The 72089-nt window shown below is 36.6% G+C and overlaps 6 protein-coding genes and 1 pseudogene across 9 annotated transcripts; 4 read left to right on the top strand and 3 right to left on the bottom strand.

Moving 5' to 3' along the window:
* The first annotated feature begins 7700 nt into the window (after nt 1-7700).
* Nucleotides 7701-8650, top strand: LOC137712872 (putative calcium-binding protein CML36). The gene has a single exon (XM_068452050.2). It carries the CDS (start codon nt 7916-7918, stop codon nt 8576-8578), a length of 663 nt encoding a protein of 220 aa, XP_068308151.2. The 5' UTR covers nt 7701-7915; the 3' UTR covers nt 8579-8650.
* An 11583-nt stretch (nt 8651-20233) lies between these two features.
* LOC137714049 (small nucleolar RNA U3) lies at nt 20234-20437 on the bottom strand (annotated as a pseudogene).
* A 61-nt stretch (nt 20438-20498) lies between these two features.
* On the top strand, nt 20499-24048 carry LOC137713314 (pentatricopeptide repeat-containing protein At4g35130, chloroplastic). Its single transcript, XM_068452597.2, has one exon. It carries the CDS (start codon nt 20945-20947, stop codon nt 22793-22795), a length of 1851 nt encoding a protein of 616 aa, XP_068308698.2. The 5' UTR covers nt 20499-20944; the 3' UTR covers nt 22796-24048.
* LOC137713316 (Restriction endonuclease, type II-like superfamily protein) lies at nt 23943-27077 on the bottom strand. Of its 3 annotated transcripts, none has more exons than XR_015955837.1 (4): nt 26936-27077; nt 25383-26365; nt 24971-25045; nt 23943-24332 (listed from the first exon to the last, which is right to left on the bottom strand). XR_015955837.1 is itself a non-coding variant. In XM_088684549.1 (2 exons), the coding sequence occupies exon 2, from the start codon at nt 26307-26309 to the stop codon at nt 25470-25472; it is 840 nt and encodes a 279-aa protein (XP_088540675.1). In that variant the 5' UTR covers nt 26310-26365; nt 26936-27077; the 3' UTR covers nt 25252-25469. The 3 variants fall into 3 exon arrangements, 1 of the variants encoding a protein (XP_088540675.1); XR_015955838.1 differs by lacking the exon at nt 26936-27077 and adding an exon at nt 26531-26663; XM_088684549.1 differs by lacking the exons at nt 23943-24332; nt 24971-25045 and having other exon boundaries at nt 25252-26365.
* Nucleotides 27078-31273: 4196 nt separating this feature from the next.
* On the top strand, nt 31274-37223 carry LOC148691335 (uncharacterized). The gene is made up of 2 exons (XM_088684548.1): nt 31274-32699; nt 37085-37223. The coding sequence occupies exons 1-2, from the start codon at nt 31274-31276 to the stop codon at nt 37153-37155; spliced, it is 1497 nt and encodes a 498-aa protein (XP_088540674.1). The 3' UTR covers nt 37156-37223.
* A 2751-nt stretch (nt 37224-39974) lies between these two features.
* Nucleotides 39975-44641, top strand: LOC137712881 (putative methyltransferase PMT7). Its single transcript, XM_068452061.2, has 7 exons — nt 39975-40302; nt 40970-41384; nt 41511-41800; nt 42246-42629; nt 42910-43156; nt 43250-43391; nt 44075-44641. The coding sequence occupies exons 1-7, from the start codon at nt 40146-40148 to the stop codon at nt 44231-44233; spliced, it is 1794 nt and encodes a 597-aa protein (XP_068308162.2). The 5' UTR covers nt 39975-40145; the 3' UTR covers nt 44234-44641.
* Nucleotides 44642-57319: 12678 nt separating this feature from the next.
* On the bottom strand, nt 57320-62478 carry LOC137716778 (zinc finger BED domain-containing protein RICESLEEPER 2-like). 2 transcript variants are annotated; one of them, XM_088683636.1, is made up of 3 exons: nt 62001-62478; nt 57799-60132; nt 57320-57702 (listed from the first exon to the last, which is right to left on the bottom strand). In XM_088683636.1, the coding sequence occupies exons 1-3, from the start codon at nt 62026-62028 to the stop codon at nt 57449-57451; spliced, it is 2616 nt and encodes an 871-aa protein (XP_088539762.1). In that variant the 5' UTR covers nt 62029-62478; the 3' UTR covers nt 57320-57448. The 2 variants fall into 2 exon arrangements, 1 of the variants encoding a protein (XP_088539762.1); XR_015955416.1 differs by lacking the exons at nt 57320-57702; nt 57799-60132 and adding exons at nt 61095-61194; nt 61844-61937 and having other exon boundaries at nt 62043-62465.
* Between the last annotated feature and the right edge of the window lie 9611 nt (nt 62479-72089).

Here is a 72089-nt window from a genome sequence, read left to right as displayed (position 1 = left end):
TAAGACCTCTCACTTCTAAGTGGAAAAAATATACTACTAGACCGTAGTATTGGATAACCATATGCAAAAAATTAGACAAATTATAAAAAGGCCACATATCCAAATGGGTGTAGAGGATTTATACTCTATAAACACTACACGAAACGAAGGAACACCATGAAGCGTCAAAAGTAGACAGAGGTTACCATCAGAAGCACATGGACAGAGGGAGGTAAGGCCTAGGAGGGCACATGCCCCCTCTCACCCATTTTTATGCATTAAAAATTATTCTATTAATCATATCAAAATAGTGAAAAATCCTCTTTTTAGTTTTCAAATGCCTCTCTTTCCTTCATTTTTTTCCACGCATTCTAATATCTAAATCTTGTTGAGTTACATGCATTTGATTAATTAATACGAATGAGAATTGGATTGTTGATACAACAATGAAAGATAAAATTAGACAATAGAGTAACAAAATTAGGCATTTGATAACTAATTTTTTCAGCATTTGTAAAAAAACTAGCTTTATTTGTCCAAAAAAAAGAGCTTAAATGTTTTAAGGTGCCCCTCTTAGTTAAATTTCTGGCTTCTTCCCTAATCAAAAAGAGGGAAAAAAAAAAAACTTGTACCCTCACGATTCCAATCCTGAATTTACCAAAATGGAAAAATGAATTAAAATTTGAATTTGACAAACAACTGAATAACTGAATATTCGAATGTGCAACACGTGTACCCTAAAGAAGTAACTAGGGGTGGTTCGGTATGGGATACCATACCGAAACTAGTATCTCGAATCCCAAACCGAAATTTTTCGGGACGGGAATTTGAAGACCAATCCCAAACCAAATTTTCAGGAATCCCAAAATATTTTCGGGATTTTTGGACAAATCGGGAATCCCAAATTGAAATATGAAATTATGAATTGTTCTTCAAATATATAATTCAAGAACACATTCATGAACTAGGAATTTCATTTCATTCACACTACCATTTAATTGAACACTGGCATGCTAGACTCTTTTTATCATAATCAAAATTCAAATTAATTAAACTCTTTTTGCAATCTGTTGAGAGACAAAAGAATCAAGCCTTCTGAAATCATCAGCCATGGCAGCAGCAATAATAAAATCCACATGAATATCAAACAGAACATGAAAAATATGCAAGGTGTAGGGCATTCTAGGTTGCTGAGCATGAATTAGAAACTACTAGCATCAATTATAAAAGAATAATATATATATATATATGTATAAATATATTTATAATAATTAATATTATATATTTTCGGTTTGGTATGGGATTCCCGAAATAGCGAGAAGCCAATCCCGAATCCAATACCGAAATTTTGGGATTGGTTCGGGATAGCATCCCGAAAATTTCGGGAATTTCGGTTTGGGAAATTTTTGGTTTGGGATCGGGATTTTTTCGGTTCGGTTCGGGATTTTCGGGAATTTTTTCCACCCCTAGAAGTAACAACAACAACTCACGATGATGCGTACACCTTATCTTTGATCTTTCTAACAAAAGTAAAGTAAAAACATTTGTTTTTTTATTTTTATTTTTTCGTATAGGAGCATTTTTGTTAATCATCATAACCACTGGCGAAGCTACACCCACGGCTACAGTGGGGGTGGGTTGTAGCCTAGGGAAGATTTTAACAAACTGCAGCTATAATAATTTATATGTAAGCTTGTTATTGCTCATTGTAGGTATAATAGCTCACCCAAATCCTGCCAAAACTATTAGTTAATGTGTTTCTTAATTAATAAATAATATTTTTATTATCTTATATATTATTTTATTAGGCTAAAAGTAAAAATGATAAATTAATACATAATTAGGTTTTTCCTACTCCCCATGCTTTTTACCCTATTCATTCAAAACAAGAAAAAAACCCTCTACCATATTCCACAAAGCTGCGTTGCTTTCCCAAGAAAAGAAAAACTATGAATCACCATCAAATTATTTTCTAATGAAATTCAACACTAGGTATGTTCTTCATATCTCCATTTAACTTATTTCTTGATTCAATTGTTAGGTTAATTTTTTTTAAGTCCTTGAATTTGTCTATTAGGGTTAAAGATTTTGAGAATAGTTCATGTTTCATGATTCTTGTATTTGTAACTAATAAAAAGGACTCAACGACAATATCGATTCTGATAATAACAAAAGATTTCAATTTCATTACAGATACCTACGACACAACTTGAATTGGCATCCCCTAACCTTTTTTTTTATATTTTGGGTACTTGTTATCAACAAAAGTGATAATATTTGTTCTCTTTCTATTGCTTTTTTGTACGCATGTTTTATTTGTGTAAAATTAGTTGGAAAGTAATTAATAAACTGGTTCGGATTAGTACTTCATGTTCTTACTTTTATGTAGATTATTATATAAGTTTATGTAGGTGAAAAAATATTATATGATTACATGCTAATAATTTTAGCTAGGCCACCCAAAAATAATTTTCTAGCTCCGCTATTGACCGAGTATGCTCATTCTACACTTAATTATCTATTCTATATCATTCTACACTTAATTATATGTTCAATTTAAAAAAAAAAAAAGTAATCCAGGTTAAGTGAAAGACACGTGTCAGATAATTTGGTGTGTAGTGAGTATACACGATAATTTATGGTGGTGAGCAAAAATTCCCTTTTTTTTATATATAACTAGCATCTTGCTACATGCATACGGATGCGAGAATTGAATTTTTATTTTATCATTTATTTTTTAAGTTTGAAAGAAGAAAGAAAAAAAAAAGCAAAATAATAAAATCTATATTTTAAAAAATAATAAACTTACGAAACACCCACAGTCCCACTCCTTATCATGTAATGGGGTTGTCCATAAATTAGCCAAGTTTGCCGTTTCTGTTAGCAATGAAATTGTATGAATAGAGAACCCTCCTGACTTCATTTAGGACCTCCTCTACCAAAATTTTATGTAATTCCATTGAAATCAATAAAATATTGAACTTTCATAAAAAAAAAAAAAAAAAAACAGAGAAAGGAAATCTTGAATTATTTATATCTTTTGGACATTGTTTATTAATTAAGGTTATTTTTATCATTTGTTTTTTACGTAACAGAAAATTTCATAGAATGACCAAGATGATTGATAATGGACAAACTCAGGGACTATTTATATCGATTTCAAATCTCAGAGACTAAAGTGAATAGTTATGTCAATGTTAGAGACCATTTTTGCTAAAATCCCTTAACTGGAAAAGAAAAATATGGTGGCGAGGAAAAGGCTGAAATGCCTATGTGAGTCTTCCCAAAAATCGAATGGATGAATTGTTGTGGCGAAGCCACCGGTTAATACCGCTTTAGAGGGGAAAAAAACACAACCATATTGTAAAAATCACTGTGTCAGAAGAGGCCATACCTATCAAAATAAATTCTTAAGTTAACCCACCACAGGCTTACAAAAGTGCTTAACAAACCACAATTATAGGATCTAAAAAATCTCCTAATCTGTTATAGAATCCCCAATAATTCAACAAATCATTCTTAACCCTAAAGAAGAATCTCTTAAACCGTCACATATATCGAAAAGGTGTGTTTTTTTTTTTTTTTTTATCTTAACAAATGATAAATTTTGTTAGATTAGGTGTTAGACTAGCTACCGATATAATTAAAACCCACACCATCAATGAAGACTCAACAACTTTCTACCATTGTGATAAAGAGTCACTTACCACATATATCAAAACGATAAACCCAATCAAATTAAGCAACTGACCCGAATCTTAATACCCAAATTAGAATTTGATGCCTTATTTTAGACTTTTGTAGACTAAACATTTATGCTTTTTAAGTTTTTTATTAAGCTTTTGAAGCATTTGATTAAGATACTCAGAGTTGAACTACTTTAGATTAATTGAAATTAATTTACATTTAAATATATGCTATATATTTTAAATAAATTCAACTATATTTAACTCTAAAAATTTAAACTTTTCAAATCTAAATGTACACCCATACCAAATGGAAACATACCAACATTAAAGGAAAACGTACCAACGTCAAACGAAAACGTACTAACTCCGAATTAAAATGTACCCAATTATAAACTATATTAAAATGAATATTCATCTTTTTGGAATGTTTAAAAATATGTTTGATTCATACACAATGCTCTAGATAGTCTTGTTTTTTGGTAGATATGTCTCTAGAACAACTTTTAGTTGATCGGAGATAAATCCTTGTTATTGTAGATAATGCTAAATAATAAGGATAAATCATATAATTTTGAATTAACAAAAAGGTTATTGTCAGTTGATTAATGACTCTTTCTATATAAAAAAAATTAATTAAAGTAATTTAAAGTTTTACATTGTTAACCACTCTTTCTATAAAAGAAATAATTAATTAAAGTAATTCCTTATTATTAGGACAAAAAGTAATAAAACTTATGTTTTGAAAACAAACGTACCAAAAATTCAAATGTACCAAAAACTAAATGTACCAAAAATTCAAATGCACCAAGTAACTAAATATACCATTATAATTGAACGTACTGATATAACCAAACGTACCTAACAACGAGTTTTGTTACATTCTATTTAATTTACTAAAATAAAAATTTTAATAAAAAATAAAAAATCTTAAATCATCATAATAAGAGATGCATAAAAATAGGAAGGAAAAAGGGAATGCTAACGTGAATAGACATCTAATGAAATAAAATTAAAGTACCAAAATTGTAGGGATTTAATCATATTTGCAAAAGGAATATATGTTTACTCTATGACATTTAAAAATGAGACGTCTATATTAAAACATCCCATCTTACAACTAACCAAGCACACCCCAAGAATTTCTCTATCTAGCCTGATGTTTTCGCTCTCAATCCAATCACACATACATCAAGTTGTAGCTCCGCTCTCTGCCAATCCAATGTCATATAGAATAGCTTATTTCTTCTTCTTTTTTTTTTTTTCCGGATTCTTATTAGTTTGAGGAACCACCAAATGTTTTTGTAATGTGCTACTAAGTGTCGTGTCTTGTTAAAAAAATCTCATGCCGTTAAACTAACTCCAATGGTGGGCTAAATGCCAAATTTTCCTCCCAAATTCCCCCCCCCACCTAAACACTCTCCAACCCAAGCTAAAACATTGGGCTAAAAGCCAAATGCTAAAGCTGGGCCAAATACACCCCCCCCCACCCCCAAAATTCCCCCATGTGCGAGTGGACTCACTGGCAATTAGGCCAGTCTCGACCCGTCCACGCTCCAACGCCCCCCACGTGTGCGCCTGCAAGGGGTTTCCAGATAGGGTGGGCCCCTCTGTTAGGCCGTGTGTTGGCCACCCACTTGGACTCCCAACGGCTATAATTACATCCAAGGGTTGTGATTTAAGAACCGTTGGTTGATCTAACAGTCCAGACTCAAATTTCATTTTTTTTATAATATGTTATTTTAAAATACATTGAATTCAACATCTAAGATCGAATATAATTAAATCTAACGGTAAAAAAAAAAGATCTAAGGCCCCAAATTTAAATCCAACAGTTAAAATAATTAAAAAAAATTATTTAACACAAAATTCATCCAAAAACTCTATAAATACCTATGTATTTGTTCAAACATCCACACAAAACTCAATTTTCTCCTACAATTCTTCCAATTTATCTTTCTACCATTTCCAAATTGTTCAACATGGTAAGAGAGCATATTAAAGGTCGTAATTGGACCTGTGAGGAAGATGTTGTTTTGTGGTTGACATGGGTTTCTGTTAGCGAAGATAGTGCACTTGGCACAAATCAAAATAAAAAAGTTTTGTGGAATAAAATCATTGCAAAGTTTCAAGAAAACTATAACAGCGGCAGGCGGGACGGTGGTGGTGTTTATGATCAATGGAAGACTATCAACAAAGCATGCACTTTATGGAAGGGAAGCTTGGAGAGAGCCATGGTTGGCATGCCTAGTGGAAGGAGCGCCATAGAAATTGTGAGTTTTGTTCTTGATATTTTATTTGTCATGTATATAATATTAGTTTGCAACTAATTATTTTTATGTGTTTTTTGCATAGGGTGACAAAGCAATGGAAATTTGGAAGACAAGAGTAACACCAAAAAATCAAGTTTTTAAATTGCAACATGCTTGAGACATCCTCAAGGATTGTCTGAGGTAGGGAACCGATGTAGACCAACAATGGGGAAGATTATTTCAACGTGAAGTCGCACAGACAAATGCCAGAGATGAAGGTGTCGGTGAAATGACCCCATCTCCTTCTTTTGCAAGGCCCTCGTGAAGAGATAAGCAAAAGGAAGCAAAGAGAAAAGGGAAGTCCCAAGATCCAATTAGTGGACACTTTGCTATCGAAATTGCAAAATTGAATGAAACCCATAGTGCTCGCTAAGAAGAAACGACCTGAATGTGTTTGCAAATGAAGGAAATCTCAGATAGGGAGCAAGAGAGGTTTGAAGTTAATTTGATGATGGAGGACCTCAACAAATACACTATAGAGAGGAAGAAGTTCTTACGTGGTAAGCAAAAAGAAATTTTGCGAAAGTCTGCCTCAATGAGTATGTTTCAAGATGATGAATCCTCTGAACCCTATATCCCAATTCAATCACGAAGTCCATCACCAAGTGAAGATGGTGGATATGATTATTAAGTTTATGTAGTGTATGAATTATGTGTTTTATTAATCAAGTTTATTAATTGTCATTTGTATTAAGTTTATGTAGTTTATTAATTATGTGGTTTATGAATTATCAATTGTATTAAGTTGAAGGTTTACTTTGTGAAAAAATTAGTGATTTTTTAATATTTATCTGAATTTAAATATTTTTAGATTAAAATGTTCATAAAATTTAATTTAAGAAAAAATAGCCTAAGTTCATTCTTTAATAATCTCGAGCTAAAATTTTAAACTACAAAGATTGGAACAAAAAATCTATTTTTGGATTAAAAACTAAATTTTCCAAGTTAAAAAAGTTGACTTTCAACCCAACCACTAATGTTGGTGTTAAAAGAAATAGAAAGAGGCGTACGAAAGAAAACTCACTTTTACAATAAAAATGTAAGACACACAACCCAACAACAAACAAACAAACAAGCACCAAAGTCATACCAAAAAGGGCGGGGCCCATATAAAGATGGTAAAATGTAAACATCACGCAATGTAAAAACAAAACAATTTAAGAGGTCATCGATTGATTCGACCAAAAAGAAGAAATCATCGATTGAAACGCTTTCCGTTTACATTTGTGAGAATTTTCGTCAAAATTAGTATGTTACTTTATAAAGCTCTTTTAAGCTATAAATCACAGTACTGCAACGACGTGTTTTTAGGTTTAAAACAAAAAGGGTAGAGGAAGATTTTGAACTGGGTTATAAAAAAAGATATGGTATACTTAAAATTAATAGAAGTTTTGGTATAAAATCGATCGAAAAGAAATTCTAAAATTTATACAATCTACTTATTTAATGAGATAAACGTAATTGTTTTGTTAATTTTGACAAAAGTTTACATTTTTTTAATTTCATAATAGTTTTAATAGGTCACTAATTTTTTAAATTTTAGTTCAACGTATCAAGTTTGCCTCACACGATAAGAGATTGTAGTGAGTTAGAATAAAATTGTCGCAAACATTACTAGTTGTAAAAAGAATATATTAAATTTATTTATTTTTTCCTATTATTATTAAATTGGCATAATTAGTGGGATATTGTTAAGTTAACGGAACGGTGAAATTTCGTAATTAGCACATATATAAATCAGCCGATTGGAAAAGTTCACCCACGAAGCTTCCTGGAAGTTGCCATGGCAGTGCCTTCACTCCCACCATTTAACCCCCCATCCCTTCCTCTCTGCTTCCCATCTCTTCCTTTCTCTCTCCTCCTCCTTCATCATCATCATCATCATCATCCTTTCTTTCTCTACAACTTCTTCCCCCATCTGGGCTTTCATCTTCAACCATGAAGCTCATCAAAATTAGCCCTAAAAATCTCAGTCCGAAACGCCTCTTCGGGTCCAAGAAGGACCGGTCCTCCGTGTCCCGCTCCGAGCCGCCGTCGTTCGGTTCCGGAACGGATTCTTCCTCCTCCTCTTCCTCGGACTCAATTCACAAGCCCAGGGCCGGAGCCGGCGGTATCACCACGCCCACCAGCGTTTTGCCCGAAAAATCGGGTGACTGGTCCGATTTTTCGGCTGATCTCGACATGGCCCAAGCGTTTAAGCTTATAGACCGGGACAACGACGGAGTGGTGTCGAGGAAAGAACTCGAGGCGCTTCTGTGCCGGCTCGGGAACGACCCGCCGAGTCAAGAGGAGGTGACGTTGATGCTGAGCGAGGTGGACCGAGACGGCAACGGTTCGATAACCCTTGAGGCTTTATTGAACCAGGTCGGACCGGTATCCGGTCCAGCTGCCGACTCGGAGCTTCGGGATGCGTTTGAAGTGTTTGACACGGATAACGACGGCAAAATATCGGCGGAGGAACTTTTGAGGGTTTTCACGGCTATAGGGGACGAACGGTGCACGTTAGAGGAGTGCCGGCGTATGATAGACGGGGTAGATAAGGACGGGGATGGGTTCGTGTGCTTTGAGGAGTTTGTTCATATGATGGAGCTGCAGAGATGAAATGGATGTATGGTATTTAAGAGTGTCTTAAAAATATTGAAATGATCAGAGGATCTGACGGCTTGGATTTAATCAGTCTCCAACTACATTTGTCCTACTTTTATTTTCTTTCTTCGATTTTTTTTTTTTTTTCTTTTTCGCTGCTCAATGTTCTTCTTTTTTTTTTAATCTCCTATTTCAAGTAAAAAGCAAAGAACACCTAATGATATTATTATGTTGGTTTTTTTTTTTAAATGGACAATTGGTGGTAAGTTACGGTTATGCGCTTTATTTAGAGGTTGGAAAGACTTGTAGAGGCAATTTAGCTTTCTTTTATCAGAGATCGGAAAGATTTACAGAGGTATTTTAGTTTTTCTCAGATCACAAGTCTGGTTTTCATACTAGCAGCGGTTTCGAATTCGAGACCTCTAATATTTAGTTATGTTAGAGAGATTGTGCTTTTGAGTTAAATAGTTAGTTGTTAAAGACAGTAAAATTGATGGAGCGAATTTGCAATAGGGTACATAAAAATGATTACCGTAACTATTGAGTTAAATAGTTAATTGTTTAATTTGTAAAATCGGTGTTGTCAACTTGCACTATAGTACATAAGAATGATTGTGCACAATTTGCATTAGGGTACATAAGAATGATTGCGCACAACATTATGATAAAGTGCCATCTGAATGGTTACGAAAAAATAATTGTGCATAAAATTTAAAAGGGATGTGTTATTCACACATATTTTTTTTACTTCTTACACATCTTTTATTAATTTATGTCCGTTGATCTTCTTCAATTCATTCGATCCAACGGTTGAAAATCAAAATGGCGTGGGAGAAGTAAAAAGGGGTATGTGGATATCACATCTTAATTTAAAATCTCTTCAAATAAAAAATCAAGGAATTAGGTTCGGAATTATTTTATGCAATCAAATTTTCCATATGAATTATTTGGGAATGTCAAGCCAAATGGATTTGTAATTACGAAATTATTTGGTGATGTCTTTTCCTTTTTTTTCCCATTAAGGAACCTATTTGGCGTAGGAAGAGATTTTTCAAGTACTCGGTATTCAAAAGGTACTACATTTGTCATAATAGTACCTGCTTAAGTATAAATCAAAGAACAAAAAAATTTTATCCCATCGAGTGGCGTCGGTTATTTGAATCTTAAAACGTTACTGGACTCGGTTTTGTGTCATGTCTTCCATTAGATCCAAGTAGTCCAAGTCTTTTTTTAAAGTCTCTTTCCAAGTCAGGAGGAAGACGCAGGTCTGACTATCTCTTCACTCTGTCTCTCTCTCGATCTTCAATCTTCATCGATTCACTGTCATTTTGTCTCTGATTTCAATTTGGAGTTTTAATGCAGGTTCGGATGATTTCCATTTCAATATAGATTATTTGGATTTTGATGTAGGTTCAGTTTTGGAAATTCCTAAACACCCAAAACATTTATGGATTCCCAAAATTTGGTAATACCAAAATTTCGGTTCGGAATCAATCGTCGAATTCCTGTTTTGAAACTGTTCGCTTCGGATTCAGTATCCTACATCGAACTAGCCCTAATTAGGTTTAATATAAAAGTTTGAGAATAATTGAAAGTGTTTTTTTTTATAACCAACGTACCTTGGATTTGAAACTCCTCATTTCTGGTATGCATCTTGGCTTCTAACCTCTCATTTTTGGCCTTTTAACTACATTAAAAATAAAATTAATTCAACGGACCATTTTAAACACTTTTTTAGCATTCAGAAACGTTTTCCTGAAGGGAAATCCAAGCATTGGCCCAACCTATTTTCTCACTTGCACACTAGTTTTCTCACTTTCCCATTTAATTGAAAGGACGCATGATTATGTGACCATCACACATTTGTAACTAAATCATAGTTTGACACGGTCAGCCTATAACATTGTTTTAAAAATCCCGCCTTAGACGCTAGACGGCTGGCCACTGTCCCGATTAATCTTTAGACTTTTGAAAATTAAGAAATGACGCCTAGACCTACTTAAGCATCTGCCTAGATTGCCTAGGGGCCTATCTAGACCACCTAGGCACCCACCTAACCCTTCCAAACCCTCATAGGTCGCAACCCTCAAATTAGACAGAAAATAGATAACTTTCTTTTTTGTATTATGTTCTAATACTTCATAATCTATGTCATTGTATTTTACAATTTATGTATCCAAGTGCAATTATATACACACATATATATATATATATATATATATATATATATATATAAGTATAAGCAAGCATTTATTTTTACAATATAGAATAAATACTTAAATCCACCTCAGCCCCGCCTAGTCCGCCTAGGCACTAGGCCCCATCCCACCACCCGACTAACTAACGCATGACGTCTTTTAGAACATTGGCCAATAATGGACTAGAGCGTTGGCTAATGTCTAGATATGGAAAATGACTTACATGAAATATATTTACCATCATTGTAATGTCTCAATTCAATAATGTCATGTCATTTATAAATTTTTCTCCACATAATATCATATTATTGAATCAGAACATCGCTTGACCATAAACTCGTTTCATATAAATTGCTCTTTTGAACATGTGTTGATATCAGAAAAATGTTAACCATTTTCTTAGTAAAAATAAGAATTTTTTATCGTCGTTCAGACTTGGCATGGAATACTTGTCTTATGTTACTTTTTAAATTGTAACTTCATTTTCATTAAAAAAGAAAGGAAAAGAAAGGAAAAATGGTGGAAAGTTGTGACTACTTCGGTTGTCCAAAAGAGAACAGATTAAATAAGCGAAATAAAGAAATTGTGTGCTATTCACATATTTATTTTTACTTCTCATACATTTCTTGTTACTTTTTGTCCTTTGATCTTTTTCAGTTCAATTGATCTAATGGTCAAAAATCAAGAAGGATGTGTGAGAAGTAAAAGAAAACGTGTGGATAGCACCCTAAAAAAAACAAAGCAAAACTTTGGAATTTACCTAAAATATTATTTTTCATGGGAAGTTGTTGTCCATTTCCCTTCAATCCCTTCTAAAGTTAAAGCTAATCTTGAGATAACGAAAATTCCTTGATGCTCCTATGTATCTTATTTACAGATATTTGTTCGATTTTAACTATTCGATACTCGACGAATAATTTAAAAGTTAAAGTTTTGTTATATAAAATAGGGTTAACTATCTTTTACACTCTTCAGGTTTGAGATAATTTTTAAAATTTGTCATGAGATTCTAATTTTAAATTGCACAATGAGAGGTTTTGAAATTGCTTTTATTTACACATTTTGTCTCTTTGAACCTGTAATCCTCTATTAAATTGATGAACTATTTAATCAATATGGTAAAACATGACTTACACGTTAGCTTGTATTTGCATCATACAATCAATCTGACCGGAGACGCAACAATTATATAAAATTTCAATACCTTAGAACGTGACATGAAAAAAATTAAAATTATGACCCCAATTTAAAACCCACCCCAAACCTCAAAAGTGTAAAAAGTAATCAACGCTATAAAATACTCCGAAACATACTAAAAATCAGTAATTAATACGAAAATCAACAACTCAGTCTCATTTGATTGGTATGATGAAGACTGACCAAACAAACAGTTGTTTACCATATATTTGGTTTACTTCAACTTGGATAGTTTCCTTATGCAAGATTCTTTGCTTAATTAATAAATATATATACTCTAAACATCCCTCCCTACTTACAAGTTAAAAGCTTGTGGTGGCACCAACTATTTCTTTTGACCGATTAATTTATAAGAATAAACATAAAAGAATGAATGTCCCCAATAGTTTACACTTTCTGCAATTTTTTAAGGGATATGCTTCTGACAACATAAATTGCTTAATATTTACTTTACGAATTCCACTCAATTATTATGTAAATGCATATTTAAGTTTTGCATCCTTGTATATCTTGTATTATTTTAGATCGAGAGGATCAAATAATATTTTTGTAAAATGTTCTCAGTTAGTTTGTAAGCCTAATTGGATTATTAGTTCTCGTGTTGATATGGTAGTGTGGAGATAGTTATGGGGCTAAAAAATATTAGAATTTAAGCCGGTGTGGTGAAGTTTATTAGGATTTAAGCTTAAAATTATAAATTTCATTAATTTTCCTTTTAATTGTTAGCACATGAGGCTCACATATGATGCTAAAAATATAAAGTTAGCCTCACATGCTAACAACTAACATAAAGTTCCGTTTTAAGCTCATATGTGGGACACATGTTATAATTAACAGAAAGTTTATGAAAATTTTAATTTTGAGCTTAAATCCTAATAAACTTCACCAGTAGGGCTTAAATCCTAATTTTTTTTTACCACATGTGATATCTTTCGACTACCCTATCACCACTAGGTCTATTAATCCAATCAAGCCTTGTTTGTATAACATTCAATTTTTTTTTTTTTGAACAAACGATATTATCTACACTAAGGGGAGGGGGTGGCCTTAGCCTCACAATGGGCTAACAATAATGTGGTTCAAATTCACATTTGGCGAGAATCGAGTCTAAGACATGTCATTTACAAGTGAAAACGAATACTACTAAACCGTAGTTTTAAGTGGCATAACATTCAAAGTTGTGTTTTCATCGTAAATGATTATGAAAATTAAATTGAAATTAAAAGTATAGAAATTTAGTAACAAATACATTTTCGTTTTGACAATCTCCACGGTATAAGAGAGTTTTGATGACCATATAAACGGTGATGGCATTGGGACGACTTAATGCCCGACTCGTTAATCAACATGATACCATATAAAGCATGTTAAGTTTAATAAGAAAAAGAAAAGTAAACATTAGACACCTTCTAGATTATTATTTTTAATACTCCCAATTCTTTGTTTTTTGGTCTATATTCGATTCCCATTTTCATATTTGTCTGAGTCCAACGCATGTAAAATTAAATAAATAAATTTATTAGTTTTTTTTGTTACAAACGATATTATTTATCCAAAGAGGAGGATGTGAGTTTAAATTCACAATGGGCTAGTAATAATTTAGTCTAAATTTGCATTTGTTAATAAATCAAACTTAATATCTCTCACTTGCAAGTAAAGAGAAGTACTACTGAATTATAGTTCTAAACTGCTGATATATTAATTAGACAATATTATTTAATTAAATTATTGGAAAATATGGACAAAGTCTTGGAATATGGGCGGTTTGGCGTAAAGTGAAGGTGGGGTTGATAGTGTTCCTACTTCTTTAACGACGAGGATGAGTGATTTGTAGTACTATGCATAGGACTACACAACATGTCACCAACAATCCCCATCTTTTTTGGACTATTTGCTGGTTTGAAAATGTCCTTTAATTTGTTGTACAGTAGAAAGATTCAATTTTAAAAGAAAATTCAAATGTAGGATATTTAGGGCTAGTTTGGTATTGCAATGCTTTTTTTAAAAAACTATTTATGTTGCTCTGTGAGAATAAATAGTTGTAAAATAACGTTAATGAGTGTTTAGTAAACTTTTTTTTTTGTTTTTTTGTAAAAGCTTTTAACTAAAAAAATAGTGTTTGAGACTTTGGTTAACTTTTATATAAATTATTGTGAATATGTTAAATGACTAAGAATGATATGATATTTAATATGATATAATAATTATAAAAGAGAATAATGAAGAAGCAATGATTGTAATTTTGTAAAATACATGGGGGTATATTCATCATTTGAAAGTTTCATTATATCAGCACTAATTATTATGCTTTGAAAAAAATGACTTTTTTTACTTTTTTAAGAAATATGGTAGACCTTACTTCTGTTTTTTATGTTTTTTTATTGTCATTAACAACAATTTAAAAAATACTCTTTTTTATTTTTGTTTTACCAAATATATTTGAAGTTCTAGATTTTTTTAATAAGCTATTTTTTTTTTAAAGCACCACAATTCAAACCAGCCCTTAGAGCATTTCTAATCGAGATGTTAACAAATAAATGTTAAACGTTAATTTGATAGCTTATGTGGCAATGTCAGATTTTCTTTTCTTTCAACCCATATTTTTTTTGTTATAAATAATATTTGTATGACCATTTTTTTTAAACAATAATTTTTGATATCTTCTTTAAAAATATACTTAATTTTAGTCGTGCCGGCGCCGGCTAAAGTGTGGTGTGCCTCATCCTGAGCGATCAAATTAAATTTCTCTTTCTCCCTTTTTAATAAATTTAATATAATTATCATACCATTTTATTATAAAAGAAAATCAAAATATAAAAGAATATTGTGGGAGAAGAGAGAATTTTATGTAAAGTTGGTTAACCCATGTTACTTGTCCTGTTTGGGACCATTTCCAGGAAACTTCAATGCCTTTACCCCATCACCTGACGAGGACAGAAATTGTTTGGCTGGATTCTTGTGTTGGTGAGCAGGAGTTGGAGTAGGACAAGGGCCAAAACACTATTAGAAAAAAACTTTTTTAGGTGCCAAAACACTATTAAAAAAAAACCTTTTCTTTTAACTAAAATGCTCTTTCATATTGTCATAATTTTTCATTTTGGTATTTGAAATTTAACATCGATAGAAGTAGTCTATGAGATTGTATACCGTCAATCATTTTGATCACTCCGTAAAAAACCTTGTTAAATTGAGCATATTTTTGTCAAATGAATCATCTCTACTTAAACTGGTGGTTTCTTCAATTTAACGGAATTTTTTTATATAATGACTAAAATTAGTGACGATAGACAACCACTTCTATTGATTTTAAATCTCAGATACCAATGTAGAGAGTTATACTAATCTCAAATGCCGTTTTAGCTAAAAATACCTTTAAAAATTTCAAATTTTAGATTCTATAGATCAATTTGGAGATCAGTTTGAGTTCTTGTATTCCAAGCAGCCAAATTACCATTTACCAAAGGTAAAACTTTCTCCATTGCATATGAAAATTGAAGCCAAGTATAACTTTTGACTTTTAAGTTTAATTGAATTTCTCTCAAATGCATGAGAAAAGTTTGAGTCATATATGACTCAAAAGTTTATTAAATTTCTCTCAAATGCATGAGAAAAGTTTGAGTCATATATGACTCAAAAGTTTAATTGTAAAGTTATATTTGGTTCTGATTTAACTCAAGAGTCATATATAATCATGCAATTAATTCCAAAAATTATATTTGACTCTTATTTGATGTAATTGAAATGCAATAACATTTGGAGTCAAATTTGTTGTCCATAAGAGCAATTTCACCCGATGGGTAAGGACACCAACAAGAGCAGCCTAATGGCAGTTACTATTCATTCTGAAAGGTAATTGTTTTTGTACAGCTTCAATCGTTTTGCATTTACTATTGAGATTACTATTCACAAATATATATATATATATATATATATTTTTTTTTTAAAGTATAATTAAGATATTTAATAATTAACGAAGATGTTAGATTTTGGTACAAGAGTTAAAATGATAGTTGGGTATTTATATAAAAAAATAAAAACCGTTCAGTCGCTTAATCGATGAAGGTCAAATAGCAGGAATAAAGGGCACCGTGGATTACCAAATGGGTTGCTACTATTTTTCAGCCACAAGCCCCATGACAACTTAAGAGCTGGGTTTAAATAGCCCAGATTATGTGTGCAATACACGAGCCACGCGCAAAAAAAAAAAAAAAAAAGGGCTTAAGTATGGTTAACGTCGGGCAATTTTATCGTCCTTATCCTTGCACAAAGGTGTGGGTGAAATTGCTCTAAGAGACGATTTTACTTATTTTTCATATTATGGCCCTATGTTAGTGGATTTTTATTCTCAAAATTAATTTCCATTTTACCATCTGTCCTTTCTTAGTCATTTGATTATGTGAACATCTTCACAAGGTTAATTTTTATATGGTATATATAGTTTTTCCATTTTTATAACCATGAAAATTTTGATGAGGAAAGGAGAAAGGCATTCAAATATGAGTTTTTTCTTTCTTTTTTTGAACATACGGTATCATCTTACTAAGAGAGTGAGGAAGTGGGCTAAACCCCACAATGAACTAGCAATAATGAGGTTTAAATTCGCCTTTAACAAGAATCATGCTTAAAACCTCTTACTTATCAGTGAAGAAGTTCAAATTAGATGTTACGTATCTATAAAACAAAGCCTTTGAGCCTTGCACTATTCATTCTTCTTCATTATTAAAGGCCCAAATCTTTGTACATGAAATAAATAGGTTGGGCCATGCGATAGGCCCAAATATTTATTTCCAATCTAAATTGGAAGGGTTGATAGTATTGAAACTATCGAGCTCTAAAGTTAAACGAGTGGGGTGCATTTTTCCTCATCCTAAAGTGGTGGTAATATTTACCACCTTACTTACTACTATTGAGTGAGTTTAATTTTTTTTAGGTTTGTGTCTATATACCATACAGATTTCGAAACTTAAACTCATCTAACTATGATAAATAAGGTTGTGAGCATCACCGTCATTTGAGGGCGATAAGAAAAATATTTCCAAATGTGTATATCCACTTCACAAATCTCCAAATTTAAAGTCATGACATAGTGTAGTCTTCAAACTATATTCCCTAAGCTTTCATGTCAATCTAATATGGTTTTACTGCTTGCCTAGACATGCCTCTGGAGATAGTAGCTAACTTGACCATCTTAGATAAACGTGTTAAAGTATCGATCATTAAATCTCTTCTTCTAACATAGGCTTTAGTCTAAACTCTAAAGCGTATAAGGGTAGGATCATATAGATCTAGGGGCTCACACACTGACTTGAAGAAGGACCAATTTGTCATCCAACTATCAGCTGCAGTTAGCACATACAGTATGGAATGTATGATATAGTGTATTCTCATTTTAATGAACGTGTCACATGGTCACTTGACATACACCATATGGATCTTAGTCTAAGTGCTAAACAAATGCCTAGTTTGAGCATCGAACCTAGTCTCTCTCATGGTGCCTACCTAGTTACTCACATCCAGCTTGATAAGCTTTAACATGAACTTTAATGAAAAAAATCTCCAAGTTTGACCTTTGTTAGGTCTCATCTTAGACACTTCTAAGGAGACATATAATATATGTATATCTAGTGTACGTTTTGTATGTGAGTGCCAAGGCGTTTCAAACACATATTTCTCATCGTGCTCGCTACCTGAGTGCCAAGGCGAATCATATCGTGGAAGTGAAACCAACTGTATCTTGGTGATACTTGTATAAATGTGCATCATAACATTCTATAAAAATGTTAATATAATGAGTCTTTTGTAGCTCTTATGTCTAAAAGTATGACATATATCACAACTACCTCTAGGGCTATATATTAAGACTCATTATTTTGCACAATTGCAAGTAATCATGAACAAATTTGGGTCCCCCCCCCTCCCCAATTTAGGGACTTCTTTTGCATAGATTAGGGCAGACTCACATAAAATCTCTCTAGTTAATGCAAAACACCTCCAAAATAGTTTTAAGGAGCACCTATGTTTTCACAAGTAGGTGGCTTCTTTCGATTTCATATAAAGTAAATGCAAGTACATTTTCATCACTCTATTGAGAACATATTTTCATCACCCATGTAGTGAGCTTAAGGAGCACCCATGTAGCGAGCTTTTTGATGAGTCAAATTCATATTATATATTTTACCTTATTCTTAGTATATTTTGGTAATTATTTTGGTAGAATTTTGATACTTTGATTTATATTTCTAATATAGGACATCTGAATTCCTCTGAAGCAAAACATGATCAAACGGACGAATTTGGGAGTGATTTAAAGTGAAAGACATTCATGTGCCTCTTGGCGTGTTCGTGTCAAAATTTGGGAATTTTCTACCAAGCGGTTATTTTCTGGCAACAAAATAAAAGAGTAGTGCACAGTGCTGGAAAATGACGTTCTGGGCTTAAATTACATTTTTGGAGCCCAAGATGACCACTGTTGGGTTTGTGGCATTCTGGAGAAGTGTTTAGAATATTCCAAACCTTAAATCCAGCTATATTGGGCCAGTTTTAGAGCAGCTTAGGGGTCCAAAAGTGGCTATTCAGATTTTAGGCTAGTTTTACCATTTAATTTAGGGTTATGTTTCATATTTTATTTTAGTTATTTAGTTTCCTAGTTCGATTGGAAGACCTTTTATTAAGAGGATCAACTTCTTCTTTGTGCATTCTTGAAGAGAGGAAATTGGCTAAATGTAGAGATTTTCAGACTTTTTCCATTCAAGGTGTTTTCGTTCTTTTGTTAATTTAATAAAGAACTTTGTGATTTCTATTATGAATATGCGTAACTAATTCTCTTTTTGCTAGGGTGAGGCCATGAGTTTTAGCAAGAATATGTAGTTTCTCTTCAATTTGCTTATGATTATATGCATGCAGGTTTTCGAATTATTGATCACTGGTTTTAACTATCTAATTGTCTTGATGCTTGATTACTATTAGGATGTTTAGAAAAGTAATTCGATGCAATTTTGGTCGGAGGTCGGTCCCTGAAATTGACGAAGGCTTTTTGTGATTAATATGTGCAAGTTCACTTAGGATGAATACCACGTCTTGAGGGTTGCATGGTTTTTCAAAAGGTTTCACATAACTTAATGAGTCATGCATGTTTAAATTTGATTTGAATACCACAGATGGATTGCATGTTTGATACACGCTCTATGTTGGGGGTCCATGTAGGCATATATTAGGAAAACCTAACCTTCAAATATACATGTATAAGTCATAAGTAATTGAGAGAACTATATAGGATTGTTAAGGTGATCGCAGATTCTAATGTGTTCTTAATTTGATTTCCTCAAAACTGTTTCTTTTTTCTTCACCTTAATATTGCATATTAGTTTAATTTAATTAATTAAATTCGTTTTATTAAATTAGGTCATAAAAATCAATCATCTCAATTTCTGCGTTACAATAATTAATTGGAATTTGGTTTGCTTCGATTTATTTAATAATCCCGATGAAGAACAACCTTGCGATAACCGTTTATACTACAATAATCTTGTCATTCTTGCAAGTATCATAGGAGTTTATGAATGTCAAGAACTTCTTTACGGCTCTAAGTCTCTTATGTCTAAAAGTATGACATATATCACAACTACCTCTAAGGCTACATCTTAAGACTCATCATTTTGCACAATTGCAAGTAATCATGAACAAATTTGGGTCCCCCCAATTTAGGAACTTCTTTTGCATAGATTAGGGCAGACTCACATAAAATCTCTCTAGTTAATGCAAAACACCTCCAAAATAGTTTTTTTTTCTTAAGGAGCACCTATGTTTTCACAAGTAGGTGGCTTCTTTCGATTTCATATAAAGTAGATGCAAGTACATTTTCATCACTCTATTGAGAACATATTTCAACCATGAGTAGCCATGAAATTTCTTGCACCTTGAACAAACATTTTTCCACGAAGGATCTTATGTCAATCCTATGGTGATATAATAATCAAAATGATGTTTTATGAATGTCAAGAACTTCTTTACGGGTCCAAGTCTAGTACTGATATATGATTATTCATAAATAGCTTGAGTTGGTCAATCATCCACTTCTCAAATAAAATGCGCATAAACGCTTTGTGAATAATGAGCATACACAATTTTATCACCAGGATTGGTGAGTTTATATACAAATACCTCAAATAGTGTATATATCATTTCTTGGTTCTTAGACATGTGCCATACAAGACTTGGTCATACAATTTTCAATCCAGCTAATAAGAAATTAAATTAAAAAAAAGTACAAAAGGTCAACCTGTAGTGCGACCACCCTAGCCAGTGGAACCGACTGAGAACGATCCTCTACCGCTTGATGGAACCAAAGAACCATCAGCTGTTAATCACGCTCTGATCAGACGGTCATGATTCATCCACCAGGTTAGGGTTCTTGTTTTCTTAGAGATCAAGGATACAGAGGTACAGTCCTATAAAACAGATCCTGTTCATGTAAGGTCTTGGTACAGGTGGACAAGTCAAGCTATATAAACTGCATCATTTCCTTGCGACTGGTCGATATGGAACTCTTTGGCACTAAGTTTTATTCATTCGCTCACTGATTTGAACCTCCTATGTGCACAAAACCGAGAATACAGTCTCTCTAGCTTTTCCAGATTTCAAGTCTTCATCTTAATCTTTCAAGATTTCTTCCCGTTTCCATGTTTTTCAACGTTTCGAGTTCTCATCTCTCCACTCCAAGCTTGCTCTGCTACTTCGAACCCATCACTTGAAATCCCACTACCACCACATCGCCCCCTCTCCTTCTTCTTTTTCTTCTTCGTCAAGCTCGGTGCTGCTGCATTCATGCCAGAACCTCCAGACCCTGAAACAGGTCCACGCTCGTATCCTGGTCTCAACTGGGATCCAGCCCTCTTCCCATTTTTCAAAGTTATTCACTCTGTACGCTCGTTTCGATGACCTCGACAGCGCCGTTTCGGTTTTCGGTTCGATTCGAGAACCAAATACCATGCTGTGGAATTTAATGATGAAGTCCCATGTCGAATGCGGTCTTGTTGATTCGGCTCTGTTGCTGTACAAGAAGATGCGTGAGTTGGGTGTTTCGCATGATTGCTTTACGTTCCCGATTGTAAACAGGGTGGTTATGTTGCTTGGGGGTGAAGTTGGGTATGCAGGAATGGTTCACTGTGTGGCAATTCAAATGGGTTTTGGAATGGATGTGTATTTTGGTAATACAATGATTGATTTTTATGTGAAATGCGGAGCAATTGATCATGCTCGTATGTTGTTTGATGAAATGTGTCAAAGAGATTTGGTTTCTTGGACATCGATGATTTCCGGGTATGTTTCGGGGGGGAATGTTGCCTGTGGGTTGAGCTTGTTCAATGAAATGAGGTTGGAGTTGGAACCGAATTCCGTTACTATGTTGATCATGTTGCAAGGATGTTGTGGCACTGAAAGTGCAATATGTGGAAGTCAATTTCATGGTTATGTGATTAAGAATGGTTTGCTGTATGATGCATCTGTGCAGAACTCAATCTTGAGAATGTATGCTAAATTAGGTACAATCAACGAAGTTGAAGGCTTTTTCAGCGAACTTGATAGAAGGGATGTCGTCTCCTGGAATATCTGCATTTCGATTTTTTCTTCGAGAGGGGATGTTGCGAAAGTAAGAGAGTTGTTCAATGATATGCAGGGCAAAGTGGCGCCGGGCGTTGAGACATTAACTTTGGTTATATCAGCATTGGCCAAACATGGGATTCTTTCCCAAGGTGAAAGCTTGCATTGTTTGGCGACAAAACGTGGGCTTTGTGATCACGTTTTGCAGACATCTTTGTTAGACCTCTATGCCAAGTGTGGAGAATTAGGAATCTCAGATAGGCTGTTCAGAGAAATCCCTCACAGGAACACCATTACGTGGGGTGCAATGATGTTTGGCTTCATTCAAAATGGTTGGTTTAATGAAGCTGTTGGACTGTTACGCGAAATGCAAGCTTTGGGTCCGGAACCAGGGGCTGAGATACTAAGAAGCCTCGTTGATGCATTTGCAAACCTAGGTGCTTTGAAGTTGGGAAAACAAATTCATGGCTATATCATAAGGAAATCATTGTATGAAGGCGATGAAAGCTATACTCATCTCGAAACCTCCATAATAAACATGTACATAAGATGTGGTAGCCTATCTGCAGCTAGAGTGTGTTTTGATAGAATGTTGGTCAAAGATATAGTGACTTGGACATCAATGATTGAGGGCTATGGGAGCCACGGACTTGGTTTTGAAGCCTTGAAACTTTTTGACCTGATGATTAGAGAAGGAATAAGACCAAATAGTGTCACCTTCATAAGCTTGTTATCTGCTTGTAGCCATTCCGGTCTTGTGACTGAAGGTTGTGATGCTTTTTGTTCCATGAAATGGAAGTTTGGTATCGAACCTGATTTAGACCATTACACTAGCATTGTCGATCTCTTGGGTCGATCTGGGAAGCTTAAAGAGGCCTTAGCTGTCATTATGAAAATGATGACTTTTCCGGATAGTAGGATTTGGGGTGCTCTTCTTTCAGGATGTAGAATTTACAGTCTCAGAGATGTTGGGGAGTATGCTGCTCAGAGGTTCTTGGAACTAGAACCTGATAACGCTGGGTACCATACTCTGTTGAGTAACACACAAGCTAGTGTTGGACAGTGGGATGAAGTAGAAGAGACGAGGAGAGTTATGAGCGAGATGGAACTAAAGAAGATGCCAGGGTGGAGCTGCATTGAGGCTGAAGGAAGAATTTATGGGTTTGTTTCAGGAGATAGATCGCACCATCAAGTGGAGGAAATTTATGAAGTATTGGAATGTCTATGCAGGATGCAATAGGGATTGATTTGAAGTTGCTGATCAGCTAAGTTGACATGTTAATTGACGGATATAGCTGCCTACTCTAAGGGACAATGGTTTGTGATACTATCAGGACTTTGCTTTGCAGCAATAGCAGCACGGTAGCAAAATCCAAGTGGTTAGTCAGAAGTTGAGAAGATAAGTGCCAAGTGAGTTTTAAGATGGCGAGGCACAAGAAGGGGAAGGCCTTTTGGGTTTGTTTTTGGCTTTTGGAGATCGATCTCACGCCATCAAGTGGGTTGCGATTCAATAAGTTTGGATGCTTAAGTAGGAAAATAAGCGGCTACAGGTTCTCAATGTGATACAGCCTTTTCTATTTTAGTTGGTAAAGAACGGCGAATTCCATCTGATGTGAAACAGGGATTTGTAATAAGCCGCGATTCATGAAGTATTTGAAGTTCCTTTCTGCCCGTCATAAGCACGTTAGTAGCAGGTGATACTCAATAGCAGTTTGCTTCGGAGGCTGTCCGTTGGCGGATCAAGTTCGCCATTACTGGAGGCTGCTGGCATGATGAGCATCGTCGTTGAGACAGAAATATGAAATCGCTCGAAAGTCATGCTCAAGTTGAGCATCTGAAACTGCAAGAGATGGATCACAGCCATCGTCCTTGATCTCTCAGGCAAGCTCGTCTCCTTTCATGCCTAACTCAAAACCATCTCAGAGTTAGAGCAAGGTGCTTGAACTAAACACCTAATACAGGTCGACATATCGTAATAGCATTCCTCCGAGAACATAAAAAATGTCACGTACAAATTTAAGCCAAGTCATAAATCTGAATAACTCTGAATCTCCGGCTGGTAAACCGACATGTTCATGTCTCGGAAACACGAGGTGGTGGTGGTGGTGGTGGAAGTTTAGTAAACATAGTGAAGTGGGGACGATGGTGGTGACGGAGATGGTGATGTGGCGGCGTGGACGACTTATCGAAATAGGGTGGTAGGAATGAAGATGCAGGTATCCCTTGGCACATACATTTCCTTACATGCGGTCTCATAAAACGCTTAGTAGAAATTTGAATGGGGGAGTGATTTCCGTACTCGCTCTTTTTGTTATCTCCATTGGCGTTGGGTTATGCCAATCAAAGGAGAAGAGGAAAAGGAGTGCGGAAATCATTACTCATTTGAATACCGTCAACGTAGAAATTAAGACTATAAAATAGACCAAGTGTATCGAAGAGATGGTAATCATCATGTGTAACACATACTCGTGTAAACCAAAAACATTCACATGCGTCTCTTGTACTTGGCATAACCAGCAATCAAACGCTAAGCTTGCCACATAAATTTGTACTTACAAATGGTTCAATAATTTTGTCTGGGAATTGTTATTGGCACTCCAAAAATCTCATTCTACACTCCAAACTTTCTATATTTGAAAAGAAAAATACATTTGTGAAGAGTGTAAAATGAGATTTTTGAAGTGCTAATAACACTTCCCTTTTGTCTAAGCAAGTCATCTGTATGAAGGATTGTTCGTTATCTGCTTCGTTGTTCGAACACCTAGACCTGGTAGTATCTGCAAAACAATTTAATCATTGCATTCAGATATCAGGACAACCAAGACTGAAAGAAGTATCAACATATAATTCCAACAGAATTTAATTCAAATAACAATTTGATAACAATCACCAACTCAAAAGACCCGAAGCAGAAGATGCCCAGCCCGCACAATGCCATTCGAACATAGTGAGGAAAAACGAGAGCCCGAATGTGATGAAAAAACTAACGATAATTTATAGATTCACCTCTCAAAAACGAGTAACTATAAATTTAAGTTTCTCGAATCTGATCAGCCAAGGAAGTGACAAATCACAGATTGACTAGCTTAAACAAATCACAGATTGTTTTGCAAATGACCTTATTCATTCGTACATTACTTGCAGACTTTTAGGACACATTTCAACCCCTTCAAATTCGATAAGGGATTTCTAGCAAATACCTCTGCATAACCTACTAGCTAGCTATCTGTCATATTTCTGTGATCCGTTCATACGCAGAAGATCCTTGGATACTAAATTAAAGTAGAGAGCACTCCCAACCACTACTTTCGATCCAAAAGAACAGATGAGCAAAATTATGTAAGGCTTTATGTATTTCTGAGTCGATCAATAGCATCATTCATTTCTTTAAATTAGTAAAATAAAGATACTGTACCTGAAATAATTGATACTGTCTTTACAGCCTTCTGTGCCTTTGAGATAATGTAAAATCCAACTCCAGTACAATCTTCTGCAAGAACAAATAAAAAATACCAAGAGACCTAGTTCAGGATCACATGCTAAATTTAAACGAGACTTTCATGAAGACTTAAACTTTAATAGAAAAATGCACTGTTCGACCAATCCCCGGCTGAGACTTATGTACTACTTAGATCTATCTAATTAAATTTTCCTACAAGTAAAACTATGAAACCAATATGATTTGAGCAAACCCCATCAACAACAATACTCTACAGCAATGTAATTACAAAGTAAATAGAGTCTTGGGAAGGACAAATATGATGAAGAAGAAATTTGAACGCAATTAATACAAAAGAAAACAACGGACACAAAATCATTTACTCAACTCATCAAAGTCACATTCCAGCTACTTGACGTGCCATTGATTTCACGAATCAATAAGCTGAAGTGCCTATACTGTGGTTATAGATGAATCAGTTTACCAGTTTGCCATTGATTTCACGCATCAATAACTTGGAGTTATCAACAACGCGTTTGCTTTCATAAACTATATAACTACACAGTTCATGCCTGGGTGCTGGCTTGAGCCATTTTAATTCAACGAGGGGATTTCTAATCTGAGACTTGCTCAAGATCTCCCTCGCTGGCTGGACATGATTCCACCAAAAATCCGAGAGAACTATTTTCAGAACATCCCAGTATTCTGCATCCCGATATACCCTGAATAGGCTGCTCCCTTTAGGAGTCCAAACATAGAAATCCATCCAATCCCTGTCAAGTATTTCCATTAAACCCTGAGCCTGTGGAACACAGTATCGAGGAATTCGTGACCAAGGGGTAGCCTTCTTCATATTTCCATCAAAAAATGGACACTTAATCTCCAGTACTCCTCGTGAAGGCAATCCGTATACCAGCCTATCAATCACCCCATCCGGTGAAGCTCCCAGCCAATCCTCTCCAACATTCCTATTACCATAAACTTGAAATTCAGGAAACAAAACAGAATTTCCTGTTATCAGCTTGTATCTTTCAAGTGCTTCCTCTTCTTTGATATTGCTCCAACAGGTAGCCAAATTACCCGAAAATGGTTCAAGGGCTCCAATCTTCTCTAGCCAAAGCTGGCGTCTTCTGCGATGAAAAAAACCAACCGCCGCAGCAAAAGTGCTTGCTGTCAGTTTATTTTTTCTGAGTCCTTGCCAATTTTTGAACCAGTGCTGAAGACCACTTGAATTAAGAACAGAATAACCTTCAGAAGAAGCAAATCTCATAGAGCAACGAGAAGGGTTGAGAACTTGTCTGCGGTTGGCAAGCATAATAGGAGCCAGAACTGAAAAGAACTAGTTGCTGTAGCTTCTCCGACTAGTAGAATCTGTAACAAGAAAACATTTTTATTTTCCGGCAATCCCAATAAAACCTACGAATGTGATACTTCATACTTGCAATTCTTGTGTATTGACAGGTTAACAAAAAGGGCAAGCAAGAAGCAAATATCACAGCTCATGGAAAACAAATACAAGTAAGACCAAAGACATACCAATTGCTACACAACGAACCAGTGTGTCAGTATAAGAAATGTAAACTTATGCATACACGAACACGAATATCCACAAAATCGCTGATAATTCTCAACATAGATAAAAGGGGGTGGGGGGTTGAGGCGCGTATCTTCCTTGTAACGGCGACAGTGGCTGTGAATTTCAGAGAAACTAGAATTTCTGCAGGAAATATCCACAAGAACAGCCCCCAGAATCCTAAAGTGTAGCCCTAACTGGCGATTCGTAATCTAATTCTTCCAAATTCAAACCCTAATATTTCAGTGACCCAGAAAACTAACACCATAGAATTAAAAGGAATCAAAATCAATCACCGAGCATGCCAAAAAACAAAAAGTGGAGCCACCAGTTGCAGAAGAGACGGGGAGAGAGATTCAGAGACCTACCAAGAGGGGAAGGGAAAGGGGAAGGACATTGGTGAGAGGTTGAAGAAGATCCTGCGGCAGCATTAGACGGTTGAGGCCGGAGAGATTTTGGAATTTGTTAACTGCGTCCGGATGGGCAAGTGTTAGGGTTTAAGCTGGGGGTTTTGTCTGAAACGCTGGGTTTTATTTTTTAATTTTTTTTAATTTTTAAAATTGGACGTTGTGTAAACTTTGGACACTGTTCCTATTTATCAATTATCCTTTACTGAAATCTTGTTAGTATTTAGTTTTTAATTGAAACCTTTAAAATTAATGCAATAATGCATTTCTATGTAAGTTATTATAAGTTTAAATTAAAATTTGATATTTGTAGTTATTTATATTAATGAGATTTTAAATAAAATTAAAGATTTGTGGGATTCAAAATATTAAAAAATAAATTATACTTATATAAAAAAGTATAGTTTATTCTAATGACATAATTTGTCATTAAGATAAATTATATTTAAATAAAACCCATGATTTGCCATTACTTCAATTATTGACATTTTACATACAAGAAATTAGAAATTGTTATACACTACATTTTACATACAAAAAGTTGGTACCTTTTATACAAAAAAGGTGGTACGTTTTATATAAAAAAATGGGTACATTTTGTTTAAAAAAAAATGGATACATTTTATATAAAAGAACAATTGGTACATTTTAGATTAAAAATAAATAAATAGGTCTTACATTAGAAAACGGGTACATTTTACATAAAATAGGGTACTAACAAAAAAAAAAAAAAAAAGGTACATTTATATATATAACAAACTGATACATTTTTAAAGACAAATGGGTACATTATTAGTAAATTATTTATCACATCCCCGCCTGGGCTCACACTACATCCTGGGCACGACTCCACCATAGCACGATATTGTTCGCTTTGGGTCCTAACCACAACCACGACCACGCCCTCATGGTTTTGTTTCTGGGAACTCACACGAAAACTTCCCAGTAGGTCACCCATCCTAAGATTGCTCTTGCGTGAACTCGCTTAATTTCAGAGTTACAATGGAACCTGAAGCTAGTGAGCTTCCAAAAGGCATCGTGCTAGGTAGAGATAGAAATATACATATAAGGTTTACAGGATCCACTCCCCTGGGCGATGTGGAATGTTACATTATTTGTGCAAATAAAAGGTTAAAAAAATGAGTACAAATAAAAGTTTGAAAAATATGTACACAAAAAGAAATTAATATATGTATACAAACTAAAATTGAAAAGAAAATTGGTACAATTTATAAAAAAAGGGTTGCAAATTAAAATGGGTACAAAGTAAATATATGATACAAAATTAAGCCATATATATATATATTAAATGTAACGTTTCTAACACTAAATGAATATATTTGGAAATAAAATTTAATTATCTTGACATGTAAAATATTTTATTATTGAAATAATTAATGGCGTTTATTAAAACCGAGGGACCTTGATGAAAAATTGAAAAGGAATAAGGTTTCAATCAATAGAGTTGAAAAAAGAGGAATGTGAACATAATTTCTCCTTCTATTAATTTGGACAGTTTTTCCTATTTTTAAAGACTAATATTTTTAAGGGAATATTTTTGGTGGTGACTAATGTGGTGTACAAAATATGGTTTAAGTAGATAGTTTAGGAAATATATATGCCCTCCCCTTAATGTAAATACATCTTTGTACTCTATGCTTTGTTTCAATTTCATCGACTTTCTTGCTTAGCTGCATAAGAGCAAGTAAACTACCCTTTCCGCGTTTTCATTGAGTAAATGGGGTATAGTTGTGGCACATGAACGGTAAGTAAAGAACTACTTTATGGGAAGCGAGGGTCTTTGATGACAATGCATTGAAAGACCCTGTAGCGTCTCATAAGCACCTTTGTGCTGAGCCACCAGAGCACTAAAGTGGCTACTAAACTAAAGGTGCATCAATGATTCCTTCTTGTTGATTGTCTTTCTATCAAAAATCTCTAATATCCTGTTACTATTAGTCAGTGAAAGTGTAAAAAATCTTTAATTTATGAGTTAGCAAGCGTGTTTTTTGTTTGAATTTCCTACTTTTTTTTGTTGATCGGATACACCGATTGTGACATCCCGTCCCGAAAATATCGAAAACTCACGTGTGAAATGACTACTTTGCCCCTAGTTAGTTTCTTTTACGTTTATTGGTTGTTTAGTGTGGTGTTGGCATGTGCTGGGCCACACACTCACACTGTCATTCTCCCTCACCCTCTGTCTTTTTCCCTGTCTCTCTCCCGAGCTCCATTCCTTCCCTTTCTCTTTGGAAACGTACGGACACACACACAACTACACCAAACCATTACAGATCGAAGGAACTAAACCCACATTCGATCTCGTGAGGCTGAGAGGAGTCCAGTCGTACCATTTTCAGGTAAGGTTATCACCGTTTTCACGAAGTCAGTTTTGAAGTACTATTCATGCAAACGTAAATCCTCACGTTTTAGGGAAAATAAAGCTTGTAGGTGGCTTGGTGGAGTCCCCAGGAGTCTCGGAGTACTTCGTTTGAAGGAGTTGGACGTCGAAATTGTTGGATTCGAAGTTGGCCGGATTTGGAGTTTGGTGACAGGTGAGATTTCGTAGGTTTTAATCCTTAAAAGTTGTTTGGTCGTGTTCTCCTAGTCTTAGGCTTCGTTTTGGTGCAAAAATCACGAAAATTGGTTGAAAAACGAGAGAGAAATCAAAGGTTGCAGGTTTTGCGATTTTCAAGCGCCGGCGACGGCACCGGAAGTTCGCTGGGGAAGGAGACGGAATATTCCGTCAAGTCTGACGGAATATTCCTGACGCCGTTAACGGAATCTGTCAAAACTGATGGAATATTTCTTACGGCGTCAGTTGACGCCGTCAGCGTGCTAGGCGCGTGCCTGCGCGTGGTCGGCGTGTGGGGGCGTGTGCGGCGGTGGAAAATTTTTCTAAAAATTTGGGTGTGATCCTGAGGTTGTGTAGAGCACGTTGGTATATTCATTTGTCCAATTTGAGCAATGTATGAGAAGTTATTACGAGAAGTTGGTTATGTGCCTTAAAATTAACGTTTTTATAGTTGTTTCGCATATAGGTGATACGTATCCCGAGGACGAGCGTGGTCACTCGAGGCAGGGGGGCTACGACCCTTCCACATACTAGTGAGTGGGCTTTTGGTTTTCCGTATATACCTATATATTATATTTTTCCCAGAAATTGATTAAATGGTTATCAGTTATATGCCATGCATTACATTATCGTTATTCATGCATCGTTGGTTACGTTAGTAGTTGCATATATATACATATGCATATTGGGTGCTGTGGACGCACAGGTAAGTGCCAAGTAGGTGTTATCCATATTTACATTCAGTAGTGGTTTGAGATGCTTAGAGAGCTCATAACCTGCACCCTCGGTGTTAGTGCTCCCGCCCAGAGTAGGGCACAGTCCTTCACGTGATGTTCACCTCCCGCACCACACGCTCAGCTTGGATCCAAGTTAGGTGCACAGTCCTGTCGTACAGACCACATTAGGTGGTTCCGACTCGTAGGTGACCCGCGATTATTCGCACAGCCTTCACGTGATCGTAGCACTAGAGCGTATATATGTATTACACCCAGGCCTGTCGTACAGACCACTTTAGGTGGTTCCGACTCGTGGGCAGGTTCAGTTATTGAGTTTGAGATTTGAGCTCTACATGCAGCCGTACAGGTCACGTTAGGTGACTCCAGCTGCCAGATTATATGTTATTGTTATGATTTATACCTGAGCACTTGCATTTCATTATGAGATTTTGACATGGCATATTCTTGAGCATGATTGGCACATCTATATACATACGTATATATGTTTATTTTCTGGGAAGTATACAGGTTTTACGGCGAGGGGTTAGAATGTAGTTCCTAAATGGTTTTCGAAAAGCTTTGTTTTTGCCCACTCACGCTTTTGTTTTGCGCCCCTCTAGGTTCTAGTTGCTTAGCAGATTCGGTGGTTTCCCAGAGGGTTTTCCCGACATTTCTGACAGACACTCACCAGCGTAGGGTCACCTTCGGGTGTACTATTGTCGAAACATTTTTCTTTGGACTGCTGTAGACTTAATGCTCTGAACTTAGCGTATCACTTACGCTAGCACATGTTTTTAGTACCTTGTATGCTAGTTTTTAATTATTCATACTTTTTTATATTACTATTTTTATCAGCTTCCGCACGTGCACATGGTTACGTCACCTCCGTGTGACGGCCAACACGCCCTGATCTCGGTCGGGGTGTGTCAGTTTGGTATCAGAGCCTAGGTTTGGCAGTCCTGTGTCTTTGTGAGTATTCTAATGGTTTTGGTGTGTTCTGTCAGAATTATGCCGCCTCGTCGGGAACCACGTCGCTCTGATGAGTCTAGTTTCCCTGATATTGCTCAGTTGGGGGAAGCTATTGCTACTGCCATTCAGTCGGCGATCCGCCCTCCCCAGAGGACTCATCTGGAGACTATGTACAATCTGAAATTGGATAAGTTCGAAGGTAATGAGGGTCATGAGGGCGCAGAGCGATGGTTAGAGCACATAGAGAAGACTTTCCGTGTGTTGCACAATCAGGGGAACCTTCCTGTTGAGAGGTGGGTCGAGACGACCTCATGGTTTCTGGGTACGGAGTCTGCAGCCTGGTGGGAACAGGAGCTTCGCCGTTTGACTCCAGTTGAGAGGACTGATTGGAACGTTTTCAAAGAGTTGTTCAAGAGGAGGTTTGTGCCCCCTGAGTACATTGATCGTAAGAAGCAGGAGTTCACCGAGCTGAGACAGCGGAAGATGACGGCTAATGAGTACTATCGCAGGTTCACTGATCTGTCTCGTTACCACCCAGACGTCACTGGTAATCCGGCGGAGATGCTTCGTCGTTTCCGCCTAGGTACTAAGAAGAAGTGGCATTCGATGACGACTACTACTCACTGTGAGACTTACCAGGATTTTTACGAGATATTGTTGAGGATTGAGGATTCTGAGAACATGTCGAGTGAGAGTGAGGAAGAAGAAAAAGATGGCAATCAGAAGAAAGATGATAAGGGTAAAGGTCAAGCGTCGCTCGGGCCTCGTAGGACTCAGAACTTCAAGAGGGGTAGTGCCAGTTCGAGTTCTTCTAGTGGTGGCTTCAGTGCCACTGGACAGGGACGAGGAGGTAGATTTTCTGGTGGTGCTCGAGGCCAGATGCAGGGTGATGGTGGTCGAGGCAGAGCTCCAGTTTGCCGCAGGTGTAACAACCGGCATTTCGGCGAGTGCAGGCGTGGCAGCAGTGGTTGCTTCACGTGTGGGCAGATGGGACATAGGGCTGCGAATTGTCCCCAGAGTCAGCAGCAGAAACCGCAGCAGACTTTCATGCCACCACCTGCACCGATCCAGCAGATCGAGGGTCCGAGTAGTTATGGCCAGGCAGGTCGAGGTGGTGCCTGCCACTACCAGGGTGATGCTGTTCCTTATGCTCTGGGACAATATCAGTATCCCCAGGATCCCTATTCTCAGGGTGGCTATCCTCAGTATTCTGGCGGTTATATGTCGTATCCTCCAGCTTCAGCCGGCGGTTCTCAGTGGCACCAGGGAGGACAATACCAGCAGGGGGAGATTGCCACTAGTAGTGCAGGGTCTTCGAGACAGTCGGGTCAGCCCAGTCAGGGGCGTGGTACGCAGGGACGCAGTGGTCAGGCGAGTAGAGGTCGTGGCGGACGACAGCAGGGCCAGGGGCGTATTCACAATATTTCTCTGCAGGACGCTCAGAACAACCCGGACTTAATTATGGGTACGTTGAATATTCTTGGTTATTTTGCTAGAGTCTTAATTGATTGTGGAGCTACACATTCTGTGATTTCTCATACATTTGCTCAAGTGACGCAACCTCGCCCCACACCTCTAGGATATGATTTAGAGTTCGCTATGCCTAGATGAGAGAGATGTATTGTAGATCGTGTGTACCTAGGATGTCCAGTGATCGTTGAGGGTGTTGTTTTGCCAGCCGATCTTATCCCGTTAGATATTGTTGACTTTGATGTGATTTTGGGCACTGATTGGTTGCATTTCTACCGTGCCAATATTGATTGTTACGGGAAAGTAGTTACGTTTCACCGTCCTGGACTACCTGTGGTTACTTTTGTGGGTGAGCAGAGTGGGGTGAGACATGGCGTTATTTCGGCTTTGCAAGCGAAAAAGTTGTTGTCTAAAGGTTGCCAGGGGTACCTAGCTCATGTGGTGCTAGATGAGGCTGTTCCTAACAGAGTTGAGGATGTGAGAGTGGTCAGACACTTTCCTGATGTTTTCCCCGAGGATTTACCTGGTTTACCCCCAGATCGAGACGTGGAGTTCACTATTGAGTTGCTTCCAGGTACTAATCCTATTTCTTTGACTCCTTATCGTATGGCTCCCGCGGAGTTAAGGGAATTGAAAGTTCAGTTGCAGGAACTAGTGGATAAGGGGTTTATTTAACCTAGTACTTCGCCTTGGGGCGCTCCAGTTTTGTTTGTGAGAAAGAAAGACGGAACTTTGAGGCTGTGTATCGACTACAGGTAATTGAATTGGGTGACGATTAAAAACCGTTATCCATTGCCTCGTATTGATGATTTGTTTGATCAGCTTCGAGGTGCTTGTGTATTCTCCAAGATTGACTTGAGGTCTGGTTATTATCAGCTGAAGATTAGTAGGGATGACGTTCCTAAGACGGCATTCAGGACTCGTTACGGTCATTACGAGTTTCTGGTTATGCTATTTGGGTTGACGAATGCACCAGCTGCTTTTATGGATTTAATGAACCGGGTGTTCTAGCCGTATTTGGATAGATTTGTTATTGTCTTCATCGACGACATTCTGATGTATTCTAAGTCGAAGGCGGAACATGTTCGACATCTTACTTTGGTGTTGAAGAGGTTGAGGGAACACCAATTATATGCTAAGTTTAGCAAGTGCCAGTTTTGGTTAGATCAAGTTGCGTTTTTGGGGCACATCATTTTAGCTCAGGGTATTTTGGTGGACCCTCAGAAGGTTGCAGCTGTGGAGAGTTGGGAGCAACCGCGAACCGTCACTGAGGTGAGAAGTTTCCTTGGTTTGGCGGGATATTATCGGAGATTCGTTAAGGATTTTTCGGTGATTGCTTTACCGCTGACGAGATTAACGAGGAAAGACGTTAAATTTGAGTGGGATGATAAGTGTGAGTAGAGTTTCCAGCAGTTGAAGCATTGTCTCACTCATGCACCGGTTTTGGCACTCCCAGACGATAGTGGTTTCGAGGTTTATAGCGATGCATCCTTGAATGGTCTGGGATGTGTGTTGATGCAGCATGGTAGGGTGATTGCTTATGCTTCACGACAGTTGAAACCTCATGAGTTGAATTACCCTACACATGATTTAGAGTTGGCCGCTATCATCTTTGCGTTGAAGTTGTGGAGACACTATCTTTATGGGGAGAAATGTAGGATCTTTACAGATCATAAGAGTCTTCAGTACCTTTTTACTCAGAAGGAACTTAATCTTCGTCAACGGAGGTGGATGGAGTTACTCAGCGATTACGACTGCACGATTGATTATCACCCTGGTCGTGCAAACGTAGTGGCCGATGCACTTAGTAGGAAGTCTCAGGGCCGTATCAATGCGTTGTACGCTAGTCGTATTCCTCTTTTGGCGGACTTGCGTGCTACGGGAGTGAGGTTAGAAGCAGAAGATCGAGAAGTGGCGTTACTTGCTAATTTTCAAGTTAGGCCAATTTTAGTTGATCGGGTGCTTGAAGCTCAGGTAGCTGATAGGGAGACCCAAGAACTAATTCAAGCTCAAGATCAAGGAAGGAGGATAGACCTCAAAGTTCGTGATTCAGATGGCATATTGATGCAAGAGGGTAGAATGTTCGTGCCTAATAATTTGGATTTGAAGAAAGAAATTCTCGATGAAGCACATATTTCGGCTACGCCATGCATCCAGGAGCTACTAAGATGTATCATACCATTCGACCCTTTTATTATTGGCCAGGTATGAAGAGGGAGATTGCTGAGTATGTGAGCAGGTGTGCTGTTTGTCAGCAGGTTAAAGTGGAGAGGAAGAAGCCGTTTGGGTTGTTGCAGCCGCTTCCCGTTCCAGAGTGGAAATGGGAAAATATCAATATGGATTTTGTGTACAAGCTACCGCGTACACATAATGGCTTTGACGGCATTTGGGTGATCGTTGATCGGCTCACTAAGTCGGCACATTTTGTTCCAGTGAGAGAGAAGTATTCTTTGGGCCGCTTAGCGGAGTTGTTTATTTCGAAGATTGTGAAGTATCATGGTGTCCTTGTGAGTATTGTCTCGGATCGTGATCCACGATTTACATCGAAGTTTTGGGTGGCTTTTCAGGAAGCTTTGGGCACGAGACTGCTTTACAGTACGGCGTATCATCCACAGACGGACGGACATTCAGACTTTGGAGGATATGTTGCGAGCTTCGGTGTTATAGTTTGGTGATGCTTGGCACCAGCGGTTGGATTTAATGGAATTTGCTTATAACAACAGCTTTCATTCGAGTATCGGCATGGCGCCATTTGAGGCATTGTATGGCAGATCCTGTCGTACACCGTTGTGTTGGTCAGAGATTGGAGAAAGAGTTTTAGTGGGTCTGGAGATTGTTGAGGAGACTACTCAGAATGTTCAGGTAATTAAGTCTAACCTGAAAGCAGCCCAGGACAGGCAGAAGAGTTTAGCAGATCGGCATGCTACGGACAGAGTGTACGAGGTCGGAGATTGGGTATTTCTGAAGCTTTCACCGTGGAGAGGAGTTGTGCGGTTTGGAAAGAAGGGTAAGTTGAGCCCCAGGTACATCGGACCATACATGATCACAGAGCGAGTTGGTGAGGTAGCTTACAGGTTGGAGTTGCCTCCGGAGTTGGCTAGAGTGCATAACGTGTTTCACGTGTCTATGCTTCGACATTATGTTGCTGATCCATCTCACGTGATACTTCATCAACCGTTAGAGATTAATCCAGATTTAACTTATGACGAGGAACCGGTGACGATCATCGATTGGAAGGAAAAAGTTCTGAGGAACAAGACGGTGAACTTAGTGAAAGTTTTGTGGAGGAATCATTCAGTCGAGGAAGCTACGTGGGAAACAGAAGATCGGATGAGGGATTTGTATCCTCGGTTGTTCTTTGACCACTAGGGGTCATTATTTGGTTGTTTTGAATTTCGGGACGAAATTCTCTTAAGGTGGGTAGGTTGTGACATCCCGTCCCGAAAATATCGAAAACTCACGTGTGAAATGACTACTTTGCCCCTAGTTAGTTTCTTTTACGTTTATTGGTTGTTTAGTGTGGTGTTGGCATGTGCTGGGCCACACACTCACATTGTCACTCTCCCTCACCCTCTGTCTTTTTCCCTGTCTCTCTCCCGAGCTCCATTCCTTCCCTTTCTCTTTGGAAACGTACGAACACACACACAACTACACCAAACCATTACAGATCGAAGGAACTAAACCCACATTCGAGCTCGTGAGGCTGAAAGGAGTCTAGTCGTACCATTTTCAGGTAAGGTTATCACCGTTTTCACGTCGATTTCACGAAGTCAGTTTTGAAGTACTATTCATGCAAACGTAAATCCTCACGTTTTAGGGAAAATGAAGCTTGTAGGTGGCTTGGTGGAGTCCCAGGAGTCTCGGAGTACTTCGTTTGAAGGAGTTGGACATCGGAATCGTTGGATTCGAAGTTGGCCGGATTTGGAGTTTGGTGACAGGTGAGATTTCGTAGGTTTTAATCCTTAAAAGTTGTTTGGTCGTGTTCTCCTAGTCTTAGGCTTCGTTTTGGTGTAAAAATCACGAAAATTGGTTGAAAAACGAGAGAGAAATCAAAGGTTGCAGGTTTTGCGATTTTCCGGCGCCGGCGACGGCACCAGAGGTTCGCCGGGGAAGGAGACGGAATACTCCTGACGCCGTTAACGGAATCTGTCAAAACTGACTGAATATTCCTTACGGCGTCAGTTGACGCCGTCAGCGTGCCTGCGCGTGGGGGCGCATGCGGCTGTGGAAAATTTTTCTAAAAATTTGGGTGTGATCCTGAGGTTGTGTAGAGCACGTTGGTATATTCATTTGTCTAATTTGAGCAATGTATGAGAAGTTATTACGAGAAGTTGGTTATGTGCCTTAAAATTAACGTTTTTATAGTTGTTTCGCATATAGGTGATACGTATCCCGAGGACGAGCGTGGTCACTCGAGGCAGGGGGGCTACGACCCTTCCACATACCAGTGAGTGGGCTTTTGGTTTTCCGTATATACCTATATACTATATTTTTCCCAGAAATTGATTAAATGGTTATCAGTTATATGCCATGCATTACATTATCGTTATTCATGCATCGTTGGTTACGTTAGTAGTTGCATATATATATACATATGCATATTGGGTGCTGTGGACGCACAGGTAAGTGCCAGGTAGGTGTTATCCATATTTACATTCAGTAGTGGTTTGAGATGCTTAGAGAGCTCATAACCTGCACCCCCGATGTTAGTGCTCCCGCCCAGAGTAGGGCACAGTCCTTTACGTGATGTTCACCTTCCGCACCACACGCTCAGCTTGGATCCAAGTTAGGTGCACAGTCCTGTCGTACAGACCACATTAGGTGGTTCCGACTCGTAGGTGATCCGCGATTATTCGCACAGCCTTCACGTGATCGTAGCACTAGAGCGTATATATGTATTACACCCAGGCCTGTCGTACATACCACTTTAGGTGGTTCCGACTCGTGGGCAGGTTCAGTTATTGAGTTTGAGATTTGAGCTCTACATGCAGCCGTACAGGTCACGTTAGGTGACTCCGGCTGCCAGATTATATGTTATTGTTATGATTTATACCTGAGCACTTGCATTTCATTATGAGATTTTGACATGGCATATTCTTGAGCATGATTGGCACATCTATATACATACGTATATATGTTTATTTTCTGGGAAGTATACAGGTTTTACGGCGAGGGGTTAGAATGTATTTTCTAAATGGTTTTCGAAAAGCTTTGTTTTTGCCCACTCACGCTTTTGTTTTGCGCCCCTCTAGGTTCTAGTTGCTTAGCAGATTCGGTGGTTTCCCAGAGGGTTTTCCCGGCATTTCTGACAGACACTCACTAGCGTAGGGTCACCTTCGGGTGTATTATTGTCGAAACATTTTTCTTTGGACTGCTGTAGACTTAATGCTCTGAACTTAGCGTCTCACTTACGCTAGCACATGTTTTTAGTACCTTGTATGCTAGTTTTTAATTATTCGTACTTTTTTATATTACTATTTTTATCAGCTTCCGCACGTGCACATGGTTACGTCACCTCAGTGTGACGGCCAACACGCCCTGATCTCGGTCGGGGTGTGTCACCGATAAAAATATCTAATTGGACTCATAGGTGTCGAATTCAATACCAAATTAGATTGCCAATTGTATGGCTTAACCAAACTCCCTATTCTCTTAATGTAAAATATATCATTGTACTAATATATATATATATATATATATATGTGCCCGAAATGTTATTTTGAACATATAGACGATATACTCAAAATATCTACGATATTATATCTATAAATGAATGTCAATATGGACATCGTATCACCAATATCTACACTATCTCGATACTATATACATCGTACCAACAATATCTACACTTCTCTATACTATATTGGTTGAAGTGCCAATTTAGTCCTTGAACTATCACCTCAGTGAAAATTAGGTTCCTGAATTATTTCTTTTAGTAAAAAAAGTCAAGTCCTTAAATTCAATTATAATTGTTAATTTCATCCATACTATTATATTCACAACTAATTTTTCCAATTTTTTGTCAACTTAAGGCACTTGACATACTTTAGAGTGTAACACCATTATTTTCTCACCTCTAAACCCTTAACATTCATACAGGTTATGAATCTAACGTCTAATTTACCCTCTAAAATTAACTCCATATGCTATTTCTTTATGAAAAATTACCAATCTACCCTCCAATGTGTATCACATGCAAGTAACGTGACTTAAATTGAAGGAAAATTGAATATACTAGTTTTGAATCTAATATTAGGGATGTGATTGGAAGATTTTTAAAATTCAATGGTTGATTTTATGAAAAAATAGTTTAGGAACCTAACTTTCACTTAGGTAATAATTCAAGGACTAAATTGATAATTCACCCTACCATATTTATACAAGGTACTTTAAACATTTCCATCCTTTCACCCATGTCACTTGTGTATTCCTATTTCTATGAAAAACATCATTTATGGTATTTCAATCTATATACCGGGACATGACATTAGTTCTTTCTCCCATACTTGAATCAATTGGAATTAAAAGATGAATCTATTTTTGTCAATAAAAAATAGAGAGGCAAATGCTTATTCATTTGATTCGCACATTCCCTGAGTAGCTGAGACATTAAGGAATATCCAGATAAAGCGTCTATCTTTCCATTTTAGCAACTAAAGTTTGAAGTCCTTTAGCTAATTTCTCAAGAAGGAATTAGGGTTTTTTTTTGGGGGGGGGGGGGGAAGATGAGAGGAAAAAGTGGTATTTATTTTTTATTTTTAAATTTTATTAGTTAATTATTATTTAATATTTTACTTCACATGCAAGTTTGATGGTTTAAAAATATGTCACATCATCAGTTAACGTATGACTTAACAGACGTGCTAATGGATGTATCAAAGTGACATAAAAATCAAAATTTAGGCATGAAAGTGAGACAAAAAAGTTAGCAAAGTGCAATTTTTGGGTAGGGTAATAGTTGAAAGATTTGTTAATGTGTTTAAGTAAAAAGTTACTAATTATAATCAAGGTAGTTAACAAGTTCAAATATTTGTTAAGACATTTTCAGTTGTAGATTAATTAAGGGAAAAAAAATTTAATCTTGTTGCCAATTGGTTAAGTGAGAGTTATTAGTTATAATTCTCAACCATCTGGATTTGTAAGTATAAAAGTATCCTAATTCATCGTTAAAAATACAAAAATCTATCAATTTAGAAATTTCTCCATTTGATTCTTAGCCAGGGTCACGTGCGTCGTGAAGACTTACCACGTGAGGTCAATCCGTTTGGACAATTTTTTTTTGTGGGAAAGAATCTGTTTGGACTTCTACAGTACACAAGAAGCAAATCTCTCCACCTTCGTCCTCTCTTTCTCTCTTCTCTTTCTCTCACATCCTGAAATTCTCAGTGGATCTGTTTGGTTGGTGGGAAATTGGGAGTGACCCAGTTGGGGAATTGAAGAAATGGGAGGTGGGCAGGCGTTTGAATGGAAATTGGGGCAGATGATAATGGTGGGTCTGCTGCTGATGGTTGGTTGCTTCTATGCTGGAACTCTACATGCCAACAATGCTACCATTTATGCATCTCAGCTAAGCTCCTCCAGTTCTCCTCCGTCCCCTGGTTTGTTCTCTCTCTCTCCATATATATATGTACGAGCTTGTTTTGCAGACCAAGTCAGATTTAAGACTGCATTGTATTTGAAATTTTTGTTTGCGGGATAAAAAGGTTAGCTTGAATCAAATATTTGTGGCGATTCTTAGTAAATGTGTCATTTTTTTTTTACCATCTATTTATAGACCGTTTGTTTTTTGTTTTCTATTTATGTTTTCTGCAAATTGATGTACATAATGTTACAGCATGTTTAATTTGGATTTCAAAGTTAATCATCTAGATGGGAAGTGACAAAATGTTTTGGTTTGATGTATACGATGTTACAGCATGTCAAATTTCGCTATGTCTTCGATGTTTAAATTTGATCAGTTCAACAGTTGGGGTTTGGTTTCGGATCATTCTAATAGCCAATTTACCAAATTTATGGTGACAATATTTGATTGGGACTCTCAGTGGTACTGCCATTTTTCTTTTTATTTTTAATCTTTAAAAGTAGATCGGGAATGCCTGAGAAACAGAGAAAGGGAATCTAGGCATCGCTTTTAATTTCTAGAAAGCTCAAATATTGTTAGCACTGTAATTTCAAAGATGGCGTCTAGTTGTAAACTAAAAATATTTGTTTCTGTATGCTATTGGTTTTTGGAATTGAATCTACTTGTGATAAATGGTGTTGCAGGTACTTCAACATTTACGAATACAATTGCTCTTACTTACAGAAAAACACCACCGTTGATCCCAGAGACGGGTATCAATGTATGCCCATTGAATTTAAATGAGTACATTCCCTGCCATGATGTTGCTTATGTAAAAACTTTGCTTCCAAGCTTGGACACCAATAGAAGAGAAGAACTAGAGAGGCACTGCCCTCCCATTGAAAAGCGCTTGTTTTGCTTGGTTCCACCACCAAAAGATTATAAGAAACCAATAAGATGGCCAACCAGCAGGGATTATGTGTGGCGAAGCAATGTGAATCATACACATCTTGCTGAAGTCAAAGGAGGACAAAATTGGGTGCATCCAAAAGATCAATTCTGGTGGTTCCCTGGTGGTGGTACTCATTTTAAGCACGGTGCACCCGAGTACATTCAAAGGTATCTGTAATCATTATATTTACCTTCTGTTGCTTTTGATGTCCTTCATTTCCTCGACACTAGAATTAGTATTTACAACAATTAGGCATATGATTATCTCTTAATTAACTTTACCGGATTTTGCAGATTGGGAGATATGGTAACAAATGGAACCGGTGATCTACGTTCTGCAGGAGTTAGTCAAGTCTTGGATGTCGGTTGTGGGGTTGCCAGTTTTTCTGCTTTTCTTCTTGCCTTGGATATACAAACAATGTCCTTTGCTCCAAAGGATGGTCATGAGAATCAAATTCAATTTGCTTTAGAGAGAGGCATTGGTGCAATGATTTCTGCTATAGCAACAAAACAAATGCCATATCCCTCTAGCTCTTTTGAAATGGTTCATTGTTCTAGGTGTCGAGTTGATTGGCATGAAAATGGTATTTTTCTATCCTAAACTTTGTTTATATTGGTGTTTTAGTTGTCCATAGGTATTGCTAGATCTCTACTACAGAATCTGTTCATTTGAGTTTTGGAGCCTGCTGATTTGATCTCGAATTATCGAGGTCTTATAAAAAAATCTTGAATTAACTTTGCAAGAGTTCACACGGACACCAAAAACCATTGACATCTCAGTCTCCACTCCTTATGAATATGAGGTGGCTTCAGTAAGAGGATATTCATTAGGTCAAACACTGAACTAGATAATGTTTTTTTAGATGGGATGAAAGGTACAAAGAAGCAATATGCTAGATTTGGTGAGGCCAATTTTGACCATTAATGGGTTTATAAGCTTACAATGTTAATCCTATTAGTATATTTTTAGTTTTTGTATCTTCATGGAGTTTGCTTATTGTGTGTTTTGTTGTAATTTGTTTTGTGCAGATGGCATTTTGCTAAAAGAAGTGAATCGCCTTTTGCGTTCTAATGGGTACTTTGTCTATTCAGCCCCACCTGCTTATAAGAAGGATAAATATTATCCTATAATTTGGGAGAAGTTAATGAATCTGACTTCAGCAATGTGCTGGAAACTCATTGCTCGAAAAGTTCAGACTGCGATCTGGATTAAACAAGATGATCTGTCATGCCTCCAGCACAATTCTGAACAGAAGCTTGTAGATTTATGTGATGCTGGGGATGATTCCAAGTCATCATGGAATACACAGCTGAGGAATTGTATACAAGTTAGGGGTGCACAATCAGATTCTCCAAAACTTGCTTCTAGACCTGAGCGCCTTTCAGTATACTCAGAGAGTCTTAGCAGAATAGGTTTGTCCCTTTTCTTTATTTATATGACAAGCCTTTCTGTTTCTCTTTCATTTTTCTCCTAAACCCTTGTTGTTGTAAAGATGTTTTTTGGTACCATATGTGAGGCTGCATTTGATGCCTATTAACATTAAACTACTTCAATGACCTTTATCTATTTAGTTAGTTACATGAGACGGATTACTAGCGTACCACTTTTGGTTTATTATTATTATTTTTTTTAATGTTTAGAAAACAAAGTTATCCAGTCTGATTCCATCAATATGTCATATGTTTATAACAGGTGTTACTCAAGAGGTATTTTCTTTAGAGACTGCCTTTTGGCAAGATCAAGTTCAGCGTTACCGGAGGTTGCTGAATGTCAATAAGACAGAAATACGAAATGTCATGGACATGAATGCATTTTGTGGTGGATTTGCTGTGGCTTTAAATGACTCGCCTACATGGGTGATGAATATAGTTCCTGCAAGCATGAGCAATACATTGTCTGCCATTTACAATCGTGGTCTGATTGGTGCTTTCCATGATTGGTAAGTTCTTTTTCTATTACCTAAATGCGGAATATTCTGCTCCCCCCCACAAAAAAGAATTAGTATTGGCCATCTAATCCATGTTTAATGTAGGTGCGAACCATTTTCCACTTATCCACGTACCTATGATCTGTTACATGCCAACCACCTCTTCTCTCATTATAAGAACCTGGGGCAACAAGGTTGCGTATTGGCGGATATCCTTCTAGAGATGGACAGGATGATCAGACCTCAGGTAATAATTCCGATTTAATGTTATCTCTTATTTTTCTTTGTGTGGAGTTTCAGAAACATAAAGTTAAAGAATATCAAGAAAGAGAAAAAGAAAGGAAAAAAAAAATTTTATATAGTCATGGCTAGTAATATAATTACATTTCACATACTAAGTTTCAATTCCAACTTTTATCATCGTCATCGTCATCTTCTTCCTTCCCTTGTTACATGCATATGGAGTCGGACATAAATTCACACCTGCCCTTGTTTATCATGTTTGGTGTCATTGTTAAATTTGCACTCCCCATGTTATTTGTTCTACTAATTCTTATGCCCCTTCTTTCTAATGCGTTACTTCATGTTTTCTGTTTTGTGACAAGTGCTTTATCAGATGTGTCCAATAAACTTTGTCATCAGCAAACAACAAACTTCATGTGATGTCCGCTTATATATCTTTAGTTATTTCTTCCAGCACTATTTTAAATAGATAAGGACCTAGTGCCATTATCCTACCTATATTGGGAGCTCATTATATCTATACATGAAATATTTACTTTAGCTTTTGTCTTGTTCTACAACATTTTAGATCATTTTCATGTTGTTGAGTAGAACTCCTTTTCTCTATCAAACCACGAAGAGATTTCTTGCCACTCCTTTATGTTCGAAGTTTCTTATTATTCAGACTTATACTGAGTTATTGTGCAGGGATTCATTATCATTAGGGATGTGGAAACCATTACAGCAAGGATCCAGGATCTTGCCCCAAAATTTTTATGGGAGGTTGAATCGCATATGCTGGAAAACATAGAGAAGAAACCTGAAACTGTGTTAATTTGTAGGAAGAAGTTTTGGGCAATCGTCTGAAATGCACCAACAGAACTTTGCCATTACAAGTTTTATTCTGACTATGTAGATTGCCTGTACCATGATACCATGATACTTATTGACACTTAAGTGTGGGTTATTGAGGAACCCACCCTCGGCTGCACTTGGCTATTGTTACGGTTAAAAGAGCTGCGGATGGGAGTGCAGGGAGCAGTAGTAAGAACAGCCATGTTGATGGCAATGAAATTGAATGCGGTTGCCAGAGACAAGTGCAACTACATATTCCGTTTTTGTAAAGTTCCGAGACTGATTAATTATCAACCATAGCCTTGTTTGTTGCCGTTGAGTAGTTAATCAGCTCAGATGCTAAAATTTGAGATGCATGTGTTGTATAAACTCTGATTACAGGTAACTAATATCTCGATGAAATATGATTAGATTTTCATATATCTTAATTTGATCTGTAATTTTTCTGCTTACTGAAGTTTTAGTTTACTGTTGCAATTGGTGGATCCTCTTGGTGGATTGGATCTTCCTCTTCAACCCGATGCATCCCGGGTTCAAACTCTCCCTCCTCTCCGTAGCTTAAATGAATCTAGTGTAGACTATCCTATCAGCCGTCAAAAGTTTCAGTCTACTGTTAACTGTGTCAGTGTAGCATTGAAAATCAACTTATGTGATGCACAACTGCTCCTTTGTGGTTGAGTGGTTTGGATGATTCATGTTCCCTTGGCAGTGTGGTTTTGGTTGTAGTTATTTTCCTGGTAATTGGTTGCAGTTCTTACGTGGACTTAGGGCTCCATTACACCACAAATTACACTTTTTTTCGAGTTTGATTTCGTTTTCGGGTTGCTTGGTGGGCAGAATTTAGAGGGTTGAGACAGTACTTGTGGTTGGAAGTTAGAAATTGGTGTTGATACTCAAAAAATGAAGTTTTAAGTTTGCTTTGTGCGAACTGGATTGAGGGTGGGCTGGACTGGATTGTGACTAAATCAACTAGTCAAGTACTGAAGATTACCACAGCTCCCCGGTTCAAATTATCGTATTAACGTAGAATATCGCTTGTACTAAAAAAATTACTTAACACTTCCGCAAAACAATATAGAGAGTCATTTATTTACCTTCTCTAAATTAGAAGAAATTCTATGGTCCAAAACCCAGACCATGTAATTCCTCTGGCCCAAGACACATTAAACACCACATACCCCACTTCTCTTGATTTTGAGGCCCACGCATATCCTACTCTGGTCTCACTATCTTTCTCACACTCACCCCAATTCGATTCCCCTACCCAAGAATCTCTCCCAAATTAGATTGTTTCTTGTCTTTTCAGTGGGAATGGTTAGTACTCTTGTTGTATTACCCCCAAAAACAAATCACACCTACAACATGCAGTATTTTAGCTTTTCCTTCCCCTTCTTAAAATTAAGAAACAAAACTATCTAGTTCTTAGTTTTTGTAATTTATGCTTCTATCTTGTATTTGTTTTTCTCATTACGAAGTTTTAGTTCACTCTAACCTGAATCAGGAAACGAGAGATTTAAATTCAGAGCCTAAAGAAAGTACATTCGCTCCGTCAATGTAGTTACATCCCAATTTTCTAGTAATTTCAAAAAGAGGTCATTTACATATGGTACCATATCCGGGTGAATAGGGGCGGAGTTTTTTCTACTTAAGCGTTTCGTCCCGAGTTTAAAACTCTCCATTTTCCTTAATTATTGTAAGAATAATGCTACATTTACTATCTAATTATACCATCACTTGTATTATCTTTCTAATAGAAATATAATCCATCAATACATGTAGCTCTTTATAAATAGTAAGAATAATATTTTTATTATTGCAAGGCTAACCCATTTATTCTTCTTAGATGCGTCGAGAGAGGGAGAAGGGGTAGGCCACTAATAATAATTTGAAGGTGATATGACAAGTCAACCCCACGCTTTGTCCTCTTTGCCCCCACAATTATATTATGATTATCAATTTATTCACCCAATTAATTATCAGTTTAGTATTTATTTCTGTTGCACTTGCATTGCCTCTTCTTCTTCTGATTTTTAAGGTTTGCAAGAAATTTTAGCCTTTTATCAAACACAAACTGGACATACGCTTAAAATTTTTGCTTCTTCTGCTGGGATTTTATGAACTCGATTATTGTGCTGTACATATGGATGGACACAATGGATAAAGAGAAATGCTATCGAGAGACTCTCAAAGTGAGACTCTCCAAAGACTCTTCTTCACTTCAGAATTTTGACACAATATTTTATAATGTTAACACAAAAATTTTGACCCATATATATGAAAGAAGTTGGGGTTGTAATATGTATCAGTTGCAACATGTTACTAGCATCACAACACACGCAGTAATGCATAGAGAATGAAAGTGAACAAACCTGCACTGATGAGAGCCATTTAATTCAGTGAATTGCAAGGTGTCTTCTCCTCTCTTCTAGCAGAAGAGTTTCAGCAAGTAATAGGGATTGCTCGAGTAATGAAACATGGTCTAGAGAGAGCAGGGACATCCTTATTGTAGCTCTGAGGGTTTCCACCAATACCGCCTATTATGGTAATTGGATTGAAAAAGATTACATAAGGAGCATAATATATATGTCAAGACGTATGTACAATTTTTTTATATGTAACTCAATATATATATTTGTTGGGGAATTTTTAGGCTGAGTTAGATTTGGGTTTTGACGGGTATCCTTCGTTCTCTTGGTTTGTTTGAATACCAAGTCCTAATATACCTTGAAAGAATTAGTGTGTCATAGGAAGTATTTCGGTTGAATTAATGGCTCAAAGACAACATGATTAAGCAAATAATGGCTTGCTTAAGTGATATGTGGTGTGGAAGCTAGAAGTTTACCAGTTTAGTGTGAGAGAGAACTTTGTATGGTTATGTGATGTTTAGGGATAGGTAATTTGGACTTCCTAAGGTTCTAAGGGAACTTCTATTGACTGAGGAAGATCAAAGGAAGCTAGGAGGAACCATAAGATTGTAAGAAAATGGCTATCTCTAGGATTCTAGTTTGCTTGCACTTAGAGAGTGATTTCCCTTGCTTGGTGCGATACAACCTTTGAATTCCCCTCTCTCCCTCTCTCTAACATTCTGTCCCCCCTACATTGAGTTGAACATCCCCTTTTGTAGGTCCATAGTCATCTTTACATGCTTCCTTTGAGAATCTCTAGGCTTCTCTGTCTTCTCCCATTATAGCTAAGTCTTCATTCCTCTTTTTTCTAGCGCAACTACGACCTTCCTTTTTGGTGTAAAAATATGAGCATCGCTACTCCCTTGAAGACAATGGCATGCGCTGTTCCCAAAGCGCTGCTTCCCCAAGTCAACTTCCATAGGTGTTAATTCTGGTAATGCGTCTCTTTGCTTTCGTCCATCATTCTCCTATGTGAGCTAGGAAGAGAAAGTCTCCATAGGTGTTAATTCTGGTAATGCGTCTCCTTGCTTTCGTCAATCATTCTCCTATGTGAGCTAGGAAGAGAAAGTCCACCTTTCTCCTCATTAAATGCAGGCTCTGCGTTGTCCTTTGCGTGAACTTAAGGCTTTAAGTCTGGTTTTAACTAGATTGGTTGGCTTGCTAGGGAAAAGGGAAAACAAGGTTTGAGTTTGTTCTCTCTCAGCCTTACCTACACAAAATTCAAAGATTGTGAGCTTGTATCTTTGGGATCCCAAGCAGCCCAAAGTCCTTCATAATCTTGACCCCATGTAGGCTTGATAAACTTCCGTAACCATCCACACCATGATTTACTTGGCAAGCCCTGACATGTGGTTTGTTGTCATTTTAGCGCGAATAATAGTCAGCATTATAAAGCTTGGCGTAGTGAATATGCATGGATTTGCATGGGTATGGCATGATTTATACAAACATCCGATCGTGAATTATCATTACTTTAATAGCATGGCATGATTGTGTATATTTTCCTTTCTCGTTCCCGCACATTAGCACATGTTTAAGTTTGGCTAGGAACTTTTATGATAATCGGACCTTGAGATATGATTGGGCCTGCATGTGACATTTTTGAACTCTGAAAATATTTTATTTACTGATCTAGGTGTTACATTTCTCAAACATTGTCTCTAAAATTTAGTCAATGGGCACTAGGCATCCTTTTCTAACTTATAGATATCTCCCAAAATTTGGTTTTCTGGCTTGTGAGTGGAGTAGTAAGGACTACAGTATATTCTATCTCTTCTATCAATAATCACTTGCATCCATTCAAATTTGGCCATATATATTATTGTTGCTAAGAATGTTACGCTAAAAAGGCCAAAGACATTTTAATTAACTACTAAATTAGTTGGTTACTTATATTATTAAAATGATGAATGAAACTTGGCATGAATTGGAGGGGGATTAAAATTATGGATTTTGTTGCGAATTCAGTAGCAGCTGGAAAAAATATACTTTTACTTTTTCAACTAAAATTAGTTGCTGGTGTGGTGCTTGAAGATTTCGTGTCCTTTGTTCACCGTTACTTAACAAGTACATATGATGCCTCATGAGCTTGAACCAAACTCTTTAACGGATTCTTATCTTCTACTTGCCAATTTTGCTAATACTTGTCCGCTCTTTCCCTGACAGTAAAAGCAATTAACTTCTAGTTTTGGGTATAAATTGCACTTTGTGGTCTTTAAAAGCAGACATATCATAATCCAAGCATCCGTACTGCCAAACTTTCGTAACGGAGGCCTACGCGTGAAGATTTGGTACGTGAAGAGATTAAAGTTTCATAATCCACTATCTAATTAATAAGCTTTGCAAAATCCTCACGCTTTCTTTTTTACTTTCCAGATTTCATGCAAGATGTGCAAGAAAGGAGTTGTGATTGTGCAGTCAAATGGTACAAAGAGAAACCATATGAATATTGTCAATATTTTTGGTGGGCCATAAATAAATATTACGTCTGCTTCTCATTATTTAACTATTTGTAAAATTTTAATGCGTTTTCTAACTTTCGAAGCTCATTTATAAATATGATCAAAAATAGAAGTCACTGAGTTTGTGTAATGGATTATCAACACTTCGAAATACATGAACTTATCTCTTCTAAAAATTTCCAGCAAAAACTGCTTCATGCATAAATTGTCATATTATACTTTTTTTATTTTTGCTTCTAATTAAACATTTTTCTAATCCACAAAGATGACTGTCAAAGAGGCTACTTTTTTTACAAGAGTTTTAGGGCCTGAGTGGTGAGGTGGATGAGACAAGTGATGACACATTAAAATGGACTCAAGTCCATTACCGCTGTTTGATGCCATGCGATCAAAATGGCATCATGGACGAGATTTCTACTTTGGTTGCAAGTCCAAAATAGGACGGGATATGTAACCCTACCACAATTCCTAAGTTGTGCTCTAATTCTTGGAGATTATTATAGGTTCCAAAACCCTCATGCATCCACTTATTTTCACTTTATTTTCTACAACTCTACAATAGCACGCATGAAGAAAGGGGTTAACTTTTTCACTAATATAAAATAAGGGTCACTTAATAGTTTTCTTGTGTATGAAACATTGAGAAATCCTCATTTCTATCAATTTTCTTCGACTTTGAGTCATTTATTGACACGCATAATTCTCGTTTGAGTCTAAAATTGAACTATGATGTTTAAATTTTCTCACATTGATCCCTAAAGTTTTGAAATTGCATCATTTTACATCTTTAGTATATTTCAACGTGTATTATCCATTAAATTGATGAGTATTTTAGGCTGTGTGGTGCAAATGTGATTTACATGACAACTTCAGTTACGAATTTTATTCTAACCATGTCGCCAATTGATTAAACATTGAAATAAATCATTAGATGAAAGACTTAAATTGATAAATTAAAACCTTTATAAAGTCATAAATGTGGGACCATACAAATTTTATAACTTTAGGGAGGTCATTAGCTAGTGGTGTAGTTAAATAATATTATTTATTGACTTATTTCCTAGATATGATGCTTGGGGCGCCAAACATTTTATTTCTTACACATGTATTTTCTTTACTTATACTCCAAGGCATTATTCCTTGACGCCCAATGCCCCGTTGTGTATGTAAAGGGGGTTGAATACCTTTCCTTTTTTCTCCTATCAAATCAGTCATGCCCACTCAAGGTCAATATGAAAAATCAGTGAACTGAAAATATTCGTAATGAGTTGTGCAAAAAGAAATTAGTAAACCCCAACTGGAAGCAAAATTTTTAATCATGTGGATGTGTGTTTTATTAAGTAAGACCAAGAAAAATAGTATAACTAGTCCCAAGTTGGGACCAAAAGTTTTTGTGACTTTAATGAGGTTATTCCTATATATAGAGTATCACTTTAGAGAAGTTTTAATGTACAATTTTTATAGCTAAAAGGGTCATGTGAGAAAATTAAAACTTCGTGACCTATTTTGAAAATCACCCTAACTTGGACAGTGCAAAATGTAGTTAGGCCTTTTTTTATTAGACTAAAATCATAATTTAGAGTTTGAGGTATAGCTAACCCAAAAAAAGTAGGATTGATTTTTAATCGATGGCTTGGACTTTATATTTTTGCCAATTGTTACGTGATGAATTTCTTATTAACATTGATCTCATTCATTTGCATTGTTGTATTTTAAAATTTTATGTACTATATATTTAACAATGTAAAAAAACTAAATTGGATCAAAGTTAAAGGTACAATTACGAATAAATGAAAGTGCACAAACTTATTATGTATTGTTCCTTAAAAGAATTTACTTATACGTGGCACAAATAAATATACAAGATTTCATAATTCAATTTGCAGAGCTCTGATCCAAACCCTAAACAATATAGAGGATGATTCTCTACTCTCTTAATTTCTCTACCCTTTTACACCTTCGTACTTAAACGGTTATAGTTAAATCACGTCAATATAATAAGTGAGATAAGAGGATGGAAGGGAATGAGAATAGAAGAGTAGAAAATCCTCTTCCAAACAATATTCATGGAGACAATTCTGCTGACAACAAGCAGGGAGCAGGTTGAGGGACGTACGTCTCGCAACTGTGTCGTATGTGGAAATTAATTAGATGATCGATCCAACACAAATTGCGATTGACTGACTGCGCCCAATACAGTTTACATTGATGTGACCTGGGGGGAAGTCTGAATTCATCAATTAACACACAAAAGCAGTTTTAAAAACAAACAAAAAAAAGACTAGGCAGTTTTACACAACAGTTACTCATTAATACGTATGCACTTTTTTCTAGGGCCTTTATAAAAACCACATCAACATATGTAATTCTCATCAAATTCTCTGCTTGCTTGCATCGAGAGAGAGAGAGAGAGAGAGAGAGTGTGTGTGTGTGTGTGTGGTGTGGACTAACTTTTCGAACTTATAGTTGATAACAAAGAAAAATGTTTGGAGGGAAATTAACAGAAGCAGAAAACAGAAAGAGACAGGGTTTGGTGTTTAATATTGTCTGCTGGCGGCAATAACCTAATGTCCAAGGGTCACAGGCTCCAAACTGCAGTTAACACATTACTGTCTCTCTCTCTTTTGAGAGAGAGAGAGAGAGAGTGTGTGTGTGTGTGTGTGTGTAAGGTAGAGGTGAAGTGAACAGATGGTTCATTTCAATGATCCATAAGTTAACATGCGTCAATCTCTCAGAATCTTTTTTCTTTGGTTAAAATCTCAGAATCTGAGATGTAGGCAAAAGGCAAAAGGAATATATAAGAGGGATGAGGGACTTTGAAACAAAGATTAGACGTATCATATGATGGGGGGTAGGATGCATACATGATGTACCATCTATCTCTCTCTCTCTAAACTGCTTTAATGAAAAGTCCCATGGCAATCGGCAATCACTGAGGTTTAGAGAGAGAGAGATTGAGCAGTGTCAGTGCCTGGCTTCATGGGTCATGGGTGATAGTTGGCACGTGGGAGTCAGTGAGTTAGTGCCCCTTCTAGCTAACAATTACAAAAAATACACACAACTACCTGCCATCTAGCTACTTCCAACAAACAAAATCACAGCCTCTCTGCCTGCTACTACTTGTCACTGTTGCTGCAATTCATTACGTGTTAAGAGAGAGAGAGAGAGATGATGGAGGGCATGATAGTGTGGGAAATGATACATGGGTTTGTGATACGTGTAGAGTAGTGGAAGTGGGTAAGGCCATGGACACCGTTTGTACTCGATGGTATGGGTCTAAGCCGTTTTCTGGTAAAAACATAAAAAGCTTCTCGAGTCTCACTTTTTGTGTGGCTGTGTGTTGGGCACAGCTACCTGCTGCGTACTGGGATGGATTGAAAGGTCAGTTCTCATATGTCATGTCCCTCATCACATGCACCACTCTTACTCGTCTTGTCAAATCATCATATATATGTGGAATCATTAAACTTCGCGTTTACCGGCCCTTACCCGAAACCATCTATAGTTTTAATAACCTAGTTATATTTTCAGATACAAAATTATTATTTGTACATCCATGCATATGCATGCCTGTACGTATATGTATACATACGGTATGTAAACTATACGTATCAGTGTACATACAGTATGTAAACTACACGTAGCACTTTTATCATTTTTTTAAGCACTTTTATCTTTTAGTGTTCAATTAAAGTGTGATGTGCTATCTCAATGTCCATTTTGTTAAATGACTCCTCTTTGATTGGTTCACCAAAATGGTCATGCAATTTGGGCAAAAACATAAATTTTTTCACTTCTCACACCACTGTCACTATTGCATTGTTGTCGATTGAACGTAGTCTTAACGTCTTGTAGGTACAAAATATAAACGACTCAAATGCGACCCATGCTTCCATGATTAATCCTTCGGGCTTTGCCTTGTTCCGTACACTATTTTTTAATTCACCCAGTAGTCTGCATCAATAAACAAAATAATGTGTAAAATTAGTCAAATAGTACATACTTCACGAACTAAAGTATTTATGGTGCTTAAATACCTTTCTATTGGATATATCCATTGATAGTTGACGGGTCTGGCTAGAAGTGCCTCATCCGACAAGTGAATCATGAAATGGATCATGCTTGTGAAGAAAGCTGGAGGAAATATTTGTTCAAACTTGCAAAGCACTTTAATAATATTGTCGTGCAACTGTTTAACATTGGATTTGAGCAAAGATCTTGCAATTAATTGAGAAAAATATTTCGCCAACAACATAATCGGTTTCCCCACATCTTCGGGCAAGCGGTGTCAAATTTTCACTGGGAGAAGACGTTGAAGTATCACATGACAATTATGACTCTTGAGGCCTGAAAATTTGCCTTCATGCATGATTGCACAACGACTGATGTTTGAAGCATACCTATCCGAAAATGGTATAGAAGATAGAAACTGCAAAAACTTTTTCCTTTTATTCGATTTCACCGAAAACGATGCAAGCTTCTTTCTGGCTATGTCTCCGTCCTTCGTCATCCATAAACCTGGCCTAATGCCCATTTTTTCTAGATCAATCTGAGCTTTTATTGTGTCCTTTGTTTTTCCCTTGATGTCTAGTATAGTTTCGACCAGTGTATCAAACACATTTTTCTCAACATGCATTACATCGATGTTGTGTCTCAACTTTAATTTGGACCAGTACGGGCGCTCGAATAACTTCGTATTGTGTGTCCAGTTCAAATGTATGTCTGGTTTTGTCCTATTTAGGGATTTTTCCAATAGAGCAAAATCCAAACGATTCACCTGAGCCACAATTTTATCTTCGAACCATTCTCTGGGTCTTGGGTGAAGCTCTATGCCATTGAAGAAGGCTGTCTTGTTCTGATGCCACTCATGGTCTCACGGCAACCATCTACGATACCCTAGGTAACAAACTTTTCTCGCGTGCCTACTAGACGTTGTGTTCTCTTTGCAAATTGGGCATGCATAATAATCCTTAGTGCTCCACCCAGACATCATAGCGTACGCAGAAAAATCGTTTATAGTCCACATCATTGCTGCTCTTAAAGTGAACATCTTCTCGGTAGATTTATCGTACGTGGGAACACCATTTTCCCATAATTCTTTTAGTTTATCGACTAACGATTGTAAATAAATATCAATAGACGTGCCCAGATCTTCCGTTATCAACAATGTCATCATCATATATTATTTTTTCATACACTTCCAAGGCGGAAAATTATACAGAATTGAGAAGATTAGCCAAGTGTTGTGATTTTGGTTTAGAACCCCGAACAGATTAAATCTGTATGTCGCAAGTCTTAATCTAACCTTCTGGGGCTCACGTCCAAAATCGGGGTATAGCCGATGAAACTCTTTCCAGGCATATCCATCTGCAGGATGTCTCATAACATCGTCATCCACTCGTCTATCCTTATGCCACCTCATGTCGCTTGCAGTGTGCATCGACATATAAAATTGCTTCAACCTGAGCTTTAATGGGAGATAACGCATAACTTTTTGTGGAATCTTCGTTGTTCTATTCTGAAAGGTCATTTTAAACCGCGACTCATTACATACAGGGCATTTATCCAACGCTTCATTCTCTTTGTAGAATAAAATGCAATTATTTTTACATGCATGAATTTTTCTTTTCCCAATCCAGTACCACTCAGCACCTTCTTTGCACTTTTATGATCTTTAGGCATTCGATTATCCTTTGGAAACATCCTCTTGAAAACCCCCAAAAAGTAATCAAAACACTGGTTCAACATACAAAACTTTATTTTGCCATGCATCAACTCAATAATGACCATGAGCACCGAAAATCTTTCGCAACCGGGGTATAATTCTTGCTTGGCACTTTTGAATAGTTTTTCATATTTTTCAAATGCTTCACTGTCCATGGTGGGAGGGACATCATCTTTTACTTCCTCATTCGTATTCGAACTAGCGTTTGAAAAAGCATCATTGATAATGTCCATAATTTGTTTATTTGGATCCACAACAGATTCAACTGTCTCTACTTGTCGAGTAATGTGTGAGGATGAAGCACATTATATTTGTTCTCCATGATGATTCCATGTAGTATAGGTCTCCATCATCCCATTTCTGACTAAATGGTATCGAACAATTTCAAAATATTGAATCATTGAGTTGTTAGCTACAAGGATACCGAATTTGAGTTGAACCCCAGTTGTTTGCCATTGAAAAATCAATGAATTGATTTATTCCATCCAAATAATCATCAGCACATCTGTTAGGATTATGCATCTACTGTTTGTCCATATCACTTGCAAACACAAAAAATTTACAAGCATTACAACAACTTCAATTATGACATGCCACCTTATGCCTCTAGTATAGGTCTTATTTCATTCGAGAATGCACAGTTACGTGCTGTAATTTACGATTCCAACACATTAGAGTTGATCATGGGAAAACTTCGGCAGCATCTCTCTGCAGTTCTTCAAGTGCATGACGTAGATACAAAAAACTACGATGCATCCGAAGAACGCAAAGAGATGCTGATAGGATTTTACTACCTACAAAAGAAGGGATAAAAACACTTAAAAATATTTGCAAGAGTACAAGGTCATCATAGTATAGTAGCTCAAGTAAGGTCATTTTTCACAGGGATTGAATGAATAATTTGTGTAAATACCAAATCTTAATTAATTATTTGAAAACAATGATTGGAAAAGGTTGATTTTGAATTTAAAAATAATAAAAACGAATTTAATTAAAAAGGTTAAAGAAATTAGCAAAGTAAAGAAAACAAAGGAAAACGTTTTGAAAACCAAATTGTAAAAGCCTAGGATTCTGCCATCCCCTAAACAATCCTATGCAATTCTACCAATTACTTATGAATTTCTTCATACATGCTTTGAAGGTTAGGTTTCCTAATACATATTTTCCTCATGATGTTCAAGAGAAAAGGTATATCTAACATGCAACCCGTCTGTGATGTTCAGATCAAATATAAACATGCAAGACTCATTAAGCTTTGTGAAAACCCTTTAAAAAACCATGCAACCCTTAAGAGTGTGATGTTAGCCTTAAGTGAACTTACAATTACTAATCACGAGAAGCCCTTCTCAATTTTAGGGTGATGTTACAACATAAATTGCATTAAATTACTTGTCTAAAAAACCCTAATGATCGCGAATCACTAAGACAATTAGATAGTTTAATCGCGGTGATTAATAATTCAAAGTAAGCTTGCATCCATTCATAAGCAAATTAATAAAATCACATATTCATGCTAAGGCTTATGGCTTCACCCTAGCAAATGGAAATTAGTTATGAACAACTATAAGACAAAAGGAATTTTATTGAAATAGAAAAATGATAGAAAACACCTTGAAATACAAATTGTCAAAGCTTAGCTAAGTTTTCCAAATTGATGCCTGTGTTCTCCCACCCCCCCTCCTCTTTCTAATGGCTAAAAAGCCTTATTTATACTACTCCAAATCAAAACCCTCATAGAAAAGGTTTTCTAAAAACTAGGAAATAAAATAATAAAAGGGTAACTAGGAATTACATTCCTATTATGACTAGGAAATCTGCCCAACATAGAGATAACCACGTTTTTACACCTTCAGGGCTTCAAAACAGGCCCAAAACTACTCAAACTAAAGATTAGGATCTCCTCTTCAAGTTCCAAGAAGAGCCCAAGTCCAAAATCCATCTTCTTCCAGCCCAAAAGTTGCAAATAAGCTCTACAGCCCAATCTGCCAGCATTGCACGCTGAGCATAAATTAATATTCCATGATCAGATGCTTCGAAGTAAAATTATGAAATTTTGAGACAACCTTCTTGAAAGATTCACAAACCCGCTCCAATTGGAATCACTAAAAAATTCCACCGTTTGATTACTTTATGCTCAAAACTAGGGGTGGTTCGGTATGGGATCCCATACCGAAACCCTTGTCCCGATTCCCAAACCGAAATTTTTGGGAATCCCAAATTCAATACCAATCCCAAACCAAATTTTCGGGAATCCCGAAATAATTTCGGGATTTCGGGACAAATCGGGAATCCCGAAATGTTTTTGGGCTTTTGGACTAAAATTTGACATATTATGTTTTTGGGCTAAAATTTGACATATTATGTTTTTGGGCTAAAATTAAGTTTCAATCTACCCACTACCCATTTGTGCACAAAGTTTCAATAATAACAAAGTTTCAATTTGGCCACTACACATGCATCATGCATGCAATAAAAATAAATTATGTACCAAACCCAAAACCAAAAATAATAGTTACAAGCCAAGGTTTTAAAATAAATAAAGTAACAAACTCAAAAGCAAAAATAATAGTTACAAGCCAAGGTTTTAAAATAAATAAAGTAACAAACCCAAAAGCTAAAAAGCAAAGCTTAAAGTCTATAAATATTGTTGGCCTCTTCGGCCCCTTCGTCCCCTTGATCTTGTTGATGCTTGTGGTTGCTCCCTTCTGGTTGGTACTTGTACTCTTCCCCTTGATGTTGATGGTTGAGCCCTTCCTCTTGCAATGGGTGGTCGTGGAGGTAGTGATTGATTTTGACGTTGTTGAACTTCAACTTGGAGTGGTCGAGGAGGTGGAGGTGGCATTTCATTTTCTTGTGTTGTATTCTCCTCACCTCCCAAATTAGCCGTGCCTAAAACAATAAACCACAAATCATTTACATTGAATTATAGTCTAATAGATAATAAATACTAAGAAAATAAAAGAGGAAATTAAATTGTTTACTTACTTCTTTCTATGCGTTCAAGCTCCTTGTAGAAATGGAATTCGTCAAGTGTAGGCTCCTTATAGAAACAAAATTCTTTTCCTCTAAGCCAATCACTAGTACACACTAAAGCCTCAACCGTTTTAGGTGTTAAGGAAGTTCTAAAAGGATCAACAACTCTCCCACCAAGACTAAAGGCATTCTCACTAGCAACGGTGCTACTAGGAAGGGCCAAAACATCCTTAGCAACTTTACTAAGAGTTGGATATTGAGCACAATTTCCTTTCCACCAATCCAAAAGATTGAAACCCTCATATGTTAGGCTTTGATGTGGATCATTGAAATACATATCCACTTCATTGGCTATCTCATTTTGTTGTGCCTCCGCTCTCTTTCGTTGGATCTTCTTTGTCATCCTTGAAGCAACATCAATATCTACAATCACACCCCCCACATCATCTAGTACAACACTTGATCTTTGCTCCACATTTGAGGTAGCACTACTACTAGTACTACTAGTACTACTAGTACTACTACTACTAAGGACCACTCCCTCCTTGTATGCATTATACAACTCGGTTACATAGCCTTTAACCCTTACTTTCTCCTCCCTTATTTTGTCCCATCCATAGCCGAGCTCTTCTAAATTTGTCTCCAACATATCAAATTTGTACCTAGGGTCGAGTACTTGGGCTACAAAGAGAATAGGATTCACCTTTTCAATGTGACCCCAATATTTGTCAAACTTGAGCTTCATTGAGGTAGCCACACTTTGCAAAGTGGCATTAGAGGCATTTAAAATTTGTTCTTGTATCTCCACTTGCAAGACAATCACTGTGCTAAGTATTAAGTGTGACGTTGGAGTAAGGGTTGCACTCAATGTCAAGGTGGCATCATAAAACTTTTTAAGAAAGTGAGCAAAACTCATCGACCTTTCCCAATCATCCACCTCCGGAGGACCCACCCGCTTGGTCTTTCTTGTCACCCCATCAACCTCTTTCGAGACCTCCTCTTTAAGGTAAGCAATAAAAGAGTCACACTCAAAGGCCATCTTAGAGAACACTTCTTTAAACTTGAAAGCACTATTAAGCATCTCATATGTGGCATTCCACCTTGTGACAACATCAAAAGGGATACTTGACATCCTATCAAATCTCAACAAGACACAATATTCCCTAAAAGACTCCAACCTTGCCGGGGATGAGTGTATAAACTTCACACAATTTCTTATGGCATCAATTTCACAACTAAGCTCCGTCATTCCATCCTTAACTATCAAATTGAGGATGTGACAAGCGCACCTCATGTGCAAGTGAGCCCCGTCAAGTAAAAGAGTACCATTTGACTTGAGTCTTCTTTTCATGTATGCAATGGCGGTGTCATTTGCACTAGCATTGTCAATGGTAATGCTAAACACCTTGTCAATGCCCCAATCATTCAAGCAAACCTCTAGACATCTTCCAATATCATCACCCTTATGAGAAGTAACTTGGACAAAGTTTAGGATCCTCTTATGCAACCCCCAATTAGTGTCCAAAAAATGGGCCGTGATGACCATGTAGTTTATCATTTGAATTGAGGTCCAAGTGTCGGTTGTAATGCTCACTCTCAACCCCTCAATCACACTTTTTATTTTAGCCTTCTCTTCAACATACAACTCCAAAACCGCCGCCGCCACCTTATGCCTATTAGGAAGTTTGTATTTTGGATTCAAATCACGAATAAAATCTCGAAAGTCTTCTTGATCAACCACCCTAAAAGGCATCTCCGCTATTATAATCCACCTCACACATCTCCTATCAAGTCTTTTTTGATTGAAAGTGTGAGTGACAACCGGACCTCCCATCCTCGCTTGTGTCAATGTAGGTTGCTTCGGATCCACATTCTCAAAGAGACTAGAACCCGGGCATTTCCTCAAATGCTTAAGAATTCCCGTCGTCCCATGAATTATAGGGTGTGCCGGTACTAAGAGTTTGCAATGCTTGCATTCGGCCATGAAAGATTTCTCCCCATTATTATCGGTGATCGTTACCCTCTTAGCATCATTCCACGCCGGACTTGGACCCTTTCTCCTATTGCCCTTTTTCCGAGGAGGACTCTCCCATTGTCTCACTACTTCTTCTTCTTCTACTTCCTTTTCCCCCTCTTCCCCCTCTTCTTCTATTTGTTCTAATGCAATATCCTCCTCCATATCCGGATCATCATCCCAACAATCTTCATAATAATCATTATGCAAATAATCTTGAGGTGAGGGAGTGCCTAGTTGAAGGGTACCACTAGGTTGGGTTTGTTTTCGTTTTCCTAATACCGAGACCATAGGTGTACTAGATTGGCTACTAGACCCGTCCATCCTAAGTCCTAACAAATAAAATAACAATGCACATTAATATTTATATATCACAACCACAGTTCAGCATATATCCAAATTCCAATCAATAAATAAAATAAATGGTTCAAAAATCTGAGCATTCAACATAATAGGAGGAAAATATATTGGTTCAGTTACACAGCATCAAAACACTTACTAAGACAATTGGAGGAGCTATCACCACAAGTAAATAATATTAAATGCAAGAAACAAGAAACAAAAAAGAATGTAAGAACTTACGTCAATGATTTCCCATTAAAGACAATTGGAGGAGCTATCGCCGCAACAATACAAAATCCAATGTGGAGCTGCCACACGAAAACCGATTAAAATCGGATTGGTAAGTCAAGCAGGTGTATGCTGTCTCAAATCAAGCACTAGGTATCCAACTATATGTTTCATGTTTGTTATCAATGGGAATCCTACTAGATTAATTGTATCTCATATGTATTCTCAATTAAAGTGATGATGTACAGTAAAATAGCACGACGAATAAGAAAATATTGTGTTCCCCTTCAAACGATATTCCGACATTGTTTAAAGTTCTACCCCTGCCTATCTTCCACAGAGCTCATCTGTACCTATCCCGTCTCCGGTCACCTAGCAGAGCTAGTTAAGTGAGTGAAAGAAGAGAGGAATGAGGGGGAATTTGTCGTTTAGACTTATACTAATTCAACGAAGATTTACAGTACACCAAAGATCATGCATATCCTAAACTCCCACTCCCAAGATTTCCAGCAGAAATTCAAGGATTCTAGCTTAAAAATTACAAAGTGAGTTCATAGCAGCAAACAAACATCTAATACGAGGTTTGGTTCCAAAGAAACAACCTTATTGTCAATGCCTCCGAGAATATTACCGTCCATACTCTTGTTTTAGTTCACCAAATTTTGGAACCTGAAGCAAAACGCAGGCAGTCAAATTATCAATAGACATGCTTCCTTAGATTCATGCTTCAAAACAAAACAGAACTTCCACTAAGAAAATCAAAGTCCATCTAAGTGCACTCCATAGAAATGAAGGTCCCATGTAAAGGCATTCCATCACCATCCCTATAGAAAAGAAAAGTGTTTTTTAGGAAGCACAACCACAACCACCATGTCATGCACCATATAACAATCCCACCCTAGTGACTAAGCAGCACTGTTTCCAAAGGCAGTATGATAGTGAAGGCTGGTGTGATGCTGGAAACTTTTAATTTCTATCGGAGTTATTCCAATACACCTTTAGTGCTATGCCAAAGGCCAAAGTGAGTCCAAATCTCTATTATATTCCTTTCTCTTACTATTTTCCTACATAAGCCTTTGATGCACTAAAATTTCTGGTAGAAAAGAGTTGCGAGAGAGTTATAGTGCCAGTTAGAGACTTAGAGTCCATAGGGTATTACTTGATTCGTCCATAATATAAACAGGGCATAATTTAAACATGTGCCCATCATATGCCAAAGGTCTCATCCATTAGCAGATGAGGATACTTTTAGGATAACAACCAATGCTTGCTCTTTGATATTTGGTTCCCAAAAACGTCATTTCAAAAGTATTTTCTTGTCTTAGCCTAAGATCCATGATATTACAGTCAAGCTATTTTCTCTAAAGTGCCAAAAAATTTATGCTAACATTGCGGCTTCTCTGTAATTTCCAGAGGAACTACAATCTTTTATTTACCTGGAAACTAGAAACAAAGCCATCTTTAAACAATTACCTCATTGCACGATAGAGAGGCCTGTACCAAAGAACATATGAAAGAGGGCATCCCATTAGAGCATAGATCGTTGCAAGCAAAAATATTTTAACACCTGCAGTTTATGAAAGTCATCAGAAGATCCAATTAGCGTGATAGCCAGAGGAGCTAAGTTTACCTACAATCAAGTAATAACCAAATATCATTGAGGAAGACTTACCTCCGCCTCTAGATTGAGAGTTCTGTCTGTGAGGGAAAATTGCCCGAGAGAGAGAGAGATCGCAACTCGCAAGTGTCACCGTGTCGGAGACGATTCGTGAAGGAATCGTGAAGGAAGGCTGGAGAGTTCTGTCCAGCGATTCGTGTCGGAGACGATTCGTGAAGGAATCGTGAAGGAATCGTGTCGGAGACGATTCGTGAAGGATGCTTTGGCGTGGCGCCGGTGGCTGGGTGTTGATTTGTGAAGCTGGGTGGTGGTGATTCACTGATTTTTGGTGAAGGAAAGCTGGTGGCTCATGGCTGCGTTTCAACTTCAAGCTACGGAAGTGAAAATTGAAATGGGATCTAACCTAAAAACAAATGAACGGCACAGATTAAATCTAAAACAATGAACGGTTGAAATAATTCTCTTATAATTAAAAAATAATATATATATATATATATATATATATATAATATTTATTTCTATTCGGTATGGGAATACCGAAAAAATGGGGATGTAATACCGAATCCCATACCGAAAATTTCGGTTTGGTTCGGGATGACATACCGAAATTTTCGGGAATTTTGGTTTGGGATCGGGATTTTTTCGGTTTGGTTTGGGATTTTTGGGATTTTTTTCCAGCCCTACTCAAAACAAGTTCGCATGTCTTACATTAAAAATACATAACAAAGTATCAAAATCTCACCAAAATAATAACCAAAATATACCAAGAATAGGGAAATAATATATAGTATAAAATCAACCCATCAGATGCTACCAAATTTCCCACGTTCAAACTTTAATTCGTGAACCGCAAAATAGAACATGTAACTTTGCATTCTCAAACTGTCCAAAATTTTGGGACAATTCAAGAATTAATTGGACTGCAGTCATGCTTCGCATCCATTTGCGAAATCCAACTAATTCTCAAACAAGAAACTAAACTCATATGAACATTGCAAACCATCTTTTTGTCAAGGTTCTAAAAAACGCTAGGCGCTAGTTGGGCGGCGGGCTAGGGCCCAGCAGCTAGGGGATTTAGGTAAATTTCTTGTAAATAAGTGTATATTGACACTTACAAAAAATTATACTTGTATGAAGAAATTAAAGGATTAAGAAAATAAAAGAGCGATAAAATGCAAAAAGAGTATTCAACAAGTCCAAAATTTAAAAACATATTAAGCATATATGCCATATAACCATAGTGAGAAGTATTGTAGAATGACACATGTACAACAAGTTCACAATTTAAAACCACATAAAATGCAAAATAGGAGGAAAATAAGGAAACATAGTAATTGTATTTAACATCCCGGAATTTAAGTTGATACACACCTATTCTATAAAATTAACAAAATTTCAAGGTATAAACATAGGCGCATGTAGGGAACGGGAACTTAGAGTTAGAATAAAGATAGGATATTTTTTTTTAATTTCAATTAAAAAAAAAAAACCGCATAGGGCCGCCTAGAGCCCATCCGTTTTTTCCCACCGTTTTGCAAGAAAACGCCTCGACCACCTTCCACCCAGCGCCTAGGCGGCCGCCTAGGCCATTTTTTAGAACACTGCTTTTTGTACATCCACACAAAATTGTTTGCATACAAATACATAAACTCACAACAATTATAAACTACTTACAACATAATTTAAATGAATGGAAAGTAAATAAGTTAGTTAAGAAAATATACCTCTGAGATTAACATCAACACAGATTCAATGGCTGGAAATTCCAGTAGGAAGGTAGCTATTGCAATTGTTTTGCAGCTTCTGCCTTCCTGCATTCTATTTAAATTCAATAAAGTGAAAAGACTATGCGGGACGAAAGCACCGTAGCGCAAAACATGTTGCTTCCAATTTTGGTGCCATCCAATTATGCTTTGCCGTGTTTTTTTTATAAAACATTGCGTGACAAACTATGGTTTTTTTTTTAATTTATTTATTTTAAATTTCATTTTTTGAAAAAAAAATTGAATTTTTCCTTTCAATCTCCAATTTTTTTTCAAACCACATAAATACTAAATAAATCAAGAACTTATTTCATTATACCATTTGTGCATAATTAATTAATATAAATATTTATTAAAATGCAATAATTTTATTCAAAATAAACCTAAAGTACATATTTAAGTAAACCATTCATAATAAAAAAACTTCTAATTCAAATCCCATTATTAAATAAGCACTAAATTAAAATAAAAAACACTATTCTACTCCTCTGCTGGTAGTTATGGTTCTCGCTGTAGTTCTGCTGCATATTGATTATCAAACTTCCACTCCTGGAAACGAGACCTGAACATGTTATCGATTGCCCTCATCAAATTTGGGTTACTTTTGTCAATGTCCCAATTAGTCTGTCATACGAAAATTAATAAATTATAATCTCACTATTATATTAAATTTAACAAACATAATTATTATTTAACTAATAACTTAACACATACAGCTAACTCATCAATCATGTGCATCTTCAGCTCTTCGGGGATGGCTCTCCAAGACTCCCATTCCGCAGCACATTTCTCACGCACCAATGCTCCAACGCCGGACCAAAAGCTGGTGCGCATATCTGACTTCACAACCCCCATTAATTCGTCAACAGTGATTTGGTAATGGCTCCCACCATAAGTGTGTTGGACCCGTACTGCAACTCTTTTCTTCTTGTATATGAACAAAATATATATTCATAATACTGAAACTAAATAAAAACTTTATACAAAATGCAAAATTTACAACGCAAACCTTTTCCGAAACCTTTGCCATCCATTGTCTTTGACGAACGCGCACCACCATCGGCCATCGCACCAACAATCAAAAGAACAAATTGATTATAATCTGCAAAAATGTAAAGCATTTCCAAAACGCATTCTGAAGAAGAAGGAGAGTAAAAGCACATATTTATAGGAAGATTAGAGACTTTGTGCAACGAAGCCTTTGTCGCGCAAACATCTGCAGTAAATATGGTTTTGATTCCTCTGATTCATATGCATTGAATGCTCTAACCTAAAAATTGAACCATCTTTGCATGACGAAGTCTTTGTCACACAAGGTTTTATCACCTAACATGAATGAATGTTTCGTTCCGCAAAACAGATAGATTCGAAATATGACGGTAAGGTTATTCGTGTTTTTTGTGCCCTTTGCGCAACGAAATTGTCGTCGCTAAAAATTTTTGTGACGAACGTAATGGATTGTAATTATGACGTTTATGTAAACATAGATCTTTAGTATCTATATTTATGTAAACTTCATAATTACAAATAAATATTCAGTTATAATATTTATTCTAAAAATAATTAAAAACTTAAATAAATTGAATTAATCCATGCAATTATTTAAACAACAAAACATGCATTAAAGCCTAAGTAAGTCCAAATACATAATATTGTCCTCAAAAACATAAATTTAAAACTAATGTTTCGCTGGTCCTCCATTTCGCTCCACATCATAATGCCACCACTTGTAACCCCACTTCAACACCTCCTCCATCAACTTCATCAACTCTTCATTTGTATCATCAAGAGTATAGTTACACTATTACACATATATGCAAATAATTAATTCCAATATATAACAAAAAATTTCACAAAACTAATTATTTTCAACATTTGTCACACTTACTAATAATTGATCCATCACCACCTTCTTCACATTCTTGGGCACATATTTCCAAGAATGTCACTCAACAGTAGGACAATTATTCTGCATTGCTACACCAATTGCATGCGCAACTCCACATATTGCCTCATATCATAAGGCCCGAAAGGCATGTTCTGCTCCCGATTTTTATCCTTTATTCGAGCACAAGGAGACTTGTGAAGAACAAGGAGAGCAAAAGTGCATATTTACAGAAAGGTTATGGACTTTGCGCGACAAAGCCTTTTTCGCACAAACATCTACACTAAATACAATATTGATTCCTTCGATTCATATGCACTGAATGCGCTAAATCAAAAACTGACTGGACTTTGCACGACGAAGCCTTTGTTGTGCAAGTGTTCTGCTGATTACCATGCACTGAATGCTCTAACCCAAAAACTAAACGAACTTTGCACAACGATGCCTTTGTCGTCCAAGGTTGTCGTGGGAAAAACTTCGTTGCACATTTTTTTTTTTCGCGGCAAAAAAAAAAGACTTGCAATTTTCTTACTGACTTTGCATGATGAATATTTTTTTTTTCGACGTGCAAACTATTTTGCGTGACAAAGTTCTCCATTGTGCAAAGTGGCACTAATCTTGCATGACAAAGCTATTTTTTTGTTGCGCAAAACGCACTTGCGCGACGAATTTTGCTTTGTCGCACAAACATCTGTTGCGCAAATAGTTTTCCCTACTAGTGATGAAAGAGATCGTCCCGTGGCCTATTTTAATTAACTACAATGCCGTTGAGCAAAATAGTGTTGGTGGCTTTTTTGATAGGTCATCATGGAACTTTACTCAACAAAAATAGTCATCAGGCAAAGTTCCAAAACACCGATGAATTGAAATTTCGTCGACAAACTACGACACAACAATAATTTTTACCTTGGCGCCAAAAATTTTACCCAATGAACTTTCCTTTGCCTTTCCAATATATTTCGTCACGTGAAGTCGCTGACAAAAACCTAAACATTGACTGGGTTTACCCAACCAAATTTATATTTTGTTGAGTAAAATGTCTTGAGCCAACAAAAATTCCTCCATCCGACAAAATTTTGTAGGCAAATGGTAAGTTTTGATAATGATACTTACATTATAACATGTGAAGTACTACTTAAAAACTCGGTACTTGAACAAATTTCTCTCATTTGGGGCTCCCAAAAACAGCCAAACTACAGGCTGACATTAACGTATGATGATTGCTAGCCACAAAAAATGCATGAACCTGCAGAGCAGAAGGAACACATAATCACATGACAAGAACTTCATTGTTAATCTACAGAAAGGAATCCAACGACATACTTCTGCCTTCAACAAACTCATCCAAGAACCCAATGACAATCCGGCAATTACCCCCACTGGAAATCGGTAATGTTAAAAGCGAGAGAGAGAGAGAGAGGGCCCAGTGCCCGTCTCATAATGATGTGGATGTAAAAGTTGCTGGACGTCAAAGGGCTATAAAAAGTGGCATTGCTATAATCATCTTTCCTTTTAATAGAAGTGGGTGGTGGTCTCCAGAGTGCCATGGGGGTCACTCACGGTATTGAGTTTCCTTTTAATTTGGTCAAAGCGTAATATCTATTAAATATTCTTAACTCATGGATAAAGCTAGCACAAATCAGCCATTATATATATATATATATATATATATATATATATATATATATTTCTACAACTATCGAATACATTTGATAGGGTACGTACAATTGTTTTGTGTGGGTAAAATGTGGGCCTAAATCCCTAAAAAAATGGACAATAAAGAAATGAATTGTATTATTAGATTTTTGGAGATCAAAATGATAAATGGGGTAGTGAAGAAATGATAATTAAATTGTTGATATGCGGGATAGACATACCCCCTTAACTAGTAAGAATATCGTGTTAAAGGGTTGAGATCGGGAGACACTCATTTTCTTTACACATATTTTGTAGAGCTCACTTCGTAACTGTTTCAAGAATTATTTTAATTCATCATTCATGCATTATTTTTACAAAAAATTAGATAAATTCAAAACCATTGAGACATTCATTTGTAGTTAAAAAAAAATAGACGAATACGGTTTTTCAAATAAACACTAAAATGACTATCATTTAATCAAATGGTCATCTGATTTCGAATTTAGGTGATTTTTGGTAGAAATGATATTTGAGGGAAAACCTAAAGATAGACAGTTTGATCATTAAAATATATTAAAAAATAGATCCTATAAAATGTGTGTCAAAAAAAGATGTCCCTCAATCCTAATCCCGTGTTAAAATAAGAAATAATGGAACACATATTTCAACATAAGACCCACTTATTTATTCAATCTTTTTGTGTTAGTAAACAAATGATTTATCATGAATGAAAAATGATCACATATATTGCATTCTCATCCTTGTAAGTAAGCATGTCATGCCATGCATTGCAAATAACACTGAATAAAAATATACCATATAAACGAAAACTTTTAGAACCTGGTTTGTTATGCCTCTGAAATGAAACTACGTGGTTTAATGCGAAAAAGTAAAAAAAAAAATAAAAAAATTAAACAATGCAATTATCTCGAAAGCTTAAATAATGTGTTACTCCAAGTAGTGGTCGAATTGCTCTAGTAATTAGCGTCTTCCTCTTTAAATCCTCTACCGTCTCGTAATGTAATTTAGAAGAAATATTGCTTGTATTAAAAAAATTCTAAGTTGTTATGCTACTCAAAAGGAAGGTTATATTCTATCTATATGGACTAATTAATTAAACCAGCTAGATCAATCACACGTTATCATCGGCTCACCAAGCATAGAGGTTTAGCAATATGATTGAACTATCGTCGCGCAAAACCTTTTTTTTTTTTTTTGGACTTTGCACTATGAATCTTGCGTGACAAAATTTTCGTCACTCAAGGTTTTGTGCAATGAAATCATACTTTCCACAACAAATCTAATTTCATCACGCAAAGTTTTTTGCACTACTAAATTAAACAGTTTGCGCGACGAGGGAGATTTTGTCCCGCAAAGCATTCTTAGGTCGCACAAAAACTATGGCGACCAGAAAATCGTCGCGCAAAGGTTGTGAAAATAGACATTGCGCGACGAACAATTTCAAATTTGTCGCGCATCTAAACAATTGCGTGACGCTTTATTACTCGTCACGCTAAAGTTATATAGACAAAGGTTTTCGTCGTACAATATAAAAGGGTACAAGTGCGCTTTGTAAGAGGCGTATGGTAATGCACGACGAAGTAGTAAGACGCGCTTAATTTTGCACGATGATTGGTCGACGTCGTGTAAGTGTAATAAAAAAACAAAATTTTATTTATAATATAAAAAAAAATGTACGTACAAATATAAAGTTTTAAAAGAAAGCGGGAACAAAACTATGAAAAAAAAGCGGAAAAATCTGTAGGCATGTCATTTGGAGGTGCTTGGTAATCTTGCTGCTGGTTGGGGACGGGTTCGGAGGTCAACCGGCCTGATTGCTATGCTTGCTTGGTATGGAAGGGCTCTGAGGGCGATGGTGCAACAAAACAGGGGAGACGTATTTCGGAGGAACTGAGGGCTTGTACAAACATTGACATTTGAGACTTGTACGATGCTAGCTCACTCCTTAGGCCAGCAACTTCCTACGTCAAAGCCATAACCTGGCTCTTTGACTGTGAGGATGACAAGGCTCTACTCTCTCGCTGCCTAGCATTTCCAATCCGCCGACAATATGTCCTTGGCCTCCAACCGAAAGTCTGGTCCAACGTCTCTGTGACGATGTGAAACCCTGCATCCTTAGGGGGATCTAATACTCGATCAGCGTGTCTGAGGAAAGCTGGGAAGCGGACTTTTGAAGCACCGACTGACTCTTCTCCACTATAATTGCTTGTGAAAAAAAACATGGATTATTAATAGAAAACAATTTGAAATAATTAGTATAAATGTTTAATGCATAAGAAATTACTTACATGAAGGGACTCGGTTAACTCGTCCCCAGGTCGGACATAAACGTTAGCAAAGACGTCGATCTCCAGAAATTTTGAACCCTCATAAAATTGAAAAAGATAAGGAAAATGTTAATACGAAAAAAAAAATTATTAGCAACATTTTAAAATTGGAAATGAAAGCTGTAATATACACCTTCCATCGTGCCTCCATCCTACAGGAGAAAGGCCTCGAACCCGAATGGTGAATAAAAGTCTTTTTCTCCCGATTGATCTTGTTCGCCTTCGCCTTCTTCTGTTATACAAAAAATAAATGTATTAGTTGTAACACTTAAAGAAAATTAAAACGCTTGCGCGACCAAAAATTGTTATGCGTCGCGCAATTATGTTTTAAAATGGTTTTTTAAATTTTTTTATTTTGTTTACAATTTATTATAAAATATAAATAAAACAAATTTATTTACAAAGTAATTCACATATAAAATGGGAATCATTCATACCATTTTTTCCATCTCTATATAATGCATTAACTATTTCATGTGTTTTACAAAAAAAGTTAAAAATAAATTGCCTTAATCTTTATCCGAACTATAATAACTTTTATTTTCGTCACTATCATCATTTCAGTGTCCCATTCCTCATCATCGATAGGTACGTCACCATCGTCGTTTGTGTGCATTGGACCATCGTATCGTGGAATATTACTGAGGTCAATTGTGATCGATTGAATCAATAATTCGATTGAAGATACTCATTCTATTTGAAATGGCTTATGTTTTAAAATGGTTTTTAAATTTTTTTTATTTTGTTTACAAAGTAATTCACATATAAAATGGGAATCATTCATACCATTTTTTCCATCACTATATATAATGTATTAACCATTTCATGTGTTTTACAAAAAAAAGTTACAAATAAATTACCTTAATCTTTATCCGAACTATAATAACTTTCACTTTCGTTGCTATCATCATTTTCAGTGTCCTATTCCTCATCATCGATAGGTACGTCACCATAATCATTTATGTGCACTGGACCATCGTATCGTGGAATATTACTAAGGTCAATTGTGTTTGATTGAATCAGTATTTTGATTGAAGATACTCCTTTTATCCGAAATGGTTCTTGAATAAGATTAGTATCTCAAAGTGTTTCCTCACCACTTTCCATCGAAGATTCAAGACATTGGTCAGCAACATTGTCGATGTCGTCGTCAGTACGGTCTTGTTCTGGTATAGCATACACGTTCCTATGATCCATCTTTTGAACAATTTTCCAATCTCTCTCAGCTTTAGGGTTATCTAGATACACAATTTGTTTTGCCATGGTTGATAAGATGTAAGGGTCGTTATCGTACCAAGTTTTGGTAGTGTTCACTGATAGTAATCCATGATCTCTTTTCACACTTCCATGCCTATTTGGGTTTGTATCAAACCATCAACACTTAAATAGGATCACTTGGCACCGGTCTTTGTAAAGCAATTGCACGACACTTGTTAGTTTGCCATAGAATTCAATGTCTGTACTTTCGCCTTCCCCGGGGACATGAACACTGCTATTTTGCGTACACAACTTTTCATCTCGTGCACCCGCTAAGAACTTGACGTCGTTGACATGGCAACCCAAGTACAATTCAATGCGAATTGGTACGAACGCCAAGTTATATAACAATTCATTGTAAGCGGGGGAATTCGATGCTTTCAGTTAATTCACCTAATATTAGATAAACATTTAAATTTGTTATTCGAGCAATTTAATTGGTACAATATATATGTCCAATACAAAACACTTCAAACTTGCATATTCGAAAAACCATTGCGGAAACAATTCACAATGTTTCTTGGCATACAAATGTGAAGGATGTGCCTGCTTCATCATATTTTCATGCTCGTCTAGATATGACAGTGTCTGGCTACAATTGTTGAGTACGGACCAATGTGCTATATCCCTGTCCTTCTTGGAAAAAGACTCGCCACAAATCGGATATCCGAATGGTCAAGCAATTTGGGTAAAAATTGAAAGTTTCTCCTTTTCACACCCCCGTCATTATTGTGAGGAGGACGATTGAAAGTTGTGTCAACATCCTTTAAATACATTCCACAAAATGTATGCTTTTCTTCAAGTCTCCGGGAAGCCTACCAAAACAAAACGATATGATACACATATTACTAATCGTAATATATTTAATATTAATTAATACAAAAACAAGGAATAAATACCTTTTTATTGGATACATCCATCGAAAGTTGATTGCTCCAGCAAGCAATGCCTCCTTTAGTAAGTGAACTATCACGTGTATCATACTTGTGAAGAAAGCTGGAGGAAATATCATCTCAAACTTGCATAGAACTTGCACAATGTCATGGCGCAATTGATTAACTTTCGTTTTTCGCAACGTTCTTGACGTCAATTGCCAAAAAAAACTGGACAACAACATGATTGGTTTCACTACATCGGCTGGCAAGAGATGTCGAATACCTACAAGAAGTAGGCATTGTAGAACCACATGGCAATCATGACTCTTTAGGCT

Source organism: Pyrus communis, chromosome 14 (genome assembly GCF_041283825.1).
Source record: "Pyrus communis isolate YQ-2024b chromosome 14, ASM4128382v1, whole genome shotgun sequence".
Taxonomy (NCBI): domain Eukaryota; kingdom Viridiplantae; phylum Streptophyta; class Magnoliopsida; order Rosales; family Rosaceae; genus Pyrus; species Pyrus communis.
The sequence above is the reverse complement of the archived record's forward strand: the minus strand, read 5'-3'. Positions and strand labels throughout refer to the sequence as shown.

Coding starts and splice junctions, on each gene's coding strand:
- LOC137712872 (XM_068452050.2), top strand. CDS start 7,916: ATGAAGCTCATCAAAATTAGCCCTAAAAATCTCAGTCCGAAACGCCTC.
- LOC137713314 (XM_068452597.2), top strand. CDS start 20,945: ATGCTGTGGAATTTAATGATGAAGTCCCATGTCGAATGCGGTCTTGTT.
- LOC137713316 (XM_088684549.1), bottom strand. CDS start 26,309: ATGCTTGCCAACCGCAGACAAGTTCTCAACCCTTCTCGTTGCTCTATG.
- LOC148691335 (XM_088684548.1), top strand. CDS start 31,274: ATGCCGCCTCGTCGGGAACCACGTCGCTCTGATGAGTCTAGTTTCCCT. Junction 32,700..37,084: donor CAACCCGGACTTAATTATGG/GTACGTTGAATA, acceptor TTTCGCATATAG/GTGATACGTATCCCGAGGAC.
- LOC137712881 (XM_068452061.2), top strand. CDS start 40,146: ATGGGAGGTGGGCAGGCGTTTGAATGGAAATTGGGGCAGATGATAATG. Junction 41,385..41,510: donor GCACCCGAGTACATTCAAAG/GTATCTGTAATC, acceptor CGGATTTTGCAG/ATTGGGAGATATGGTAACAA. Junction 43,157..43,249: donor ATTGGTGCTTTCCATGATTG/GTAAGTTCTTTT, acceptor TGTTTAATGTAG/GTGCGAACCATTTTCCACTT.
- LOC137716778 (XM_088683636.1), bottom strand. CDS start 62,028: ATGATATTTGGTTATTACTTGATTGTAG. Junction 60,133..62,000: donor TGGTTATTACTTGATTGTAG/GTAAACTTAGCT, acceptor TTTATTTGTTAG/GACTTAGGATGGACGGGTCT. Junction 57,703..57,798: donor GCTTGAACGCATAGAAAGAA/GTAAGTAAACAA, acceptor TTATTGTTTTAG/GCACGGCTAATTTGGGAGGT.